The following is a 72,089-nucleotide window of genomic DNA, read 5'->3' as shown; positions in this document are numbered from 1 at the left end:
ATGTTTATTCTTCAATCCATGAGCATGGGATGGTTTTCCATCTTTTCGTGTCTTCTTCGATTTCTTTCATGAATGTTCTGTAGTTCCTTGAGTACAAATCCTTTACCTTTTTGGTTGGGTTTATTCCCAGGTATTTTATAGTTCTTGTTGTTATAATAAATGGAATCAATTCTCTAATTTCCCTTTCTGTATTTTCATTGTTAGTGTATAAGAAAGCAACTGATTTCTGTACATTGGTTTTGTATCGTGCCACATTACTGAATTGCTGTATGAGTTCTAGTATATTGGGAGTGGAGTCTTTTGGGCTTTCCATATAAAGTAAGATCTTCTCTCTTAACCACTTTCAAATATAGTATTATTAACTATGGTCACCATACTGCATATTACAGCCTAGAACTTACATATTTTATAATTTTAGTCTATCCCTTTTAACCATCTTCACCCATTTTACCTATACCTCACCTCCTGCTCCTGGCAACTACGAATTTGTTTTTGTGTCTATGAGTTCATTTTTAGTGTCTTATTTTGGGTATTTTGTTGTTGTTTTTGGTTTCCACATATAAGTGAGATCATACTGTCTTTGTCTTTCTCTAACTTATTTAATTTAGTACAATGCCTACAAAATCCAGCCATGCCACAAATGGCATTTTTATCTCTGAATAATATTCCATTCTATGTATATACAATATTTTTTTATCCATCCATCCATTATTGGACACTTAGGTTGTTTTGTGTCTTGGCTATTTTAGATAATGCTGCAATGAACATGAAGGTGCAGATATCTTTTTGAGTTAGTGTTTTTGTTTTCTTCAGACAAATATCCAGAAATGGAATTGCTGGATCTTAAGGTAGTTCAGTTTTTAATTCTGTTTAAGAAAATCCATACCATATTCCAGAGTGGCTGCACCAATTTATGTTTCTACATGGAGAGGTTTGTAATTACAATCAAACTTATTTAATAGATAAAAAGCTATATCTTGAATGAGCTAGTTTGTATCTCTCAGGGTATTTGTCCATTTCCCCTTAGTATTGCATTTATGACTTTGAGTTATACAAAATATTTTCTTATTTTCCTTTAAATATCTTTATGATCTGTAGTGATATCTCCTTTCTCATGTGTAATATAATTTGCTTGTTTGCTTATTGTTTCTCAATCAGATTGCTAAAGGTTTCTCTATTTTGTTGATTTTCCCCAAAGATCAGCTTTTAATTTTGTTGATTTTCTCTAAATTTCCTGTTGGGTAGTTACATTAGAAACAAGTTCAATTTTCATCTTTAAAAAGTCTGTATTTTGGGGCACCTGGGTGGCTCAGTGGGTTAAAGCCTCTGCTTTTGGCTCAGGTCATGATCCCAGGGTCCTGGGATAGAGCCCTGCATTGGGCTCTCTGCTCAGTAGGGAACCTGCCTCCCCCCATCTCTCTCTGCCGGCCTCTCTACCTACTTGTGATCTCTGTCTGTCAAATAAATAAATAAAATATTTTTTTTTAAAAAGTCTGTTTTTTGTCTTCATTTGCAAATATATGTTTTCACCGGATATTGGATACTATGCTGTCAGTATTACTGTTCTAACATTTTGAAAATATTACTCTATTGTCTTTGGATCACATAGTTTATAATGAGAGTTATCGTTTTTTCCTATTAGTTCCTCTACTGCAAAGAATGCAAACTTTCTCTATTGAGGTATAGATAAGAAATATTTTAGGTTTTGTGGACCAGATAAGTTTTCTGTTGCATATTTTTTGTTTTTATTTTTAAATCTTAAATAAAAAGTTAAACTATCCATAATTGAGAGTTATACAAAAACAGGCCATGGACTGTATCTGGTCCATGGGGGTTATCGTTTATTGACTCTTTCTATAAAGTAATTATAGTAATTTTTTAAAATTTTAATTATCATGAAACTTTTCTGTTTAAAACTGTTTTTCAAAAATTTGTGTGTCTATCTTTGCTGTCTTTTATGTTGACATACATATATGTTACATGATTTCACTGAGGATTTGATTATGTCCTACCAATCACTGAGGCCGTGCTTATTTTATTCACTTTCTTCCCACTCCAGGTTTTATTTTGTACAATTTCAATAGGCTTTTCTTTTCTTCTGCAGAATCTTATGTACTTTTAATGCCCTTCTGTGGAATTTTAATTTCATAGATTTTACTTCTCATCTCTAAGAATTATATTTGTCCTTTTTTCATTTTTCAGTTTGACTTTATTCATGTGTTTAAATATTTAAGATTAGTAAATATATCTATTTTGTTTTTAACATTTTTATTGATGGATAATTTATAAACAATAAAAGTCACTTGTTATAAATGTACAATTCAATGACTTTTATTAAGTTTGCAGGGTTATTCAGCTATCACCACAATCAACTTTTAGTACATTTCCATCACCCAAAGAGATCACACACTCTGTTTGGAGTCAGCCCCCTATTCCACTCTAGCCAGGAAACTATTCATCTATTTTCTGTCTCTATAGATTTGCCTTATCGGACGTTTCCCTATAAATAGAATCATATAGATGATTTTTTACGTTGCACAGTGGTTTGTAACCAGGAGTAACTTTCACCCAGGGACATTCACCAATGTCTACAAATGTTCCTAAATATCACAACTGGGGCAGGTTTTACTGGGATCTAGAAGATAGAAATTAAGGATGCTACTAACATCCTACAATGCAAAGGGCAACTCATGCACATCAAAAAATTATCTAATCCCCAATTTTCATGTGACCAAGATTGGAAACCCCTGACATAACATAATCATTTTGAGATTAATCCACATGATGACTTACATCTGTTGTCCAGTCTTTTAAATTGCTAAATAGTTTTTTGTTATATGGACATAAAATATTTTGTTTATTCATTAACAGTGAGTGGATATTTGAATTGTTTCTGTCTTTGGCATCTTTTGACTATTGCCAACATGGACATTTGTGTAAAAGACTTTTTTTATAGACATCTAATTTCTCAAACCTAGGAGCAGAATTCTGTGTTATTATTATTATTATTTTGTATTATACGCCATTGACATGCTGTTGAATGTATTTCTACTCAAATCTTGTATTGATTTTTAATTGTTTTTTATGTTTCATTATTACTGGGTTTTGAGTTTTTAATACTTTATGTATAAACTCTTTATCATATATACAATATTTGAATATTTTCTTCCAGTTTGTGACTTGTATTTTTATTTTCCTAATGATAGTTTTTGAACCCCATACACACCCATAAAGAGTAGTAAATATATTAATATGACCAAAAAAGTCATCAGAATATATATGAGATAAACATGAAGAAGAGTTCACTGAGGATATTTCACTTAGCATTTTTTTAATCCTAAATTTGGAAAGATCTAATTTACTCCCTTTTCTGTTTTTAACCCAACCTTCAGATAAGGCATTTACAATGGAGATCCCCCCCCCCCCTTTTAAGGATCTCTCTGGAGAATGAACTTCAAATCTCCTTTGTTTGGTCTGTTTCTTCATTGAAGTTATTGTCAGATGTCTAAGAGAACTTTCCATTCATAATTGAAGCCAATCTTCTTGTGTTCTACCTTCTAGAGATAGAAATAACATGTTCATATCCTTTACAATGGACACTTGGGTGGCTCAGTTGGTTACACCACTGCCTTTGGCTCAGGTCATGATATCAGGGTCCTGGGATCGAGTCCCACATCAGGCTCCTTGTTCAGCAGGGAGCCTGCTTCTCTCCCTGCCTCTGACTGCTTGTGCTCTCTCTCCCTGACAAATAGAATATTAAAAAAACAAAACAAACAAACAAACAAACAAAAAAACCATATCTTTTACAAAAGATACCTGTCTTGAAAACAAGTTTTCTCAATCATCTGAGTCCTCTCTTCTCCAAGGTAAACACTATACCCTATCTTTGCCACAGTGTTTATAGTTTGCAACCCTGAGCAGTTTGAAGATCATTAAAATACTCCATTTTCTCCACATACCTTTCAAAATGAACAGATATTCTTAATAAAGGGCAGCTGTAGTTGCCTTTTTAAAACATAGGCATCATTAAACTTTCCATAATATAAAAATACAATATATGTGTGTATATGTGTCTGAATTTATTTTCATTTTATTTATGAATGTTCATGTAATTTTTGCCCTGTTGATATTCAAATATGCATGATGGGTCATTTGTTATCATGCTAAAAAATTATTATTTACTCTAGCATTTCAAAAGTTACCCTAAATAAATAAACTTCCTTGATATTTATACAAACTCTGTCTTCAACACATAGTACCAAATAATAGTTATAGTACATTCAAGAAAAACATGTCTGAGTATACTGAGGATAAAACCCAACTTATTAACCAATGAGAATACATGATTGAGAATAATATGTCATCAAAAATCACATTTGAAAAGATATTAAAGAAATGAAAAAAGTGAATATATTTCAATAGATGATACAACAATTGGTTAGGTTTTATGTCATATGATTGTCATAAATTTGGGAATGTTTCTCTTTATGTGGACCCCACAGTGAGTGGGAGAATATTAATATGAAGAAAAAGAGTTGAAGAAAAGAAACAGTGTTTAATTAACAATCAATTAATTGTCTTATAATATTAAGAACCAAATATGTACTAGGCACTGGTGTTAAGCATAAATAAAATGAAAGTGAATAAGATAAGTAGTTGTGAGACTTAACATCAATTGGGAAAAATTCATTTATACAAAAAGTATTTTGTACGTGTTTTTATGTCAATCCTACAATAACTTTATGAGATTTATATAACTATCCCCATTTAATGAATAAGCAAAGTCAGACTTCGAAGAATACAGTTCCATACCCAAACACATGGAAAGAACAGTCCTGTTCTAATCCATGTTTTCTAACTAAAATAACAGCTTATTTCCTATCCATCTCATATACCAGCCAATATTTTTAAAAGTAAGGCTCATGGGGGTGCTCAGGTGGCTCAGTCTGTTAAACATCTGCCTTATGTCCAGGTCACAATCCCAGGGGTCCTTGGATGAATCCCCAGTATTGGGCTCCCTGCTCAATGGGGAGCCTACTTCTCCCTCTCCCTCTGCCTCTTCCCCTGCTGTGTGCCTCTCTTTCTCTCTCAAATAAATAAATAAATAAATATTAAATCTTTAAAAGTAAAAGTCATGAAAAAATTGTCATGTTTAAAGAATAGTCAAATCCAGTTACAATTAGAATTTGATTTCTCTTATTTTTCTTACCCAAATTCTTTTCCAAAGAGAATTGTGCATTTTAAAAACATCTGTCCAAAATACTATGAAATATCCAAAGAAAAGATATCTCTTTATTGACACTCACCGTAGTTTCTCAAGCAGAAATCAATACCTAGGTTGGGATACTCCAAACCATCTGGTGAGCTAGATTACATGACATATTTTATCTTTGAATCGCTTATAAGTGTCCCTTGATCTTAAAAATTGAGACTTCTCTGATAATAAGTTGCTATGCCCCTCTATTATATTTTGCTTTTTTGAGTAACCCCAAATAAACATCTTTAGAACCAACTATTTCTAAATCATTCTATATATAACTGCCTATCCTATGGTCAAAAAGTAGAGATCTAGACCCATTCTTTAGTTTTTAACATATAACTATAGGAATATTTTGAGCTTTAGAAAATCCAGGAAAAAAAACAAAGTAACCACATCGGTGAAGGGAATATTTTGTAGCCAAGACAATGGAGAACCCATATAAACAATGGGGAACATAGGTAAACTCTTCTGTAATAAATGTAGCTTATAAAAGATAAAGAAGAATAATTCTAATTAGGATGAGGAATTAATGAGGAATTAATAAAACATGAAATGATCATGTCAAAGAGAAAACTCAGGGTTACATTTTAACAAAGTACAAAGATTTATCTGTGTCCAAATTAATTTGGAAATAAACCATATGATCCTCTTCCTTAAAAGGTATTTTGTATTACTGTTGGCAGTCAAACATCACAGCAATAGTTTGGCCCACCACCAATTCTCCTGCACGCAGTTATAGCTCAGATTTTGGTATCTGTTAGTATTGTTTACTGAGATCTTTGGAATATTGTTTCCTAAGCTCTTTGGAGATTGGTGGACTCTGTGTCTTGAGGAAAATCATAATAGGTCTGAAATCTCTTTATCCTACCATAAAGCAGCAATATGTATGGAATTGTTCAGAGAAAAAGCAAGAAGCCAGCTCTTCTTTATTGGATTTAATTAAAATAAGTGTGAAGATACGTGTGGAAGTGACAGTGTCAGTGGTTACTCATAGTAAACAGGAAGAAAGGGATTCCACATTTATTCACCACAGGTGGATATATCCTGTGATGAGCACAAAGACGTTTTAGCCATATATTTCAGATGACAAATTAGCTAGAATCCTAAGGAAGGTGTTAGTTGTGCTAGTAGATTATTCAGCCCTCAGAATTTAAAATTTCCATGCAATCCCATTAATTACAACAAGATACTATTAAGGTTTAAATATACTATCAAATAACTTATCAGGTTGGATCAGTGTGTCATAATGCCAGGACACCTGGTTGTATAACACTATCTGAATGAATCTAAAGGAGTGGTCTGCCACTTTCCCTGTTTCTCTTGCTAAGTACAAGCAAAAACTTTGGGCAATATGTGTAAAATACATATAAGAATACTCTGAAAGGGAGAGAAGAAAGGACATGAACTAAGGACCTTGGCACCCGTGAGATGACATGGTGGTGCATTCCCTTCTTTTGTTCCTTATATACCAGATTTTGAGCTGAAGAAGCCAGCAACATGGAAATGTTGACAGGTGCAGACAAAAACAACAAATAAACAAAAAGGCCCAACAAAACCCTCTCCTCTTGGTCGAAGAACCAGGAAAGGATCAGCTTAGCAAGACAAAATTTTTAGAATATAATTGCCCTAATCCAGTCAAACATGACAGAAAAACAAATAAACAAGCTGTGGCTACATCCCACCATGTCAATAAAGGCTGAGTGAAGAGCCTAGACTTCTATTCCCGCCACGTGCCCCTGCTGCCCCAACCCCAGGAAGTGACAGAGACCTAGCAGGGACTTTCATCTCTGTCAGGTAGTTTAAGATAGCTCCTCCTGCCTCACCGTATCTGTGGAGAGCAGATGGGAAGTATTCATGTGGTCATAGTCCTTTACCTGGCAGTAACAAGGCATTCCTCCATCACTCCACTATGTGCTGTCATAAGAGGTTTGAAAGTCATGATTTATGCTACAGTCCAGCAGTATTATAGTCACTCCTTCCACCTATGTTGTCAATGGAGACTATATGGGGAGCAATAATGAGGCACTCCTAGCTTTCTCAGTTAAGGAGGTACCAGTGGAGGCCACATGAGGAGCTAGAACTCTCACTCCTGCCCAGCAGTAATGAGCAGGTCTCTTCCCTCAGACATCAATAAAAGCCAAGTGGGGAAAGAGGAATTTTATTTTTTTTTAAGATTTTATTTATTTATTTGACAGACATCACAAATAGGCAGAGAGAGGGAGAGGCAGGCTCCTTGCTGAGCAGAGAGCCTGATGCAGAGCTCGATCCCAGGACCCTGAGATCATGACCTGAGTCCAAAGCAGAGACTTAACCGACGGAGCTACCCAGCTCCCCCAACCCCGGTGATCTTTATTTTCTTTTTATTTCTTTTCAGAGTAACAGTGCTCATTGTTTTTGCACCACATCCCGTGCTCCATGCAATACGTGCCCTCCCTAATACCCACCACCTGGTTCCCCCAACCTCCCACCCCCCGCCCCTTCAACTATGGACTCTGAAAAACAACCTGAGGGTTTTTAATTTTTTTTTTAAGATTTTTATTTACTTATTTATTTATTTGACAGACAGAGATCACAAGTAGGCAGAGAAGCAGGCAGAGAGAGAGGAGGAAGCAGGCTCCCCACTGAGCAGAGAGCCCGATGCAAGGCTCGATCCCAGGACCCTGGGATCATGACCTGAGCTGAAGGCAAAGGCTTTAACCCACCGAGCCACCCAGGTGCCCCCAAAAGAGGAATTTTAATCACACGTGGCAGTAATTAGGTGGAAATATTCCTTCTTCTGCCAGAGTGGTGTCATAAGAAGCCAGCTATAAGAGAAAGTTTAAGTAAGATTCAGAGACTTATTAAAAAATAACAAAAATGATGAAAATCATTATTCATACCAAGAACCAGGAAGATCTAAAATTAAATGAAAAGAAAACAGTCAATAAATGACAATATTAATATGTCAAAGAGGTTAGAATTTTTAGACATTTTTTAAAGTAGTCATTAACATAATAGCTATTCAATAGTAATTATAAACATAACTGAAAAATAGGGGCACCTGGGTGGCTCAGTGGGTTAAGCCTCTGCCTTCAGCTCAGGTCATGATCTCAGGGTCCTGGGATCGAGCCCCGCATCGGGCTCTCTGCTCAGTGGGGAGCCTGCTTCCTCCTCTCTCTCTCTGCCTGTCGCTCTGCCTACTTGTGATCTCTGCCTGTCAAACAAATAAATAAAATCTTTAAAAAAAAAAAAAACATAACCGAAAAATAGAAAAATGAAAGAGAAAGGGAAGAAAGGAAGGAAGGGAGGAAGGGGAGAAGAAAGGAGTGAGGGAAAGAAAGAAAAGAAAGTAGAGAAAGAAGTTAGTTTCAATAAAGATATAGACAATACAGAGAAGAACCAAATGAAAATTTTGGAACTGAAGAATACAAAGACAGACAATAAAATTTCACTGGGTGGGCTCAACAGCATAATTTAAAAGATGATTTTCCGTGGTGAAAAACTGAACATTTTCCCCCTAAAATTAGAAACAAAGCAAAGTTGTCCTCTCACACTGCTATTCAACAGGGAGCAGCAAGTTTTATTTAGTGCATTAATATAAGAAAAGGAACTAAAAATCATTCAGATTGAAAAGAAAGAAAGAAAATTGTTCCTACTTACATATGACATTATGGTCTATTTAGGAAACTCAAGAAATCTGTACATAAACTTTTAGAACTAATAAGACAGTTGAGCAAGGTCAAATGTTGCAAGATTAATATAAAAATCTATTGAATTTTGACATACTAGCAATTACCCATTGATATTAAGAATGTAGTGCATTTACAATTTCTCCAGAAAAGGAAACACTTAGATGTAAATCTAGTAAAAAAATGAACAGTATGCTCAAAGTTACAAAACACTGAGAAAAGTAGTCAAAGAAGATACAAATAAGATTAAAGAAGACATACCATTTTCATGGATTGAACAATTATATGCTATTCTACCCTAATAAATAGTTTAACACAATTCCTATCAAAATGCCAACAAAAATTTTGTTGATATAGAATCTATATGGAAAGATAAAGAAACTAGGATAGCTAAAACAGTTTTGAAAATGAAGAATGAAGTGGGAGAAATCAGTCTACCTGACTTTAAAGACTTATTATGGGGCGCCTGGGTGGCTCAGTGGGTTAAGCCGCTGCCTTCGGCTCAGGTCATGATCTCAGGGTCCTGGCATCGAGTCCCGCATTGGGCTTTCTGCTCGGCAGGGAGTCTGCTTCTCTCTCTCTCTCTCTGCCTGCCTCTCTACTTGTGATCTCTGTCTGTCAAATAAATAAATAAAATCTTTAAAAAAAAAAAAAGACTTATTATGGAACATGACAGAGGGATAGATACATTCATAGATCAATGGAAAAGAACAAAGAACTCAGAAATAGAACCACACAGATATAACCACCAGATTTTTGACTGATGTACAAAAGTAATTCAATGGATGAAGGCAGCTTTTTAAACAAATGGTCGTATGGCAGTTGATTGACTATAGGCAGAAAAAAATGAACTTCAACCCAAGTTTTACACCTTATTAAGAAGTTAACTCAATATGGACCTCAGATTCAAATGCTAGACATAAAATTATAAGGTTTTAGACCAAAAATCTTCAGGATCTTAAGCTAGGCAAGTAAGTTTTGCACATATTAAACATAATTCATAAAAAGAAAAACCTGTAATTTAGACTTTATCACAAGTAGAAATATTTGTTCTGCAAAATCCTATGAAAGGATGAAAAGACAAGGTACATACTGAGATAAAACATTTATAAATCACATATCTAACAAAGCACTAGCACCTAGAATATATGACACACTCTCAAAACTTCAATGTAAAAACAAACGAACAATTCAATTAGAAAATTGGCAGAGAACATGAGAAAGCATTTCATCGAAGAGAATAGATGAAGAGTAAAAGTATGAAATATGCTCAGTCATTAGCCATGTGGGCAATCAAAATTTATCATTCATAAATTGCTGTGGGCACACAAATTGTACAGCCCTTCTGGAAAATAGTTTGACAGTTTCCTAAAAACCTTAATATGAACTAGCATGCAAACTAACAATTTCCCTCCTGAAAGTCCCGGAGAAAGCAAGACTTACTTTCACACAAAAACCTGTATGCAAATATTCACAGCAGGTGTATTCAGGGAAACTGGAAATCTGGATATTTTCCAGCCAGTGAAGGGTTAAACAAACTAATAAATCCATACAGTGTAATAATACTACTCAGCAATTACATTTGAATGCATCTCAAGGACATTATTATGAGTTAAAAAAGGCATTCTCGAAAGAATATACAATATGATTCAATTTATATAAGATATTTGAAATGATTGAATTATAGGAATGCAAAATAGATTAGAGTTTGCCAAGGTTTAAGTAGAAGGTGCTGGCAGAGCAGAATTGGGAGTGGTTCTAAAAGGGCCATAGGAGAGATTCTTGTGTTACAGAAATGTTCTCAATCTGTCAATGTCCTATAGTTTTTTCCTGTAGTTTTCTAATGATGTTACCTTGAGAGAAGCTGGTAAAGGACCACACGGTATTCCCCTGTATTACTTTTTATAGCTGTGTGTAAATATGCAGTTATCTCAAAATAGAAACTTTAATCAAAAGTAAAAGTAATGGTGAAGTAACAAAGTTCAGCTAGAAAAAGAGCCACGTAGCTTACAAAGCAAAAGAGACATTTCTATGACAGCTCTGAGCATCAGAAAGTTAATCAGGGGCACCTGGGTAACTCAGTAGGCTAAGCAGCTGACTCTTGGCCTGCTACCTTTTTGTGTTCTACTTTCTTTGTATTGTGGATGGATATTTCCTCCATAGCACCAATGAAATTCCACGAAGCATCTGAGACAACGGAAGAGATGGGATCATCAAATCAGATACCCGTGAGTTAGAGGACTGATCTACCAGCAAACCATAGTAAAAATTTCCAGCATCCACTAATTATGCTACAGAGCGTGCAGAAGTCGCAGGTCTTGCTGCATTGGATATAGTTGGGCCAGATTAGCACATGATATCCCCCAGCTAAAGTAAGTTTCTAGGTAACGTCCCTAGCTCCAATTTTTGTACAGAAAAGAGAGTCGTCTTCATCATGAAATATTTAATTTTGTGCTCTGTTGCTAGTTTTTGTGTCACTTTCCAAGGAGCAATGGTCTAGGAATAAATCAGTCCCAAGGATGTTTATTATGAGCAATCCTAGGGAACCAGAACTGTCCTGATTAGAGCGTTCCATGATAGGACTCTCCTCTCACAAATCTTAGTCTTTTTGCCAGTTCATCTGCCATTATCAGATTTAGGATAAGATGGCCTGGGTCACCCTCTGTCCTTCCCGGGGACATCCTCTCTCAAACGAGAAAAGGCTTTGCACACCTGCTGCTCGGTTATTGATGTTTCAGGGCTTAACATACCATGACTCGCACACTTCATTCTCCACGATCCACTGTTCTTCATGTTCCTTTGGACCTGTTGTACTCCAGGTTATCATGGTTATTTAGTCCCTAATGTCAGGAGGCAAGATTGGTTAGTCTCAGATTTTGTGGGTTTTTTTTGTTTGTTTTGCTCTGTTTTGTTTTTTTTAAGATTTTATTTCTATATCTGTCAGAGAGGGAGACAGAGAGAGAGTGCAAGCAGGGGGAGGAGCCGAGAGAAAAACAGTCTCCCTTCTGAACAGGGAGCCTAGATGCAGGACTCGGGACCCAGGACCCTAGGATCATGACCTAAGCTGAAGGCAGACGCTTAACTCCCTGAGCCACCCAGGTATCTGAGAGTGAGCTCAGTTTTTACCCCACCAGCTGATCGTTATCTCCTCAACTGTAAAAACGAGAGAGTAACCACAGATTTTTAACACACTTTTTAAATCACAGATTTTTATATAGGTCTCAATTTACTTTATTCACTTGATATATATATATATATATTTTTTTTTTTCCTGCCAAGCAAATCCCGGCTACTCCAGGTCACTTTCCAATGGTTACCGCCCACTCACATCTTCCGCAGGCTGCTCAAATTTATAAACAACGAATTTAAAAAGCATCCATCCTAGCTGCATCTCATTTCATTCCAGTGATTTATTGGAGAGTCTACCTTGATACTCTGGATTTCAGAATCTGATAAAATAATCAGGTAGCTTTTTTCCCCCCCTCACTTCCCTTATATTATGTGAGTTTGTTAGAGACAGGCAGTTTATTTCCTTCCTAGTTGGCACGTTCATGAAATGGCATAAGTAATAAGAGGAATAAACTCTTAGAGAATCCAGATCTCATATATTTGATAGTTGGTTAATAGCATATTATAGAATTTGTTCTATTTAACAGTATTCTAGGTAGTCCTAAAACCACTGTCAGGAGAAAAAATGAGGTAATAATTATTGTGCCCCAAGGATTCTCTGCGTTCTCATATTGAAAAAATAATCTTGTAATTGAACAGGGTTGCTGCTATCTACTATAAGTATATATCATGGTGTCTTGTGTGTTAGTGATAACCATTCATTAATCTTAATTTTTATAACTATTTTTGTGTATAGTTAATGGTGATGGCCAGTTAAGATATACCTAAAAATGTAGCCGGATGTGATTCTCCAGATGACATTCCTAATTACAGCCAGAGTAAGTTGATTACATCCCTCCTAGACATATTTTAAAAGCCTCAAATCTAAAAACACATTTTGTTTGGACAACTGATAAATAACAGTGACAGATGGGGCAGCCTTCTGGGTAGCAATTGGAAAAGGAAAGAGATGAGAAATGCATAAAATCTACCAGAAACAACAAAAAAAATTTTATGTGCTTTAGTTATCTTAAACCAGTTAGCCTGGTTCACCTGAAGTTTCTGTTTTCACTTGGTAACTACTCCGTTTTTCCCTTCGCTTAATCCAGAAACCTTGGACCTTTCCTCTTCATGCACCCCAAATCCAGCCCACTGGGGATGCCAAAGAAAGCCAGAGGCAAACGGAAGTTAAAATTGTAAAGGAGAATTCATTCAGGACTATTACAATTGGGGGAAGGAACCCCCAGTACAGACCTGTGCTCCATTTCAAATACATGAGACAAGAGGGGATTTCTACCCCGGAGTGGGAGTCAGTGAATAGAAAAATTACCAAGAAGAGACATGAAATCTAGAAAGAATTCTGCGTGAATCAACCTAATAAGATTTCTGCTGAAAGCAGACCAGTTTGACAGGACACCAAGACTGGGGAGTGAGGAATACTGAGCAGATATCAAGAGTGATCGGGCAAGGTTCATATTAAAACTGGATTTTATAAGGAAGTGCACAGCTGGGCCTAGGAAAGTTCAGGGGCCTGACTAAAATTTGGTCAAGCAAAGAATCGTCATCAGGGAATCCTACCGGATCAACTCTGCCATCAACCCCATCTACATTTGAATCCTTCCCACTGCTAGCACCTCATCTGAGCTACCTGCCATCCACCTGAATGAGGTCATGAGCCTTCTAATGGTGATCCCTGCTTTCCTCTCTCTCTACCGCACAGAATTCAGATGGGTTCTTTCACAATGTAAGTGAGAACCTTTTAAAACGTAGAATGTCGTTCCTGTCAACTCTTCCCTTTATACTTGCATTCAAAACTCACCCCATTTGCTAAGGAGCTGCCATGTGACCTACAATTTGACCACTCCCGGTGCTCGCCCCCAGCTCTCTCCTCTCCAAGAGCGCCAGCCTCCTTGCTCCTTTGTGACCACAGTGAGCCCTCCACATCCCGGCGCCTCCCTTCCAATTTCTGGTGAACTCTCATCTATATAACAAGCCCCACCCTGAATTCCCTTTTCAACAGTGCAATCTGCTACAGACCCTGCCCCTTGTCAATCCCGCTAATGTTGCTGTACTCTTTCTTTTTTTCCACAATAACCACTTTTTACTGTATCATATGATTTATTCACAGTTATGTTTCTTAATTAGTATCTATCTCCTTCCTGAGAGAATGCAAGCTCCACGGGATGGGAATTTTTTTTGAAGTAGCCTAAACTTATAAAACACTGTCCCAGCTCAGTATGTATGTGTTCAGTGAATACACATGAACACAATTTATTTATTTGTTTCCGAACAAACACACTAAACAAAAAAAACGTTATATTGAATCGCATTCAGTGCTAGATGCTAAGGACACAAGAAGTAATAATAAAGGTGCTGTCTGACCTAAAAGAAGTCCCAGTCTCACGGGCAAAACAGACAGAGACTTAGTGAGTCTAACACAATGGTGAATGGATGAGGGTGTATATTAGGAACTGGTGTGACAGGCTGGAGGGCCATATTCTTCTTCCTTTTTATTCCCACTTAGCACTTTTGTGGCTTTCTTTTATCCCACACTATGATTTTTACTCCTTAGGCTCCTTTTTATGATTAGTATATGGTCAGATAGTCTCAGGATTTCAATACCATCAGCGTTTGCCTCATGTGGAATACTAATACTTTTGTGCCAAAAAGCCTAGGGAATTTAAGTGCCCGTGATAATAGGTGGGTAGTCGAAGTTATATGGTGCCCGGAGGCAAGAAGAAGAAGGAAATAAGATCATGAGATGACAGGCCCTGGGATGAGAGACTGTAACTGAGGTGATTGTGTTTACTTTCTCTTCCTCCTCCGTTGTCCCCAATGTATTATTTGGGGAAGTGGCTTGTTAGGGAGATGATGAACCTGGGAAAGTTGTAAATTATAAAGCTGTCTAAAAGCATAATATTTGAGCGGGCTTCAGTTATTGTAACGTAAGTTCTAATGATGCCAAGTAGCATTGCGATGCCAATAATGTGTTTTTATTTTATTTCTTTTAATAACGTGCTTTTAAATATTGAAAGCCAACCAGCCTTTGATTTTGTCTCCTCCCCCTCCTTCTCCTTCCTCCATTCTCCCTCTTCCCCCTTCCTCCCTTCCTCCTCCTCCTTCTCCCCCCTTCCTCCAACCTTTTAAAAAGAACAAGAGGGGCACCTGGGTGGCTCAGCGGGTTAAGTGTCTGACTCTTGGTTTCAGCTCAGGTCACGATCTCAGGGTTGTGAAATCTGAGCCCTGCATTGGACTCTGCACTGGGTGTGGAGCCTGCTTAAGATTCTTTCTCCCTTTCTCTCTGTCCCTCCTCTCCTGCACGCACAGGCCCTTTCTCTCTCTCTCTCTCTCTCTCTCTCAAAAAAAAAAGAAAAAAAAAGTTTAAGAAGTACAAGAATGTTTATTGAAGCATATTCATGATGGCAAAAACAAATCAGAACAAAACCCTACAAAACTGGAAACAAAATTAAAGCACATTGATCAATAATGGCTGAATCCACTTTGGTGTACTATGAATTAACAAATTCATGACAGATAAGAAAACATACTCCAATAAATTGAACCAAGAAGCAGGTATGTGAATTCAGTCATCTTCCATTAAACCAGATATTAAAGACACAAAAAATGTACAATGTCGAGCTTTACATTTGTTTTTGTATTTGAAACTACAGGTATTTTTCATTAAATTTATCAATTGTGTTAACATGTATGGGTTAATCATTGTTATTTTAAATGAATTTAACACATAAATATTTTGACAAAAATTCTCAAGGAATGAGGATTACAAGGAAACTAAAAATTTCATTAGAAGAAAAGAGCAACAACCCAATAGAAAAATTGGCTAATGACCTGAGCAGTCTTCACAAAAAGAATATCCAAGTGACCTACTATTACATAAAGAAGTCCTTGTGATATATATATATATATATATATATATATATATATATATATATAGTAATGGTATAGTGTGTGTGTGTGTGTGTGTGTATATATGGTATAGATATATATAGTAATGTTGGTAGTACTAAACCTATGTTAATTTCCTGGGTATATAATTTCATTATAACTGTTTTGTTTGTTTTATTGAAGTATAATTGGAAAATAAAATTTTACATATATAAGGTACACAAATTTATTCATATAAATGTACATATATATATGTGTGTGTGTGTGTATATATACAGTGAAATGATCCCTACAATCAAGCTAATAAACATGTCCATTACTTCACATAGTTATCTCTTTGTATGTATCAAGCATAAAAAACTATATTATTAATTATAGTAGCCATGCTTTACATTAGATTTCCAAATGTATTTGTCTTGCATAACTGAAATTTTGACCAATATGAAACACTTTGATGAAATCCTTTAACCGACATCTCCCTGCATTCTCCATCCCTAACCCCTGGAACCCACCATTCTACTCTTTGCTTCTGTGTATTTGTGTATTTTAGATCACACATATAACTGAGGTCACACAATATTTACTTTCTGTGTCTGGGTTATTTTGCTAAATAGAGTGTCTTCCAGGTTCACCTGTATTGTCAAAAATGTCAGGATTTCCTTCTTTTTAGACATGAATAGTATGCCTTTTGTATATATACTACAACTTCTTTATCTACTCATGCACTGACAGACATTTTGGTGGTTTTCGTGTCTTGGATATTGTGAGTAATGCTGCAGTGAATGTGGGAATGCAGAGATCTCTTTGAGATACTGATTCAATCTCCTTTGCATATATACTCAGAAGCAGGATTCTTGAATTATATGTTAGTTCTGTTTTCAATTTTTAAAGGAATCTCTATATAGTTTTCCATAATAGCTGCACAAATTTACATTCTCACCAACAGTGCAAGAGTCACTTTTTTCCACATCCCCTCCAACACTTGCTATTTTTTTTTAATAATAGCCGTTCTAACAAGCGTGTGTGTGTGCATGTGTGTGTGCTCTCTCTCTGTACCAAATAAATAAATACAGCTTTTAAAAAAGAGAATTATTTATTCAGGACTTTTGCTTATTTTTTTAATATTTTGGGTTTTTAAAATTTTTGCTATTGAGTTGAGTTTCTTATATATCTTGGATATTAACCCTTTATCAGATATGTACTTTGCTAGTATTTTCTCCCATTTTCTAAGTGGCTTTTTCGTTCTTCTGATTGCTTCCTTAGCTGTGAAGAAGCTTTTGTGGCTTGATACAATGCCACTTCTTTATTTTTGGTTTTATTGCTTGTGTTTTTGGTGCCATATCCAAAAACATCGTTGCCCAAACCCATGTCAAGCAGCATTTTCCCTCCATTTTTTTTCTAACCATTTTTCTCTTTCAGGTCTTACAGTTAATTCCGAAGTCCATTTTGAGTGGTTTTTGTGTAAGTGTGAGATAAGGTCCTGCATGTGGATATCCAATTTTCCCAACACCAGCCCCTAGCTTTTTTAGTTTTCTCTGTGGATCCCATGGATCCCACAGCTACCGAGGGGCAGCTGCACTGTGCAGAAGAGGCACAGAGGCAATCACAGAGAAGAATATTTTGGGAACCTCAGGGAGAAATGGCTAGCTTAACTGGAAGCTTAATGGCTAGCTTAATGGAAGACTTCCTGTAGGAAGAATAAAAAATATTGTTAAGATGAGTCAAGAGAGGAAGGAGAGAAGCATCGTAGAAAAGGGAACAGCATGAACAAAGGAACAGCAGGCAAAGAACCACACCTAGAATGTGAAGGAACACCCTTGAAGTCTGGTGTTGCGGGGGTTCCAAATCAAGCCGGAAGCACAGTATGTAAGATTCAAGAGATTATGCATCTCTCCATATTCTTCATCTTCCTTCCTTTCTCTAATCTGTTCTCCCATGTACAGTTTCTCTGAATGATTTCATCCGTACTTGTTGATTCAACACCAATGTCTCTCATATTCCCAGATTTCTAGCACCATCTTCACTTCCAGTTTTCATGAGCCTGTTCATTTCTCCAGAACGTTAACTCTCTCTGAGGGCAAAATGATTGCAGACACACAAAGCACGAGACCTTAACCCAGGCCCAGGCCCTCCTTCCCCATGTTGCATGGACCTGCCCTTTCTTTCTCATGAAGTAGGGATCAATATTCATAATGAAGAGTAGCAGAAAATAAATAATAAAACTTTAGGCAAGAGCAGAAGAATCCAAACCAAGATATCTGAATTCAGGCTTCTTGTTCAAAACAAAGTACCTGACCTTTCCTTCAAGCCTACGGGAATCTCATCGAGACCAACGATGCTTAAGATTCCCCAGTCAAATGAATTATGTGAACTTTTAAATCTTATTTTATTTAAATTCAATTGATTAACATATAGTGTATCATTACTTTCAGATGTAGAGTTCAGTTTTATCAGTTGCATTCAACACCCGGTGCTCATTACATCATGTGCCCTCCTTAATGCCCATCAACCAGTTACCCCATTCCCCACTCATCTCCCCTCCAGCAGCCCTCAGTTTGATTCCTATAGTTAAGAGTCTCTTTTAAATTATTTGCATGTTTATGGGATGCAGAAACTGCCTTAGCCTGAGCCCTTGGAAAGAGATCAGTAGGCTAGCCTTCAGACAATGTCTCTGACCTGTTTCTTTCATGCACAAAGCTTTAGAGAGTCAGCAACACTATCTACATCTTGCATCAGGTCCCTGGCTCCCAGAGGTCCAGGGCTTTATTTTACTTAGAACTCATTTCTACTTTCTCAGATCCTAAAGGAAATTTTCATCCAAAGCAGATTCCGTGTGAAGCCAATGACACCTGCCAATGAAAAAAAAAGTTAATTTTTCAGCCATGTGTACCATTGATTTCTGAAGGAGGAAGTCATTGATCTATATGTGAGTGCAGTGCAGAGAAATTTATTTAAAAAGAAAAATACGGCTCAAGTGTGAAAATCAATGCAGTTGAGAGGAAAAATGGACTAAAGGAGACTTTGCAGATATTCTACAAAGAGGGAGAGAGAAATGACAATTGAATTTCAGTGAAATACAAATATGATGAGAAAATTAATTCACTTAGTTCAAGCAGTTTAATTTCTAAGAAGAATGTCTTGAGGGAAGATGTTCTGTAATTTTAATTCTAATCCTGAAGCAGATAAATATTATAACTTTTTTTAAGAAATGGACCTCAAGTTTAAATAAATGAAGGAACGTATTTTTCAATGTATATGACATAAAACACTTCTATCCTCCAGTCTGACCTATTTCATACATATTGATTTGCTAGCTGCAAATAAGGACTGGTTTCTTTTATTTTTTTTTCAGTTAGCCAAAGGATAATTAATGCCCCCCCAAATAGTAATATAATGGCCTTTTCTTCCATTTTGAATTTTCCCAGAGTCTAGCAAGGAGCTTGACATATTTTCTCATAAGTGTCAGGCATAGAGACATGACTAGACTTACTACATCTGTAGCAGAGGATACATCGGGGCCTCACATTTTCTGTAACTTCCCTTAATACTGCAATGAGTGTATCAAGAAAGAAACATTTATGAAAATATCTTCCACATGCAAGAGTTTTAAACTCATAATTATGATTTAAGACAACCAAAGAAGTCTTGAGAGGTGGTGAAACTTGAGTTTGAGACCTGTGTCTACCTCGAAGATGTGGACAGGACATTGTTGAAGTGAAAACTTCTGCTGAGCTCCTAATGTGGCAGATGTGAAATATGAAAATGCATTGTGAAACAGACCACCCAAGTGGTCTGAAGTGACTCTGAAGTACCTCCAGGCCCCTCGGGAGCATTACAAGATCAGGAAAAGAGTGGATTGGTGAGGTTGGGAGGAGTGGATTTGCCTGGAGTACACGCTGCTCTCAGTGCCGTAATCCCATTGGGCGAAGTTTGGGAGGCAAAAGTTCTTCCTCTCAAACTCAGTGAGTGGATCCTCAAAAAGATTAATCAGAGAGTTTTCTACATTAATAAGTCTGCTCCGCAGTTGAGAGATGAAAGTGGAATTGACTCCCCCCCACCGAAAAAAATAGTAGCAAGAGATCAGTTTAGGACCTAACTGGTGGGCCTGCCCTCACAGGAGGAAGTGGAGGGGACCCCAGCAGGAAGAAGTGGAGGCAAGGTTCCCGAGTTCCTAGTCACTGCCAGAGTCTTGCAAATCTCCTGCTAAATTATCAACAATGTTCTGAGGCATTAAAAAAAATCTCCAGGAGAAATCATCAGCCACTGCGGTGGGAGGAGGTATCAGAGACCCACATCCCAATTTAAGAAGCACCTAAATAAGGAAGAGTTAACTTCAACGTTCTGCCAGGCACATGGAGTGTACAGCTAATAGGTAATGGGTAAGGGTTAGGATGTAGAGCTGTAACAAAAGAGAATTTGGCTGTCCTCCTCTGGATGTTCATTCCTACCTGCCTAAGGCTCTGTCAGGGGAGGGAAACGTTAATGGTTATAGGGGATGGGACATTCTAATTTGTAATATGAAATTGTTTTATGATTTAAACCTGACCCCAGGGTTTCCTAGTCCCTGAAAGTCACCAAGAAATTCATGAGATTCTGAATATTCATCTTACAGGGCAGGAGAAACACTTGTTCCACTGAGCTATTTAAAAGACAGAGTGGATATAGAAAATCATTTTATATTATTTGTATCCCACTGGTAAAGCTTAAGATACAAGCTACATGAATTTTAGGTAAGCTATTCAGCCTCACTAAACCTCTGTTTCTTTACTAATATTAAGATAAATAAGATAATATATGAAAAGATGGAACATGATAAAAATTAATTCATCTACCATGAATTAATGAATTAATTTCTAATTCATTAATTCATTAATGAATGAATTAATTCTGACTATTGCTTTTAAGTCCATTCTTAGCATTTCTAGCTTCCTGCTCCCTTCTGTGTCTCCTTGCTTTCTGCTTTCATTTGCATCTTTCCTTCATTCCACTCTTTCGTACCTTTTAAATTTGAGGTAGAATTGCTATTAAAGTACCCTGTGCTTTTGTTTGAGAAATGGAAAAAGAAAACTTTTAGGCTTATATCAGGAAAAAGAAAATGCTCTCTAAAAGTACAGAAAGACAGGCACCTGGATGGCTCAATTGTCAGGCTCTTGATTTTGGCTCAGGCCATGATCTTGGGGTCCTAGGATTGTTTCACATTGGGCTTCATGCTCAGTGGGGAGGAGGGGGCTCTGCTTGAGGATTCTCTCTCTCTCCCTCTGCCCCTTCCCGATTCATGTGCTCTCTTTCTCTCTTTCTCAAATAAATAAATAAATCTTTTAAAAAAATAAAAGTGGAAAAATAACTATCATGGGTATACAAACAACTTATGGCAGATGAAAGAATTCAAAGAATAAAAGAATATATGATCCATTCTGGAAGAATCCATTATTCACACCTAGAAAGCAACAATGGAAGCTTCTAATGAAGACCCCAAATTGTTAGGGGAAAAAAAGAACTATGTTCGTAAGATCGTAATTAATAATGCAGTGAGCAAAGAATCTTAAGTAACTTTTGATCAAATATCATATCAACAGGTAATTGGCAGTTATCAGATACTTACCAGATACAAAATTTAATATAATTTTAGTGTCTATTCATGACATCACCTTATTTATATATTAGTGTTAGAAGAATCACTTAAAAAGTTTTAGTTAACAGAAAACAGTAGATTCAATAATGCAACAATAAAACATTCTTATCAAACTCAAGCAGTAAGAGAAAGATGGCCATTATTTTCATAGGCATTCAGTACTGATATAGAAACTAGCCACTGAAGTAAATCATGAAAAAGAAACAATTGACATATGTTTTTGAAAAAGACAAAAAGAGTTTACTCTTAGAAGTAAACAATCCAAGATTGTCATCTTACGAATGATGAGAATTAAAAACTCATCTCTGCCATCTAAGATAAATATACAAAAGTTGATAATTTTCATATATTCATATTTCATATTTCATATATTTGAAATCCACATTTCATATATTTCATATATTCATACAGCAATAACTAATTAAAAGATGCAATAAACAATTCCCAAGATGACATTTAAATTGAAATACCTTAACTTTAAGCCACTTCATGAGGTGAGGGTGAAGGGGCAAATATTAATTACACATACCTAACAAAGAGCCAAATAAGAAAATTTGAATAAATGGAAAGTCATACGATTTTTCTTGAGCAGAAGAACAAGGATGTAATTATCACCAATCTTTAGAAGTTCACCTACACTTTTAAACTAATCTCGGTTAAATATTACCCCCCAAATCTCCCAAACTCTCATGTTTATGTGAAAAACTAAAAGATTAAACCAGTTGAACAGCTAAAATTGTATTTTTAAAGCAAGGTTGATAGGACGGAGCGTGAGGATCCACTAGCAACTATAAGTAACATTAAAACATGCTATAAAGGGCCGCCTGGGTGGCTCAGTGGGCTAAAGCCTCTGACTTTGGCTTGGGTCATGATCCCAGGGTCCTGGGATTGAGCCCTGCAGGGTCCTGGGATCCAGCCCTGAATCGCATTAGGCTCTCTGCTCAGCAGGGAGCCTGCTTCCTCCCTTCTCTTTCAGCCTGCCTCTCTGCCTGCCTCTCTGCCTACTTGTGATCTCTGTCCATCAAATAAATAAGTAAAAATCTTAAAAAAAAATAAATAAAACATGCTATAAAGCTGTAATACATTTAAGCATGGTAAAAGGACACAGAATGAAGAAACAGGCCTATGAACTAAAATAGTTAGCTTAAAAAGAAAAAAACAAGTATATGTCAAATGAATTGGAGGATTTTAAATAAAGCATTATAATAAAGTAACAGGGAAGGGGAAGATTATTTAATAAGTGATACTGTCAATTATTTTTAAAATAATAATAATAATAATAATAATAAATTCTCACCTTCACATATTATTCTAAAACAAATTCCAGAGTAATTATGGTCTTAAAATAATGGAAGAAGTCACCAGGGTGAAACCCAACAGATTTGATTGCAAAATATTTAGTAAATCTGTGCTTCCAAGGTATTATAAGCATATTTAGAAGATAATCACCAAACTGGAAAATTATATTTGCAAAAAACTTTTTGCCAAATGGAAGGTTAATAGCTATACTTTCTAAAGAGCTTACAAAATTGAAATTAGAGACCTTAATTTCCCAGTAGTTTAATGTTAATTCACAAAAGAGAATAGACAAATAACTAATAATCACAAGAAAGACTTTCAACTTAATAATCAAAGAAATTCAAGTTAAAACAATGGGACATCATCTCCACCTTTAAAAATTTACAATTATATTTCTGTAAGGTTGATGAAATATAAATCAGCACTGGTCTGCATGTTTTCCATTCATTTATCATCTTATTTATCCATTAAGCAGTATCTGTTCACTACTTACTATAATTAAGGCTCATGGCATTGGACTTAAAACTGCATCTTTCAACTCCAGACTTTCTCTTGCTCTTGCCTTTCACTAGGCCCACCATCTTCTTGTGGGTGAATTTCAGTTTAGTTTCATCTGTACTCCTTTGAAACATGATAGCTTTCTATCACACACACACACACACACACACACACACACAGAGAGAGAGAAACACATATACAATGTCTCAACATCAGTGGAGAGGCAAAGGGATTATGTTAGTTGGTCCTGTTGTTGTAACAAACTACCATATACTTAGTAGGTTAAAACAACACAAATTTTCATATCTTACAGTTCTGGAGGTCCAAAGTCAGAAATGGGTCTCGCTGGGCTAAAATCAAGGGGTTGGCACGGCTTGATTCCTTTCTGGAGACTCTAGGTAAGGATTCCTTTTCTTGCCTTTTCCAGCTTCTAAAGGTTACCCACATTCCTTGTGGTTCAAGGTCCGCTTCATATTCAAAGCCAGTGATAACCAGGTGAGCTTTTCACATGATACCCTCTGCCTGATGCTGATTCTTCTGCTTTCTTTCTCCCCACTTAAGGGACACCTGTGATTATATTGGGACCACCAAGTTTGCCCAAGGTAATCTCTTTAGTTTAACATCAGTTGATTAACAATGTTAGTTCCATCTGCAACCATAATTCCTCCTGCCTATGTAATATAGTTACAGACTCCAGAGATTAAAACATAGACATTATTTTGCCTACCATAGTAATACTGGGGGAAGCAGGGAAAGTTATATATGACTATATCTAGTCATGTAGTTCTGGTTTTGGATTTTTACTCTTGTCACTTAATGTTCTATATTGGTGACACTGTGCAAAATTCATAACTTCTCTTAGATTCTTAGGCTTGCTGTGTACAATTAGAAAAATAACCAAACAAGCTATTATAAAGATTAAAGATATGTGTAACACACAGCAAACATTTAGTACATGATGACGATTACAATTATCTAAAAACTCATCAACATTTTAGTTTCAACACCAGTTGCATTTCCATAGGACCCATTTATATGCATCTAATGAAGCAAATGTTTGTTTCCATGGCATCCATCTGATCATGTATCACACAATATAACACCAATGGCATTGTATTAATGCCCTTCAAATTAATTTCAAAAATGCAGATGCCATTTTTATTATAAACTTTAAATATATAATCAACATGTTATTTTAAAAACACCCAAAGCATTTTGGTGTGCAGGTGATTTAAATGTAAAAGAATAAATCATGTGAAACTGGAAAGATTATTAAAGCAATTAGCTAAAGTTAAAGAAGGATTTAAGGAGGTGATTACGAGAGATGAACAAATACTGTGCTAATTAGACCTGTAACTAGCTAAAGGAGTATAAAGAGTGATACTTTTAGAGTTATTGGTCGTCACAGAACACCTGATAATAATTTCTTATCTATTTGTACAACTTGCTCATTGTTGCGCCCCCTACTCATTTTAGTTAAGAGAAAAATGTATTTGGGGAATACGAATTAATGCTTTACTAGTATACAGCTCCTAGCATTATAGCTAGGCCTTGTGATAAAAAGAAAATAACACTGAAAGTAATTACAAACTGTATCAGTGATGTAGAAAAGAGAATTTGGGGAGAAGAACCACAGATCTAGTGACATGTAAAGCATAACATATCCATAATTGTTTTTAATATCATTTAAGCAGAGAACCAATGACTATGCCTTGAAATGTCTCTTTCTCAACTCAAGTCCACCTGTCAAAATCCTGTCTGTTTTGTTTGTTTTTTTTTTTTTGTCAACTCACACAGTAGAATTTTTTTCTTATTCTACTTTTTTTATAGCATTTGTTGAACTATATTACAGCACAGTATTACTTAGAGTCACCTTCGATTAGCTGTCACAGCCCTCACCTCTGGGGTCCTGTCGGGATCACCTGGGATTTTCCATATCCCCCCACCATGCCCAAGGCAGCTAGTGCTATTTCTTGAACACACTGGCACCCAGGAAATTCTAGCTGAATCAAAGTAGATCACTGAATCACATAGAAATGAAAGAGCTGGAATAATAGAGCTATAAGACATAGATAAATAAAAACAGAAGATAACTCAAAAGGCTTGACATTTCATTTTATTTGTTTTTGGAACTTGGCTTTATGAAATGTGTTAGCGCTGTAAATCCCCTAATCCTTGAGTGGCCACCTACACTACAGGCGCTCGTGAAGCATATTGGAGAACTCTCCAGGTCCACCAACAGTATCACTTCATCAGGTCTTTGGCCCCCGGGCCCTTGGTGGTCTCCTACACTGGAGAGCTAAGTGGGGACATTTGTGGTCTCTCTGTAAGGACCTCTCTGGTCCCTCTAGTTGCAACCTGGAGCATCTTGATGAATTTGCTAAGCTTTCATGATTTTCCTCCCAGGGAAACAGCTTTTCATCTGGCCAAACAGAGATTACACACTCGAATTCTTAAAGCTTTCTGGGATCATCTGTGCAAAAATGTGCTTTGCAGAGTCAGCATTAAAAAAAAAAAAAAAGAAAGAAAGAAAGAAAAAGAAAAAGAAAAAAGAAAAGAAAGAAAGACAAAGAAGGAGAATCAGGAAGCATCTAAGCAAAGCATTTATTCCCAAACAGATACAGGCTTTATCATTTCCCTGCTGTTACTCTTACTTTGATAGGATCTCTCTGGTTTCTGGATTCATGTAACTGGGAAAAAAGTCATCTTCAACTACCCACCTTGGATGTGTTATGTTCCTCATGGTGCCTTTCAAACTGATGGTCCCTTTCAGAGGCGGTGTGTGTGGCTAGGTCTGTTTCATCAGTGTCAGCTGTTTGAGGAGGAAAGGAAAGAAGAGGTCTTCAAATTAGGCCGTCAAGGGACAACTTGGTGGCTCAGGTTATTAAGTGTCTGCTTTTGGCTCAAGTCACGAACCCAGGTTCCTGGAATTGAGTACCATGTCCAGCCTCATGTTGGGCTCTCTGCTCAGAGGTGAGTCGGCTTGCTTCCCCCTCTCCTTCTGCCTGCTACTCTGCCTGCTTCTCTCTCTCTCTCTTTCTTTCTGTAAAATAAATAATAATTTAAAACATCTTAAAAAGAAAAAACCCCAAGAACAAATTAGGCAGTCAAGAGAAAGAAAAGTTAAAACACCTACATATGAGAGACAGCCTTAGGTTTTGCTCACATCAGGGAAAATCTCTACCTGGTGTCATTACCTTCTCTTCCCCTGGGCTGGGGGAGAGGTTCTCCTTCTAGACTCTAAAAGTTACTCTATATCCAGTAGAATTCAGCTAAATCTTTCAAACCTCATATAATACCTCTGAAGGACTCAATCCAGAAATTCTTTAAAGTTCATCATTTGAATCATTCTTGACTCATCCACACTCTTCCCTGCCCAAGCTGGGCAAGAACTTAATATGTCTTCTTTAGTAAGAGGATGAGAAGAAATAAATAATAAATATTTCAAATAAAAAAAAATTCTTTCAAATATAGATATGCTGGAGTGAATAATAATGGTATTTATTATAGATCCATTTTATTAAGTGCCTAAACCATCACCTTTTGATACCAGAGACTGGGGGAGTTCTCAGGCACTGAGGTCTCAACCACCAGGCAATGCAAGTTTCTTGACCCCGCTGGAGAAAGAACTCAAGGAGTCAGAGGCAAGCGTAGCATAAGAAACTTCATTGCAAAGGGAAACTACACACCTCAGAAGAAGTGTGTGTGCCCTCAGAGGATCTGAATCACGCTAGTGCTCCGACGACGAGTCCAGTCGTGCAGGATAGACGTGGGATTCTGCTTTTTAAGGGTAGTCCTAACTTGGCTCTGAAATAGTCCCGTGAGGTTCTGGGGAATAGCCGGGGGGTTCTAAGAACGCTGCATGTCATTACCCATGCTCTGTCGGCAGTCTGATTTCAGGCTGACTGGGGCTTTATGCGCATGCGTTTCATGGGCTTGAGCAACAGTGACAAGGTGCCTGTGGCCATGTGTATCTCGAACTATCTGAACTATCGCAAGTTTCGTTAATGGCCACGGACTCCACCTGGTGTTAGACTCTGCTCCTCCTTTTTTCGTTTCTCCTAACAAATATCATGCACTCCTCTATTCTACCTGCCTCAATGTGGCCAAGTATCTGAGGAAGGCATCTTTATTTAGCTCCAAAGTAAAGATTAAATTTTTTTAAAAAATCATTTAATTATGAATTGACTGACTACATTTTTGGCTAGTACTGTTCTCTATATTGAGGCATTGCAGTGAATGAGGCAAACCCAAAATCCCTAGGATAGAAGTTTATATTCTAATTAGGTGAGATAAACCACAAATACATAAGTGGAATACATAGCGGTTTATTTTTCTAGATGGTAATAAAGGCTATAGATTAAAATCAAGCAGAAGGGGGCGCCTGGGTGACTCAGTCCTTAAGCATCCGCCTTTGGCTCAAGTCACTGATCCCAGCATCCTGGGATCAAGCCCCATGTCAGGCTCTCTGCTTCTGGGAAAGCCTGCTTCTCCCTCTCCCACTCCCTCTGCTTGTATTCCCTTTCTCTCTGTGTCTCTATCAAATAAATAAATAACATCTTTTTTTTAAAAAATCAAGCAGAAGAAAAAGGTGAGAAATACCAGAATCAGGGCAGAGGTTTCCAACCCTAAATATACTTCTTTAGGGCAGACCTTACTGAAAAAGTGATATTTGAGCAAAAACCTAGCTAAAATAATAAAAATCTGAACACAAGGGAAATGTCAGAATGAAGAAAGTACAAGCCTCTATAAATAATAATGAAAGATTTAATAACAGTAATAATGGATTTTTTAAATAGAACTGAGGTCTGCGTTAATCTAAAGCTTGTTCTCTGACCCCCTATTTTATTAACAATAGTGTACATCATTTTCTGGTTGATAATTAATAATTATCTGAAATTTAACAAACTCAGTAATGTTTTTTAATTGCTGAACTCATTTTGGCATTAAATGTCGTTCTGCATACTCATTAATGATTGGTATTTAAAGACTGATTTCTTAAGGAACATTCAGTCCCAGTACTTAAAACCATAAACAAAGCTGCTACTCTGCTTTCTAACAAGACAGGTGAGTGTGCACATCAGCTAACAGAGCAGCAGGTGGAAGTCAGGGTCTGAATGCTACAAGGGGGATAACAAGGGGCTGTCTCCTTGAAGATTCAAATGCTCTCCACATGTAGTCCTATCTTCAGTTATAAAACCAATCCATTCAAATTATATATAAATCCTTTTTTTTTCCATTTTGTTTTATTTCCTTTCAGTGTTCCAAAATCCATTGTTTATGCACCACACCCAGTGCTCCATGCAATACATGCCCTTCTTAATATCCAGCACCAGGCTCACCCAACCCTCTACCCTCTCCCCTCCAAACCCTTCAGTTTGTTTCTCAGAGTCCACAGTCTCTCATGGTATGTCTCCCCCTCTGATTTCCCTCAGCTCACATCTCCTCTCCATCTCCCAATGTCCTCCATGTTATTCCTTATACACAAGTAAGTGAAACCATATGATAATAGACTCTTTCTGTTTGACTTATTTCACTCAGCATAATCTCTTCCAGTCCAATCCATGTTGATACAAAAGTTGGGTATTCATCCTTTCTGTTGGAGGCATAATACTCCATTGTACATATGGACCACATCTTCTTTATCCATTCCTCTGTTGAAGGGCATCTTGGTTCTTTCTATAGTTTGGCAATTGTGGCCACTGTTGCTATGAACATTGTGGTACAAATGGCCCTTCTTTTCTCTACATCTGTATCTTTGGGGTTAATACCCAGGACTGCAATTGCAGGGTCATAGGGAAGTTCTATTTTTAATTTTTTGAGGAATCTCCACACTGAGGAAGCACTGTGTCTCAACCACCACCTTGCATTCCCACCAGCAATGTAAGAGGGTTCCCCTTTCTCCACATCCTCTCCAACACATATTCTTTACTGTCTTGTTGATTTTGGCCATTCTAACTGGTGTAAGGTATGTCAACGTGGTTTTGATTTGAATCTCCCTAATGGCTAATGATGATGACCATTTCTTCATTTGTCTGTTAGCCATTTGCATGTCTTCTTTGGGAAAGTGTTTGCTCATGTCTTCTGCCCATTTTTTGACATGATTACCTGTTTTGTGTGTGTGTTGAGTTGGATCTTGGATGTCAGCCCTTTGTCTGTAGTGTCATTTGCAAATATCTTCTCCCATTCTGTGGCTTGCCTCTTTGTTTTGTTGACTGTTTCCATTGCTGTGCAGAAGCTTTTGATCTTGATGAAGTCCCAAAAGTTCATTTTCACTTTTGTTTCCTTTGCCTTTGGAGATATATCTTGAAAGAATTTGCTGTAGCTGAGGTTGAAGAGGTTACTGCCTATGTTCTCCTCTAGGATTTTGATAGATTCCTGCCTCATGATGAGGTCTTTTATCCATTTTTAGTTTATCTTTGTGTATGGTGTAAGAGAATGTTTGAGTTTCATTCTTCTACACACAGCTGTCCAATTTTCCAAGCACCATTATTTGAAGTGACTGTCTTTTTTCCACCATATATTTTTTTCTGCTTTGTTGAAGATTATTTGACCATAGAGTTGAGGGTCCATATGTGGGCTGTCTACTCTGTTCCACTGGTCTATGTGTCTGTTTTTATGCCAGTACCATGCCGTCTTGGTGATCACAGCTTTGTAGTAAAGCTTGAAATCAGGCAATGTGATGTCCCCAGTTTTGTTTTTCTTTTTCAACATTTCCTTAGCAATTCGGGGTCTCTTCTGGTTCCACACAAATTTTAGGATTGTTTGTTCTAGCTCTTTGAAAAATGCCTGCGGAATTTTGATTGGAATGGCATTGAAAGTATAGATGCTCTAGGCAGTATAGAAATTTTAACAATGTTTATTCTTCTGATCCATGAGCATGGAATGCTCTTCCATCTTTTTGTGTCTTCTTCAATTTCTTTCATGAGTGTTCTGAGTTCCTTGAGTACAGATCCTTCACCTCTTTGGTTAGGTTTATTCCCAGGCATCTTATGGCTCTTGGTGCTATAGTAAATGGAATTGATTCTCTAATTTCCCTTTCTGTATTTTCATTGTTAGTGTATAAGAAAGCAACTGATTTCTGTACATTGACTTTGTATCCTGCCACATTACTGAATTGCTGTATGAGTTCTAGTAGTTTGGGGGTGGAGTCTTTTGGGTTTTCCATATAAAGTACCATATCATCTGTGAGGAGAGAGAGTTTGACTTCTTCTTTGTCTATTTCGATACCTTTTATTGCTTTTCATTGTCTGATTGCTGTTGCTAGAACTTCTAGTACTATGTTGAATAACAGTGGCGAGAGTGGACAACCTTGTGTTCCTGATCTCAGACGAAAGGCTGTCAGCTTTTCTCCATTGAGGATGATATTTGCTGTGGGTTTTTCATAGATAGATTTTATGAAGTTGAGGAATGTTCCCTCTACCCTATACTTTAAATCGTTTTAATCAGGAACAGATGATGTATCTTGTCAAATGCTTTTTCTGAATCAATTGAGAGGACCATGTGGTTCTTCTCTCTTTCATTGATTTGTTCTATCACATTGATTGATTTGTGAATGTTGAACCACCCTTGCATCCCATGGGTAAATCCCATCTGGTCATGGTGGATTATAAATCCTTTAACAACAAAGTTGGAAGGTATCAGTGCTCCAGTGGTTTGATGGATATTAAAACTGTCTTTAGAATATTTTGCTTTGGTGTTCCACTGTAACAATATTCTATATTGAGCAAACTGAACAGAGACAAGAGATCCCCAAAGCATTTACATATTTGCCACCTCTTGACCTTTCCAGGGCCATGAAACCTCCAGGATCGGTCACTCTTAAATTCACATAAATAACCATGATTACTCACTCAAATTTAAACAGGTAAGAGGAAAAAGGGAATTATGACATTTTTTGTACCCATACTTGATGACAAAGACTTTACATGCCTTAGTTCGTTCTAATTCCCACTAGGAAGACAGAAAGACTTTAAGTTATGTTTTCTTTTCTCCTTTTTATAGCTAAAAGCAGAGAGATTCAAAGAATTGAAATCACTTGTACAAATTCACAGAGCTAAAAGCCAAGAGGGAAATCTATCGTATTTCCATAATCTCTGTTGTGTAGCTAAAGAACACTGTGATTGGGGTTTTAAGGAACACCCAGAGTTTCTCAGCTAATGAGTCAAAGAATTACCTAGTGTCAAGCCCCAGTCCACGTGTGTTCTTCAAGACATGGAGCTCCCTATTTCAGAAGAAATGGTAAACAGACCATTTCAGGCACAGTCAAGGAAGAGCAGGGATTGAAGACATGGGATGCTGTTTACAAATACAGGCATCTAGAGACCATCTACAGAGTGCACCCCTGAGGAGTCAGTAAGAAACAAGCCTTCACAGACGGGCATGTTGCAGTTCCCAGAGGGAGCGGGACTCAGTTTCCTGGAAGGCGGACTCTGCTGAGCCGCTTTCTTAGCGGAAGTGACGTTTAATGGTGCCTGGAAAAATGGGGCAGAATTTCATATGAAAGAAGACAGGGGAACCAGGAACAAAACAAGGTAATGGCAGTCAGGCCAAGGCTGGTGTTACAAGGGCATGGTGTAGTGTTGCAGGAGCCCGGAGAGAAGAGTGTGTCTGCCTTGTGTTTTTGCCCACTGCCAGCCCTGCTTAACGTTGATGGAATAATTATTAGGGCCCAATTATACAATAAGCTGCAGTGATTTATGGCGTTCTACAACCAGCACTGAATCAACCTGTCTCGGTAGCTGTAAGTCTGCATAAAGTTTTAATTACAAACATCGTGAGCTGGTCAGAGCATATGGAGAAAAATGGATTATGAATTTACGATGCGGTGAATTTTCTTGCTGAGTGGCTCTTCTTCTGATCAGGGCCTCACGACAGGATGACAAAAGGCACGTAGGAGAAGCCAGATGCTTGACAAAGCAGCTGCTCCCTTTTAAAAGTGAGATGAGGAAGCAGAGCTGCGGTGTGCTAGAGGGGATGTCAAGGGATGTCAGCTGTGACATCCTGATCCTGGTCTCAGGTGAGACACAGCTACCAGGGCTGCGACAATGACATGCTACCCCAGATCAGCATGCGACAGGCTTGAATTGAGCCAAGGAAGAGTCTCAGCTTGGTTAACAATTCTTTGAACAGTCCTTATATAAGAGGATTTCCCAAATCGATAAGCTAGTCACTCTATTTTCTCTTTAGGATTTTATGGTTCAATAAGCACTTATTGAGAGTTTATTATATGCCCGACATCCAAGGGCTAGTCTCTGTGTGTGTGCGCAGACCTGGGTGGATGGCCCAACTGGGAACAGCTCTGTGGGGCCATAAGATGCAGAAATCGCTGAAGAAGTGGTCCAGTCTCTGTGACTGTAACATAGATTTTCTCCCCCCACTCCTTGCTCCTGTGTTCACTTCTTCCCCAACTGTTAATGTGACAGCTTTTCTCCTTTAAACTTTCTGCACATTAATCTCCACCTCAGAGTCATCTTACCAGGGAGTCTGATCTTGAAAGCTCAGCATATTATTTCTAAAAAAACTCAGTTTCCTGGGTGGGAGCCCAGAGCCTTATATAAGATTTGGTAAAATAAAAATGTGTATTCATTTGCTCTTGTATATCTTAATCATTTATTAATTCAAACACATTTCATTACATTGCTTACTGTGCGGGCAAACACCATGCTAGGCATGAAGGGTTGTGAAAGAAGATTCCAAAGCGCATAAGCTTTGCTGAGAGTCATTGAAAATAGGGTCAGGAGGATATTGAACAAGCAGGACCTATGCAGGTCTCCTCTTTCTGTTCTTGGAACACCAGGAACTTTTTGGCATTTGTCAATTGCAACTTGTCGATGGCAATTCCACCACTTCCTAGAATATATCTTTCTATCTACTTTGGACTGAACTAGAGATCCCATAACATCTGTTAGCTAAATTGCCAGTGGTGTATTTGAGAGTCTAACTCTGTCAGAACCAATCATAACTCTTTCAAAACAAGTTATGTAACTTGGGGGATTTTGCCTTTAAAAGCCTGCACTCTCTGCTTGAAATTCAGAATGCAGTTTCGGTGTTTGTCCACCTTGTGTCCTTTCCAAGTTGCAATCCCTAAGACCCCAAATGAATGCTTTCGGTTGTTTGACAACCTTGATGTCTTCTTGGTCAACAGAGTGTAGAGGTGAAAGAAAGTTCTGGACTGAAGTAGCTGACAGCCCAGACAAGAAGACAGACATATACTATTGTTTAGGGTGGTAAAAAGTGTGACATAATTAGGCACAGAGCACCGTGGGAACACTGAGGAGAGACACCCCTCTCTGGGGAGAGAGTCAAATTCATATCTGGAAATGATAGCAGTTGAATCAAGTGGAGTTTAGGCCATATGCTCTTCTGGCTGGACACACTCTGAGGGAGGTAATCAGTCGGGAAGGAGGACAGACTCCTAACAGCAGTTACGACAACGGAGCTGATGCTCACATATGCAGTCAGACGGAAGGCCCTGCACCAACATTCGGGGAAGGTTCTGCCCGGCCCCTTGGGCTGTCCATCTGTGACTCACCTGGAGTCTCACTTCCTGGTTCTGTCTGGGTTAAAATTAGAGCATCACAGTGTGGAATAGACACTCCACTCCCCACCCCCTGCTCCCCGGACTTTGCAGAGGGATTCTCTTGTCTGTATCTAGTAAGGAACAATGTTGGCTTCTCCGCAGCAAGGTCACTGAACATGTGTGGTTAAATAGTGAAAACACCGCCAAATCCTGGGGGCAAGAACGACACATAACTATGCGTATTATTGTTTGCCTAAAGGGCTCACCTGGTGGGATTAGCATAAATCATCCTGTTTCTAAAATCGAGATTCTAAGGCAACTACCTCTGCAGCCTCCAAATTTAAGCTGATGATGAATTAGCGAACAGGACTTAGTGTGAAACTGATGCATAAAGCTTCAACCTTCCTTTTAGCTCTTGCAGCTTGAAAGATACCCCTCTAAGTAATTTCTTTTTTTGGATCTTTAAAGTTCTTCCATAATGAGGACAGTTAGACTACCCCACCCCACCCCCTCACATGTAGCTCAATTGAGGCAAAAGGGAAAAGCTAACAAGCTAAAGAGCAAAAACAATCTAATGAGCCACCATGATGTTTTAGAAACACACTAGAAGTCTGGTGCTTCACTCTTCTAGCTCAGTTTCAAACAAACAAATGAACAAAGAAAAGAACTCACTAGTGTTCTCACTGTCAGAACAATTAAAGTGGTTACACTTATAATATATGTAGGCAATCACATTTCAGAGTTGCAATTTATTATGTCTCTCTACCATGTAGATAGATACTATATTTAATATGGGGACTGGTGAGTATTTTTTATGTATGAAGTAGACTTAAGACAGAATATCGATAGCTAATAAATAAAACAAAATTGTGAACATCACTAGTAAATTAAAAGTAAGAAATATAAGCTAGAAAAATGAAGTCCCATTTTTAAACTATCAAACTGGCACAGATTACGGGAACAGACATGAGCCTTCTTGTGCATGGTAAATATGTGTGTAAACTAATGACACCATTCCATAGGACAATTTTGTATGTGTCAAAAGACCTAAAAAATATATCTATTTTCACCAACCAATTGCGCTTTTAGAAATTTTTGTTAGAAGGATGCCTGGTGGCTCAGTTGGCTAAGTGTCTTACTTCAGCTCAGGTCATGATCCCAGGATCCTGGGATCAAGTCCCACATGAGGCTCTTTACTCAGTGGGGAGCCTGCTTCTCCCTCTCCCTCTGCTGCTCCCCCTGCTTGAGCTTTCTCCTCACCTCCCCTGTCAAACAAATAAATAAAATAAAATAGAAATCTGTGTTAGAAAATACACATCACCACCACCAATAACAACCTATAATAAAATTTGTAAGTTATTCATTATAAACCTTTTATAATAACAAACTAAAATGATCATAAGTGTCCAATAATTTTTCAAAGAATATAAGAGGACACTTCCCAGAAAAGTAAATCCAAATGGTTACCAAATAGGAAAAAATTGGCTTAAGCTCAATGGTAGTCAGAAATCGAAGTAAAATAATAGTGCATATTTTTAGTATCAGAAATAGCAAATGTTTAAAAGACTAAAGATCTATTTCTGTTAGGGAAATTACCAAAATTCACATTTAAACATTTCTGATTGAAAGGTGAGTGGCCACACTTATTAAAAAAAAAAATGGTGATGCTATTAACATTAAAATTGCACAAATAATTTGATTCAGCTCTTCTGCTTCAAGGAATTTATCAAGAGTCCATAAAAATGATATATAAGATAGCAGTATTTATTGTGGTATTATACAAAGCAGTCTAAAACAAATAAATGCCCATTTTAAAGAAATAGTTGAAGGAATTATTTTATATCTACACAATGAAATTCTGTAGCTATTATACAGTAAATTACAATTATATCAGTTAACTTGGAGTTTTCAAGGAAGTATGGTTGGCTAAGGGTAGAAAGATACAGGAAATTATGTATAATATGATTCCCTTTTAGAAGACTTACAACCATCCTAAATGCATATATAACCACATAGGGTATTAAAGCTAGTGCTTTGTATATTTGTGTTTATGTGAGGATGTATATAAACAAGAGTGATGAAAAATATAGAAGAATACCTGCAAGGTGATTAATATAACTTATCCAAATAAGGAGGGGGCAGAAAGGCAAGCACACACACACACACACACACACACACACACAAATAGTAAAGACTGCGGACAGCACTTGTGATGATTTCAGTCATGCATTAGTGTCAAGTGATGTGTGTATACACATTAAAAATGTATTTCAAAGCAAAACGTAATTTTCATAAGTCTCATCAGGGAGCTTCGTAAAGTACCTCTTCCTGGTTTTCAATCCCAGCCATGCTTGGAATAAGGTACCCAGGAGCTGTGTTTATAGGGAAACCTGATCACAATGCAGCCCGTTCACACACAACATACAAGCACACAGGAGTGCCTGCGTGGCTCAGTGGGTTTAAACATCTGCCTTCGGCTCAGCTCATGATCCCGGGGTTCTGGGATTGAGCCCCACATAGGGATCCCTTCTCAGCAGGGTCTGCTTCTCCCTCTGCCCCTCACCTCAGTTGTCCTCTCTTTCTCTCTCAAATAAATAAATAAAATCTTAAAAAAAAAAATACAGGCACACAGTGCTGTGGAAAAGCAGTGATGAGGAAGCAGTATACACAGCTGTATTTTTCACGACCTCAGGCAGAATACAGTCTTCTCAAAGTCTGACTTTTCTTAAGAGCCTCTCCAAGGTCTGGTTACCAAGCTGGTGGAAGAGCCTGACCCCACATTTACTTCCTGAACCAGATCACACACGTCAGCCTCATGGATGTGCGTGTTTCCCCTGCCCAGGTCCTCAATTCCACTCTCCCTCCTACTTTACCACGGCTGTCACGTCTAGCAAAAGGATACCTTGTAAAATTGTACTTTGCCGTATGCACTAATCCTACTGGAAAGTGATGATCGCTCTTGCAGATTACACACTTCATAAACATTTGTGGAACCAATTGCCTGCAGCCCCCTGTACAACCCCTGGTGTAAAGTAGAAACTCCTTAAATCAGAAATTAAGGTTTTGGTGAAACTGAGAAAACATGGGGCAGTCACCAGTGGAGCCCCTGCTTCTTTGTGTCCCCAGCTTCACTATTCAGATCCCAGCTAATTTGTCCTCACTGGTTCCAGGAATGCAGAGGGGAGTCTCTCTGCTGGGGAATCAGAGCAACCTGCTTTCACTGCTGGTGAGTTCAAAAGAGTGGATGGCCTTATAGTTAGGCATAAAGTATTAGCACTAGTTGCCATGAAAATTCATTTACTGTCAACATGGTCATTCCATCACGACATCAGAAATTGAGAAACTATTGACCTAAGTCACCTATTTTGTTCTATATTCCATCACGATCATGAGTTTTGAACATTTACTAGTTCAAAAATGTGCCATGAATTTATTGAACTTAGATTCTGCCTTTAAAACTTATACCCTCGTTGGGAGAACAAATCCATCTGAATGGAACCACATCTGATAAATCACAAGGATATACAACAAAACATACAAGAATTAATCAAGCGCAGACTTTTCACATTCCAAAGATGAGTTCCAGAAATAATATGAGAAAAGGCAGTGTCATGGTGATATGTACGCAGTCCCCCAAAGATCCTGCTTTGATGAGACCACCATTTAGGTAATTATGTCCCATGACATTAAATAATCAGTAGCATGACTTCATAGTTATGTTATATATTTGCGTTTCTTTCTGCATCCATCTTTTGAAAGTCATTTTCCCTATGAGAGAGCAACATTTGGTACCATTCCCCTCACCATCTGTGTCCCTCTATTATATCTATTTTAAACGTAAACTCTTGAATGTAAGGAAAATCTATTATGTTAAGTCTTGGCACATTATGGTCTTTGATGGATGATTATTATGGTTAATAACAAAAATTACATATTGGCCAAAAATGTATCTTCACTTCTGTGCAAATTAACATGGGAGTTACTTTTATAGTTTAATATGAAAGAGTGATGGTAAGGCTGTCAAAAGCAAATAGGGCTCATTTCTATAAAATTCAGGGCCATTTTTACAACTGAAAAGTGGCTTGCTTAAAGGCATAATAATATAGATGGGGAAAATGTTACAGTCAGCAGTTACCAAATAGTCTTTCCCCAATAAACTGGCAGTCTGGTGTGGTAGTAAGGGCAGAAGGACATTCCAGAAGCTGTACCTCATCAAGTGTACTTGACATTTGAAGTAGAATTTTCTGGCATTCTCCTCCTCTCCATGACCAGGTGATTTTCAACTGATCATGAAAATTAGTAAATAAAAATAATAATCAGAAAAGAAACTTTTATTGAATTTGCTTGCATAGTCGGGGCAGAATATAATAATATTGTGAAAAATACTAGATTTATCACTTTAATTACATTTCTTCATAAATGGAGGGGAAAGGGTTGTGAAAAATGCTCCTCAAACTGTTCATTCCTCCCAGTTCACAGAATGATGTGCACCTAGAATGACAGAATTAAAGTGACTCAAGACCCATTTCTTCTTTATAATCAGTGTGTTATCATTGATTATTTTCCAATTTGCTTTCTGAATACAGAAGTACAGCAGCAGTGGGAGGCCCAGCCCACACTGGAGACAAGCCTGCCCAATTCTGAACTATTTTCTTACTTTCTGGCTCTTACTGCTTAGTATGAACGTGTGTGTCGCTGAGTTCCTGTGTGTCAGGGGCCAATTTATAACTGGGGATTTTCCAAATTTTCCAGAATTTTCCAAATTCCAAATTCTGGTGGAATACAATGATTATTAGAGGGTGGATATTAACAGCATGTTCATTTGGGGCTTAAGTATAGGGGTGCCTGGGTGGCTCAGGGGGTTAAGCCTCTGCCTTCAGCTCAGGTCCTGATCTCAGGGTCCTGGGATCGAGCCCTACATCGGGCTCTCTGCTCAGCAGGGACCCTGTTTTCCTCTCTCTCTCTCTGCCTGCTTCTCTGCCTACTTGTGATCTCTGTCTCCAAATAAATAAATAAATAATATATTTTTTTTAAAAGTGTATATTATGAAAAACTTCACAGTGACCATAGTACTTGTTGGCATTTAGAAGAACAAAATATTTTTCAGGAAGGAAGGTTGGTTGGTTGGCTGGTTGGTTTTTACTGACATCGCTTAAAATTGTCAGAGCATAGTGAAAATAATAAATAGACCAATTTTTAGATCATTCCATGTCTTGTTCATCATGAAATGCACCATTATCACCTGCATCTGGGTGGACTGCTCCTTGTTCCCTGTGTCTGCACACCTGCCCTGGGAGACTCACAGAAGGCTCCAAAGTCTAGCAAAGACTCCAAAGTCTAGCAAAGATAGTTTCATGTGGGACGTCATTTAGGATCTCTTTCCAACTGTAAAATTTTAAGAAGCATTGTCTCTCATGCCCCAGTCATAGACAAGCTCATAGATGGAAAATTAATAGCCTTTACTGCTTCTTATTTTGCTCATGGAGGACATTCTTGGTCCATCAGAGGACCTTGGTCCAGTCAACAGGAACATGTCTTAGAAACCTCATAAAACAGCAGTCTGGGAACTCAGGACAATTATTCAGCATTGGCATGAGGGTCGAAAACTATTTGCAATTCCTGAATTAGATCTGAGATGTGGCACTCAAGGAAAGTCTATTTCGAGGATCTATGGGGGAAGGCTTGGTGCCCGTTAGGTACTCAAGCCACCATGCTCCTGGAGGGAATGTGCTGCATGGAAATGCGACAAGAGGGAAAATGGCAAAGAAAGCTGGTTTTCACTCCTATGACAGTAGGAAAGATGAGCGATCCCTTAGTATTCACAAATGAGAAGAACAGGTATTTCAGGAGTATTCTTACAACCCTGTCACTATTAAAGGGCTTCCCTTGTATTAACATGTTTTGCCTTTGCCAACTCTCAGTGATGTCAGTACCATGACGATCATCCCCCTGGAGATGATAACCTGAACCAGAGATTGGGAGCAAGTAGCCCAAGATCACAGGGCTGGTGGTAGAGCCGGATATCAACGGAAACACTCTTTCTGGCCTCTGGAGTGCCACTGTCCATTTCCACTCTCCCTGATGTACTTCAAAGCCCAGCAGCTATTTCTCAGGGGCATAATTCTGATTCGGCTTGCTTCGAGGCCAGCGTGAGAGAGTAATTAATTAGTGAATGTGACACGCCAAGGATAATAAAATACCAAATTTATCTCAAGGAAACTTTAATGTCTTCTTTGCATCACGACACAAGCAAAACCTTTAATTAGGTGATTTAAATGCTTTATTGATGGGGGGGGACTCTGAAAAGAAAGTCAATGACTGAAGAATGTGTAGACCTTAAAAGTGTGCCAACGGCCTTGGGTTCACTAATTTAAGTGTTTTGCCACAGTACTTGAAGTTAAAGATGACTCTACCCATTTTGCAAAGAAGAAACTACGCTGAAGGAAAGTCAATGACTCAGCCAGGGAACCATGAAACTGTCCCTTAAGCCCAAGTCTGTATAATTTCAGGGAAAAGTTTCTCATTCACAGGTTCTCCTCCACAGCTCCAGCTGGCCAGTGAACTCCCAGGCTTTCCCACACATTTGGTCTTCAAACAGCATTGCCAGCTTGTCAATCATGGGAGAACACGTTTCCTTCCCCACAGATGGGACAATCCACCTCTGGGTCAATGGCCACCATAGGCCAAACCTGACACTTTTGTTTTTTGAAAAGGAGAAAGGTGAAAAAAAGGAGGGAAAACATCTTATTGCAGGCTGTCCTGGGGGGCTACTAACAATGTCAGAGGAGCTGACAGCAGGCCAGGAGGAATTCATTCCATCAAAGTTTGTCATTCCTCCCTACTGTCTGCCAGGTCCTGTACTGGGCTTTGGGAATGAAGGAGAGATAATGTCATACCCTTGCTGTGAGGCCACATTTCAGGTTCCTGGGACTAATGTCAATTCAGAAAATGCTTTTTGAAAGAATGAGAGCATCTGTTGGACATGTCGTTGCTGCGGAGGAGCTAACAAGTGTTGTCCTCTCATTTTAGTTACCTTTACCTTTAAAACAGTGGTTTTGAAATGGGGATGATTTAGTCCCGCAGGGGACATCTGGCCATGCTTTAGAGATAGATGTAGTTCTTACAACTAGGATCGAAGTGTTGGGCTGCTGGCATCTGCTGTGAAGAGGCCCGGGATGCTGCTGATTATCCTACAGGGCACAGGACAGCCCCACAACAGAGCATTATCTAGCCCAAATATCAACAGTACTGCTGCCGAGAAACTCTGCCCTGATTTCTCAGACTCCCAATCCCCACGAAAGCCTGACCATACGGAAAGTGGATATGATGGACAGAAAGCAGAGCCCCTTCCTTCCAGCCTGAAGGTACCTTGAGGTATTTCAAACAGAGAGCAATTGGAAGTGAAAGATTCTGTTTCCTCTTCAGGCTCAGGTTAGTTGTGCAACAACAGGGGACCCAGGGCTCAAGGCAGTGGGCAGTCCAGTGTTGTCTCAGTCTCGCTCCCTCAAGCTATATATTCCCATGGTGGATGGTGCATTTGGTCAGGTCAGGGGAGCCTCAATGTCCCAGAAGCTACTACACAAATCTGGGTGTTCTACCATACCAGCAAGGGCTTAAGCAGGCGAAGTCCGGGGTGGAGAAGGCTGAGGAAAGGAGGGACAGCAGAGGGAAGAGAGAAGAGAGGGAGGGTGAGGGCGGAAAGGTGAAGGAGAGGCATCACCAGAACTCGGGGTTTCAGCAATTTTGGTTAGCAGAACAACCAGGCACTAAACTCCATGAGTTCAAGCTACATTCTCCCCTGGAAGATTGGTTGACATCGTGGAAAGGAGAAGGGGGAAGAGGGGAACCCCAAAGTGCATTTTATTAAAAAGTCACATGCCTGACACGAATGTCACATTGTGTGTCAACCATAATAATAATTTAAAAAGATACTGAAAAATGTTACCTCATGAGAATTTTTAAGTTGGTTTGGGTTCACACTAAGGTTCACACTAAGGTTACTCACCTATACTAAAATAATCTAGTTGTACCAAAAGATTAGATCAGCTCAAGGAGAAAAAGTGTACATTTCTTCTACATTTCTGAAGCTAGTATATACATTTTTGACTCCTTATTGGTTAACATAACTTCATAGCCTTGCTAGAAAGAGTAAATGAAATAATAAATGCAAATACCCGGCACAGGGTGAAAACTCCATGTTCAGGAAGGAGAGTAAATTTGTTTTCTATTGAGTACACAGAGCAGACAGAATTTCCACAGTGATCTTCCACAGATGACCCTCCCCAAGTCACCAGAACCAGTGAACATAATTAAATATCTATCACATAATTATGAGTTGTGAGACTTATTTGACTCTGAGGTAGGGAGATTATCTTGGAATTGCTGATTTAATCATAGAGCCCTTCACATCTGGGAGTTTCCTATGGCTGGGGACAGAAGGAGCTGAGAAAGAAGTCAGAGATACTCGAAGAACAAGAACGTTGCGTGCTGTTGGTCTGAAGCTGGAGAAGGTCACGTGAGAAGGTATGCAGGAGGCCCTTACGAGAAAAGTGAACCCAGGGCTGAGAGCGAGCAGGGAAAGAGGGCCTCAGACCTATAGCTGCTGATTATTGGATTCTGCCAACAACCTGAATGAGCCTGGAAGCAAGTTCACACCCAGACTCCCCGGCTAAGAGCCCAGTTGACCAACGCCTTGATTTGGCTTGTGACACCCTAAGCAGGGAATCCAAATGAACTGTGGAGGACTTCTGACCAACATTAACTGTGAAATGATAAATCTACGTTGTTTTAACCTGTCGAGCTTGTGGTAAGTCGTTATGCAGCAGTAGAAAATGAGTAGAACTTGAGAAGTTGCCGAGTTCTATGGAATAACAAAACAGAAAACCCATACTCCTTCTACTTAGTATAAACCATATTTTGTCTCTGTATTTCATCGCTGTCTTAGTGCCTCCTATGTCACCCAGTCAACGGCATGGAGGAACAAATGGAAACTTCAAGGCCTTCCTTTGTATGAGCCTTTTCCAGGAGAGAGGTTCAAGCAATGCACTCCTTAGCCTTATGTTTTTAGAAATTTTACAAAATAGTTTGTAAAATAATTGTAACTGATGAAAACTTCTGGCTTTTTCCCCCTCATCTCTGCCTCTACTTACACTTGATAATAGAGAGACAGTGGGAAATGTTAACTTGTGTTCAACATGACACTGAACTCAAAAAATACTCAGTTTTTAGTTCAGTGGGATATTTTTAATGTGGCTACACCCGCTTCCACGTGTAGTTAGGCTGTTGCTAGCCACCACAGCATAGGAACCTCTTTGGAGAATATTCAAACTGCTCACTGTGTCATGACCTAAGGGGCACAGGGAGAGGTCCTATCACTATATAAAAATATCTTGTGGTGGGTTCCTGGGTGGCTCAGTGGGTTAAGCCTCTGCCTTTGGCTCAGGTCATGATCTCAGGGTCCTGGGATCGAGTCCTACATCGGGCTCTCTGCTTAGTGGGGAGCCGGCTTCCTCCTTTCTCTCTCTCTGCCAGCCTCTCTGCCTACTTGGGATCTCTGTCAAATAAATATTAAATAAAAATCTTTAAAAAAATTTCTTGTGGGGGACGCCTGGGTGGCTCAGTTGGTTAAGCAGCTGCCTTCAGCTCAGGTCATGATCCCAGCGTCCTGGGATCGAGTCCCACATCGGGCTCCTTGCTCCGCAGGGAGCCTGCTTCTCCCTCTGACTCTGCCTTCCACTCTGTCTGCCTATGCTCGCCCTCACTCACTCTCTCTCTGATAAATAAATAGATAAAATCTTAAAAAAAATATATCTTGTGGTATCAGACACCAGGAGTTTTTGAGTAGCAGAAAAAATAGAGGATTTGAAATATATTGAACTAGAACCATGGAAACATATTTAATCATGAGCTATATAAGCTTTCATTCAGAGAGTTCAATGATCATTCATACCTAGAAAAAAATAGCTTTCTCCTATCCAGAAAATACTTGGCAGTGTTTCATGAACAATTATTCACACACCTTATACTGTTCTTATTTGATAGGAATGACATGAAATAGAATATACTAACTTTTCTCCTTTTGTAGGACATAAACATGTAACAGTACCACAAATAAGTAAATGAGTGTGCAACACTGTATACTTTCTGCCTTTCATTTATCTCATCATGGCTTGGTTTTTCAGTCTGTCTTGTCCTGACGAAACTCAAGGTCCTTTTGGAATGGCCCACTAGATTGCTTGAACAGTGAAGATATGGTTTTAATTTTATCATTATTGTGGATATTTTTAGATAATTCAAATATTAATAAACACATCTCCAAAAAAATTTTTTTAAATACTTTATTTATTTATTTGACAGACAGAGATCACAAGTAGGCAGAGAGGCAGGCAGAGAGAGAGGAAGGGAAGCAGGTTCCATGCTGAGCAGAGAGCCCGATGTGGGGCTCAATCCCAGCACCCTGGGATCATGACCTGAGCTGAAGGCAGAGGCTTTAACCCACTGAGCCACCCAGGTGCCCCCAAAAGTTTTTGTGCTGAATTCCATCATATGGATGTATCATACGTTATTTAACCAATTAGTCTTGAATGATATTTAAGATAATCCCAGATTTTGGCTTTACTAATAGTACTGTGCTGGGGATACTTGCATGTGTATGTGTGTGGGTGTGGGTGTGACTGAGTCAGTGGGCATGATTAGGTTAGCATAAGCCATTAAACAAATCTTGGCATGAAGAGGTATCATTGTAGGAAGAAATCAACTGAGTTGGGACACAGAAATTTATGATCTACTCATAGATCCAAAGCTAGGACCTGGCTAGAGGTGAAAGTTCATGGTAATGAGAAAATTTAGAAATAGACATCATATATCTAAAAGGGTATATTAATCGTGAATTTTTTTTTTTAAATTTTCTGATGCTTCCACATCTTGGGGACTTGCTGCCCCTTCCAAGGTGAGCTTGTTCCTAAAGATAGAGACAATTTCCCTGGGAGTGTGTTTTTTATGGGTTAACCAACAATATAGAGCCCATGCTAGTCACCGTTTTGCATGGGACTCACTCTCAAGGCCATTATTACCCTGTCCTAATCACTCAGGGCCAGGTATGAGAAAAATAGGGACAACGTCTAACCCCCACAGCACACTGAAATTATGCAAACTAGCCCATCTTAAACCTACTTTCCCTACCTGGCCCATTCTTCCTATAGAAACCACATAAAAGCTATGCCCGCATTTTTCCCTCATTCCTTCTGCGTCTTGACTGACCCTCGTGCTTCCCTGTGTAGCCCAGTGTGCTAGGGCACAACTCCTGTTTCTAGGGATTTGTGAGTATAAAATTCTTCTACCTTCAAGACAACCCTGTCCATGTCTGTGTCCTATCATATCTGATTAAAACAAATCCCACGTACTCTTAAAATAAAACGTCACATCAGTACCCTTTTATCACAAAAGTGGAAGGCAACAGAAATAATAACTAGGAAACCAAATTTTGCTCACAGACAAACATAGTCCCATTGGAATGAAAAAAAGTGCATGCCCGGGGCCTTGAAGAGAATTCTGCATGGTTTCTGCTCTAGTGGGCAGGCTCACCGGACACAACCCAGGAAACCCAGGAAACCCAGAAAAGCTCTCGCCCTTTATTAGGGTATCTTAAAGGTACCAAAATAAGATGCTCATGTAAGGCACAATCTCCATTATTCTCTGCACACAGAAAACACTTAATAAACATTTTCTTAACGAATCAATGACAATGGATCGAAGCGAACACCCACATAACCAACTATAATGCAGTGTGGGAAGGGATATGATAAAAGTAGAACAAGGTGTGGGAAGGACTGATTTAATTTATATTTGTGCTCCATCCCAAGGTTTTCCTTTCTAACTCTTGTGATGCCTGCCTTGCTTCCCTTTCACCAGACACAGTGTGACCAGAAACAGGAAGAGGGGCAAAGACAAACACAGGCAACCACTCTTCCTGCCCAGCATGAGCCTTGCCACGGAGGCTTTAAGAAAGGAGTTGAAAGTAATCATTAAAATGAGTTTTAGGGATTACCCTTGGATTTCATTTATCCCTGCTCACTCCTTTCCCTATAGGCAAGAATAATGAGTTGCTTGCATTTTTATTTGCAGGAATTCAATGAAATTCTGAACCCTAAGAAAAGTATATTCCCTCGGAATTAGGAGAATATATCAGATAAATTGTCCAAAGAAGAATCTGCCCAAAGTTAAATTTTTGAGGCAAGCTTGATTTATCTTAATACAATGGAATATTAAACTTACATAAAATATTCATATGATTAGGGAGAAAATTGTCTTGAACTTGGAGCAGTTTAGACTCTGAGGAAAAAGTCTTGAAAAATTACATTATGAAAATGTTTCCTCTTAGGGATGTGAAATTCATATAAAAATTGTAAAAGAAATACACTTTTAAACTTTCTAGATGATGTTTTCAATTACATAGTTTTCAATTACATAGATTCAATTACATACAATTTTTAAACTGCAAAACAGGTGATCTAAGGAGCTACTTAGATAAACCTACTTTCTATCAAAGGCTAAGAGGAAACATTATAGTTACCATAATGTTTTTTTTTAAAGATTTTATTTATTTATTTGACAGAGAGAAATCACAAGTAGATGGAGAGGCAGGCAGAGAGAGAGAGGGAAGCAGGCTCTCTGCTGAGCAGAGAGCCCGATGCGGGACTCGATCCCAGGACTCTGAGATCATGACCTGAGCCGAAGGCAGCGGCTTAACCCACTGAGCCACCCAGGCGCCCCTATAGTTACCATAATGTTTTAACATGAACTTAACTTTGGGCAGATTCTTCTAAACTATACTGAGGGATTTTTTTTTCCTTCTGCTGCTTCCTCTCTGTGTTCACATAATAATACTCTTTAAAAAGACTACATTTAATTATAGTTATGAATTATATAGTTATATATAATATATTATATAGAATATATTCTATATACTATATAGAATATATAGTTATGAATTATATATTGTAGTTATGAATTACTTTTATTTCTAAAAGAAAGATCATGGAAAAAACACTGCCCTGTAAGGTTTTCTTAATCCAAAGTTTCTGGTACAATGTAGGTGTTCAACAAACATTGAATGAAGGAATGAATGTTTTCCATTTGTCCACAAGCCATCTGTTCAATACCCCATAATTTTCTTAGAAAGATTTATGTTAGCAGGTCTCTAGTTACAGAAATTAGGCATTATTTGCAATTCTTACATTATGTCATACATTTACCATACATTAGAAATTCTTTACAATATTTTTCCAATCTTATTTCTAAGGGAAGGTCATCTTCTGGGGGTTTAGTTACTACTTCATTGATGAGATGAGTTTCAAGATCAATCAGTCTCGATGACCGCTCTCCTTTAAGTTAAAGAGAGCCATGATGATGCTCTGGCTTTGCCATTTTTGGTCTGCATGGTGCTGAACAGAAATAGAAAAAGTAGGAAGCTGTAGAAGTACAGTATGAAGAAGTCTGCATTAAAATGTAAATTACTTTATCAATCAAAAAAGATTGGAATATTGATCACCCAGTACCCAAATTATTGAGAAGAAAGAATGCCTCCCCTGTATGTTACATTGTTCCTAAGTATTAAACTGAAGGTAATCTCTTAAACTAAATGATAATGTCCAGTAATCCCACAGCAAAAGCAAAGAAAGACAAAACAGCAACAGTGTCTCACCAGGTTGCTATGGGGATAGAATCAAGAGAGAGACAATTTCTGTGATATTTACATGAGATGCCAATTAGGAGAGCAGTTGCTGCTCTTGCCCTATCCTCTTATATCCTAGCAGCTCTCTGTTCCCCAGGATTGGTTCAAGCTTTCTCCTCTGTAAGGTGATGTGGATGGATCAGTGACAGATGGAAACAAAACAAAACAGAAAACTGATGGTACTGGGAACAGTAGGATAAATTCAGATTCTGACTATGAAGAAGGCTGGCAGCCAGTGGAAGAAAAACAATAGAAATGTGTTCAAAGAGAAGGTTCAGTGGTGATGGTTCCCCAAAGAGGACACTCCGTTACCTTGGGAAACAGCAATATGTAGTCATAACGCCTACAGCCCAGTTTCTTACTCCCATCAATGGCAAATCATCCATCTCACCGCTATGACTTTATTACCCACCTGTAAATGTCCACAAATGAGCATCTAAGCCACAGAAAAAAATGATTCTGATGCGTCGCTGCGTTGTTCCTTACCTCACTGTCCTGTTTAATTCTTTCAGTAAATGAACTCAGTAATAGGTATTCATGATTGCTAATTCATTCTCTAAATTTGTGTGATGTTACACAAGCACCTCCGTGCACCTATCCACGTGTATATGTTATCAGTATGTCATAGACACACATTTGCTCTGCAGTTCTATACGTACTTACTCCTCTCTACCCCACTGACCAAACGACTGTTCAGAACCACGAGCGCTGAATTCAAACATACAGCCACGTCTCCCAGCTGGAGAACTGGAACCAGTTTCAAGAGAAACTGTTTTTGTTTTTTTTTTTTTCTTTCAAGAGAACCGTGCCGGAGTTGAAGTTGATGCTAAGCTTTTCATCATTCCTCCCCAGCAGAACAAAGAAGTCTCAAAACTTACATCTTGTTCTGGTTCTTCACGAACCCGGGGTAGCACATGCTCCTTCCCTTCCCGTCTCCAGTCCTCCTTCCTCCCTCACAGTTCTTTGTTCCCGCAGCCGTTGGATGCGTTCCTACTCTCAGTGATGCTTTGCTACATTTTCCTGTCAACTGAAATATTCTTTGGAGTCTTGCTTTGAACTCCCCTTTATGTTTCTGCCTTTGATATCTTTGTTGCATTTCCTCTGAGATCAGATTTTCTGTTATTTGCTCCTGGTGCGGCTCTCCTCGGGCACACTCTCTTCTGGGCACGGAGAGACAAGGACTCCCTTCCCTCTGTCCTTGCCTTCCCTTGTTTTCCCTCTGTGTCCCCCATCTGCGTGCCCCTCTCCTGTGGCTCTCACACAAGCCCCTTTTTACTAAAACGGGCCCTGCTTGTCTCCTTCCTCAGCAGGCGCTCGCTTCTTCCGCTGCCCCTGACTTCCTTCGCTCTGTGCACTGTTCCCCTGGCCACTGATGTTGTCACTCAACAATCTCTTCACCTACAACCCCAAATCTACCGTCTCTATTTTCTTCCCATGTCTTCTTGGCAATGGCTTTCAAAGCCTCGCTCTCCCCCCACATCATGTTCACTGGGGCAAGTGTGACCAGCTCACCTCCATGTGCCCTTCATTCCGGGCTGTGCCGCTGGCTGGTGGGGATGCCTTCTTCCCCAGCTGACAGGCTTTCATGCGTTGTGCGTAGATATATGGCCTTTCTCATTACCATTCACTTTCTGCAAAGGTCCTGGCGAGGCTCTTGTTTCTCCACCCTGGGAACACCATTCCTGACTGCATGTTCTATTAAGATGCTCCCTGGAGCTCGCCTATCTTCCTTGGTAAAAATGACAGCATGAGTAATCCTGAAATGAGAAACTCACACGTGGCAGATAGTTAACCGTATCCTCCCCATTTCAAATTTGTGTTGTGCCCTGGAGTCCTCACGGGCAGGCTGTTTCCCTAAGAATTAACTGAGAGGGAGCTTTGATTTGGTTCCAGAAATCCACTGGAACTTTCATAACTTAGATGCGGATGAAGGTGGAGGAGATGTTCGAGGAAACTTTCCTTAATCCTCTACTATAAATGAGGTGGGATATCACATGGATTGGAGGTGTTTCTGAAATCTGCCCGAGCTATCCACCTTACCTCTGTGTGTGCTGCTTTTCTGTCTGATGATGTTCTTTAGTCCTTTTCTCTAGAGGCTCTACTCCTTCTTCCCCATCAGAGCGAGGAATACCATACAGGAGTCTGCACCTGGGACCCACAGGCCAAGTCTGGCCCACTTCTTATATTATGTAAATAAAGATTTATCAGAACAGAGTCATGGTTATTTATTTACATGCTGTTTATAGCTGCTTTTGAGCTATGGCAGAATACAACAGTAGTGGGGTGCCTGGGTGGCTCAGTCAGTTAAGCATCTATCTGCCTTTGGCTCAGGTCATGATCCCGAGGTCCTGGGATCGAGTCCCACATCAGGCTCCTTGTTCGGTGGGAGGTGGTCTGCTTCTCCCTCTGCCCCTCCCCTGCTCGTGCTCTCTCTCAAACAAATAAGTAAAAATCTTAAAAACAAAACAAAACAAAAATCAGTTGTGACAAAGACCATATGGCTCAAGATATTAGTCAGGGTTCTCCAGAGAAACAGGACCAGTAGGCCAGATAGATTGATAGATTGATTTAGTATTATTAAAAGGAAAAATTCAGTGGAGTAAATGTAAAGATCTAATTGGCTTTATTAAATAATTCATGAGTAGAGCAGCAACCCATCTAACATGTAGAGGGCAACATTGACGAATTATACAAAGTGGAGTGTTTTTATAAAAGGACAGTGGGGCAAGAAAGTTAACAGTAAAAGAAAGGGATCATTCTACGCAATCTTTCCCTTGGGGAGAAAAGCAAGTGCTTTTATAGTGCAGATTATCTTACCTTTTTGAGAGGGAGGGAGAGGGCCCATGCGGCACACTTACTAGTGCTGATGGAAAAATTCCTGAGAGGTTGGGACTACCTTTCCGGAGGAGGTTGACACTGCAAGGAGATCGTGCACTCAGCACCAGTTTGGGGACTCAGCCTGTAACGTCCTGTAAAGGACATGACAGAAATTGAGGCCAAGAAGTGCCATAATTTGTCACCTGTGAACTAGAGAAACAAGAAAGCTGGTTGTGTTATCCAGTCTGAGCTTGAAGGCCTGAGAAGTGGGAAAGCCAGTGGTCTAACTCCATGTCTGAGGTGGAAGGCCTGGGAATCTGGGGAGAGGGGTGAGGAGGCTATTGGTGTCAGTTCTGGAACCCCATGTCCGGAGATCCAGGAGCTTTGATGCCCAAGGGCAGGAGAAGAAGATGTCCCAGCTCAAGAAGAGAGAGTGGGAATTCACCCTTCCTCTGCTTGTTTGTTCTATTTAGTCTAATCGCTTCCAGAAAAGCCCTCAACAACACACCAGCTATCTGGGCATCCCTTAGTCTGGTCAAGCTGACACATGAAATTAGCTATCACACTCACAAAGCCAAACATATTTACTATCTGGCTTTTGACAAAGTTTTCTGAGCCCCAATAGTGCCAAGACTCTATCACTCTGTCTTCTTGCCATTCACTTGATTTTCCATCCTGTAGAAAATGGCTAGTGTCAATAATTCACTCATTCCAATATTTTGACCGTGTATACCATTCAAGCATTATCATGATGCCCTCACTAACATCATCCATAATGTGTCCTAAGCGGGTATAATACCACTTCTCCCAAAAGAATCACCAGTATCTATCTAATCTCTCTGCTGATCTGGAGAGTCACACCAAATCCTTAACATGTGGGATTTGGGTTACTGAAGATTATGTTCCCTGGCTACTCATCATGGTCCTGTGCTCGACATCAGGCTCCGTTCCCTGTCAGGTCGATTCTCCTGTTCCATTTACTGAAATTCTCTAATTTTTCCTTTGCTTTTATTTGTATTTCTTTCTTCTACATCAGCTGCCATGGAACCTATGGAGATAGCAAACCAGGAGCATTTTCTTGCTTTCCCTTTGGCCTCTAGCTTTCTCTTTTTTTCCTCTGCCTCATGCCCCCTTTCCATTTTCAGCTGTCCTTTGACCTGACTGTCCCTGGTGACAGTTGGGAGTAGGTAACTACCCCCCCCCATGAGCTCCATTTTCTATTGCTCTCATCGTTTCCATTCACCATCACAGTCACGGTGACCTATGCCTTCTCAATGTACTTGTCATCTCCCCCTAGCTGCTGTCATGGATCTGCCTGACGGAGCTGCTCCCACAGCTCTGAACACCCCCCACCCCACCTTTAACCTTTCACTTGCATTCTGGCTTCTTTTAAACATGTGTCACTCCTTCCCAAGGGAATAACAGCTGCCATCCACCGTCATTTCAGTAAAATGTCCCGATTTTACAGATACTGAAAAACTAAGAGAGTCCTTGAACAACCCAAGCCAAAGCCTGGGTTACATTTTTTGCCTTGGGTAAATTCCACTAGAAAGGGAAGAAGCAAGGAGGAAAGCAAACATTCAGACTCCCCCGTGAGTGCCAAGCACTTCTGGCCACCCACGTGAACATTATTGAATGTATTTCCCACTACAATCCTGTGAGACCGATATTATTACTTCTACTGAGGGCTTAGAAAAGGAAGAAGCTAGCCTCGGGCTACACAAGAAGGTCACATTACAGGGATTTGATCATTCTGATGTTTGACTCCAAAGCCCATGATCTTTTATACTGCAGCGTGTGGTTCTGCATTGTTACTTCTCTTTTTATATAATCTGTCTGTCTTGTTTCCTGAATAGGGCAGAAACAATGCACCATCCATTTTATTAGCTATCGCAGAATTCAGGAAAGAGTCCAACACATTGAAATCACACATGAATTATCTGTGGGTTGGCTGTCTTGCTCCTGGAACAAGTTAGGTGCTTGTGCAGCTATGTTACATCGCTTCAAGCAAAGAAACAAACAAAGGGAATAATCCACAGCAATAAAAACGACACAGAAAAACAATGATACAATTTCAGTCTGGATCCCAGGTGGAGAGCCATAGCACATTCAAAATGGGTATTTGGTAAGAGTTTAGTTAAGTGGACTTACCAGGAATCAGAAGAGCTGGGTTGACACAAAGGACGGGATGGTCCAATCAGGTTCATGTAAACCAGTAACTGTAGCCAGGTTCAAGGATACAGATTGTCACAGGACACAGCGAGGCAGAAAGATCCAGGGCAAGGATTCTGCGGATCCACACCCTTCCTTCCTGGATTGGGCATGCTTTTCCTCCTCCAGGTTGAAAGGTCAGCATAGAGTACATCTGAAAGCCAGACAGAATTATCCCTGAATAGTTATATCATGGGAAGAACTAACATGTGTACTAAGTGGCCATATCTCACTAAACTCTACTGACTTCTAAAATCAAGTTCAAGACTTTTTCCCCCCACAGATTATTTCAAAAAGATACACTTCTGATTTTCTATTAAAAGGGTTTGATGACTTTTCACTGTATTCCAACGAAAGGTTTTAAACATTTTCTTAATCCATGCGGTTGCCATTTAAATATTTTAATTATTAAAGAAGGAAAGCAGCCAGTCCCTTCTTCCTAAACACCATTAATATGTGAAAAACTTAATTAAGATTCAGTTATTTATGCCCAAAGCAAGGAGTATAGTTCCCTGACATATAACTGTTCACATACTACACATAACATTGTTCTTACTCTGCAATGATTTAAACTCAATTAACAAGTATATATTAAATAATTATCTCATATCCAGGTCTATCGTAGGTAAAACAAGCTTACTGATGTATGTGGGAGAGTGGGACATCCTTCCCATTTACCAAAGTTTTCCGGAATCTCCAAATATCTTTGGTAAAAGTAGTAGTTTATTCAATATATTAATATAAGTTCTGTTGTAGTTGGCATTGAAACATTTTAGCCCTTTACAAGAAACATGTTATAGGTGGCCTGCCTGGTCTTAATATCGTCAATCAATAATTGCAACAGTGTTCAATTTGAATAAATTTTCATTAGAAATACTGACTATATTTTTATGATTCTTAAACCTAGAGGCTACTTCTGGTACAAAGACATTTTTCCAACTAGTCTTTCTCCTTTCATAAATTTCTTGGGAGAATTTTGAGTCATAGAAGAGATTGAGAATAGACAATATTGAGGACCTATAAACATGACATCATGTGGCTGCCTTTTCCCCTTTTAACGCTGACATTTTATCCTTGATGTTTAACTACTGCTCTTCCATGTCTTCCTTGGTAGAGTTAATTTTTATTTCTACCCTATATGGATGAGAAAGTATTTTGTTAACTATGGTGTTATACAAAGTTAGGTCTCTGCACAGTAAACATGAAAATGTCTGATCTCTCTATCTCATGAAAATTCAGATTTTTCATAGCTGTTCTCCACTTGGGGCTGATTTGCTTTTCCTGTGCCCTTGGTGACCCTGGCAGTATGGATAGGAGAAGTCAGCAAGCTCCATGGTGTTTTTAAGAAAGGCTTATGTGAAAAGTCCCCAGAACCAGGACACACTGCTGCCTGCCCTTCTCCAGAGACCTGCTAACATGGTAATGAGGGAACTTGGCTGCCCTCAAAGTTAAATGAAAACCCTTCACACTTCCTCCATGAAAGAGAGAGATATGAAAGCTTCCACTAAACTTTCCCTGGGGGCGTGAGCTCTGTATAGATCAGGAAAAGATGAAGAAGGTGGCGGGGGGGGGGGGGGGGGGGCTGGAAAGAACAGAAAGTGAAAGTTTAAAAGCCATTTTGCCAGAAATAAATCATTTTTGAACTTTCCGGGGTGGAAGGATTATCAGAAACTATTGTTCGTCTACAATTTTATCTTCCAGGCGCCCATCCTATCATCCCCTCAAAGTCTGGATATTTGTGTATGTGTGTGTGTTCAACTATCATTAACCCAACAAAGTCACAGCTGTCACTCTGGGACCTCTGTTTAATGAGAAAATAAACTGAAGGCATTTTGAGAAGGATTTTAAAGAGAATCTCATTAATTTGTTTTTTTTTTTTTTCCAGAAAGCAGTAGCCATTAGCAATCCCTCCATTGCTTCAAATAGCAGAGAAGTTTTGTGCAATTCAATTTATTCTGCCCTCTTTTTATGGGAAGGAGCCCGGGCTGATGTCATACCTTGCCTTGTCATTCCGACCATGCTGTTACATTTCCTGGAAAACGGAAGGCATTTATTTTCTTCCATTTGCAAAACTACTCAGGAGTGATTTCATATTTTATTTAAGCTGGAAAATTGCCTTCACCTATACAAGGGGCGTGGTTGTCTCACTGGGATCATCCATGTCACTGAGGACCCATTGATAGGTCCAAACTTTCAGACCCAGTTTTAGATTCCTGGTTTTAACTCACTGCTCCCAGGACCACCAACCCTATAGATCCCGACAATCATTATTTTAGTTTCAATTTCTCTGAAGCAAAGATTTGCCTTGGAAACTTACTAGATAGATGATCTCTGGAAGCGGAAGTAACGAAGAGGAGGGAGTTAGAAGAAGAGGGGAACGCTAATACAGAGTGTGTTGTTGAGCTACTTTTCCCCAGGGGCCATTGAAGTGCAAACCCACAGAACACTGAGATGGGAGGACACTGAAAGATGGGAGGCTGAGGTTCTCGTTGGTAGAATGGTGTCCCCCTCCAGGCTATTCCCCCAATCCTTGCTGGCTCTACTTGCTTTGGGACTGCTCTACCTCCCTTGGCTGAAGAGAAAGCAAAACTGAACAACAAACAAAAACCACAGGAGTGGGAAGAGACCTGTCAGTCCAGCTGTGTTGAAGTCAGTGGGCTGAGAAGAAAGGACATGCAAGTCTGGTGCAGGGAGACTGCGGGCGGCTGAGAGACATTCATGGCATCTTGTTCAGTACATCACCCCATGAAATCTCTTGTGTCGACTTTTAGTCCACAGAGTTGTACTCTATCATTCGTGGTAAGAAGGACTTTTTTTTTTTTAGCACACTGTAGAGATTGTGGCTTTACACAGCATATTTGTAAAGTAGGGGAAAATATCATCACGATTTCACTGACTTTTTTTTTTAATGTTTCTCATTGATATTTTCTCCCTTTCATTTTAGAGACCTCATTATTTCAACTCTCCCCAACTCAACATCATTTCTTTTTCTTTTCCTTCTCCTCTTGCTTTGCTCCTTTCTCCAACCCTCTCCCCCTTCCCCTTCTCATCTATCTCCAGACAAGGGTGATTCCAAAGCTCTTTGGGCTAGTTGTTACTAATAAAAAAATAACCATTTGTTTATTGTTTTCTTTTTTTAGTTCATCCTTATTTCATGCATTAGAAATTCATTGTGTTTATTGAGTTGATTTGGCTTGTCATTATACAACAATGTGTTTATTCATTTTGTTGTCCATTGGAACCAACTGCTGTTTACAGATTCTGAATATTTGAAGAAACTGTGATCCGCTTATTTTAAATTCTTTCATTAAAATAACTTTAGTGACTAAAGTTATTAATTGAAGATATCTTCCATGCCTGACAGTTAAGAAAATAGTGCTAAATAAAGCATTAGTCCCAGGCACTTAAATTTTGGTCTCTGGATGGCTGATTTGCTCATCGACACTTAACCTTGCAGTTATGAGCCCACTCTGCACCGGTGGGAAGTCTCCCCATTCGCAAAATGAAGCTTTTTCCCACATTTCACCCTCTTTTCGTCAAATACTTTGTGTGGTGCATAAGCCTTTTTTTTTCCCCCTCTGCTGATCAAGAACAGCAAAGGCTTATAAATCACGAAATGTCTCCTCTATTTTGTTATTCCAGCAACTCGCTTCTTACAAAGATGATGTGCCTGCAGATTTCCTCATTCTGTTCTTTCTTGACCCTATGGCATTGAACAGTGCTCAGACTCTTTTTAGTGTCTTTCTTCCTCTCTCCAAGCTCGCAATTCTAAACTAGAGTCATTGGCTTTGCCTGTTAAATTATACGACTTCCTGGGGAAACTTCACATTTCATCTGCTCTACAGGAAAGAATAATAAAGATCATTAACTTTCAAGGGCTTACTATGTGACAGATACAGTGTGTACGTAAGGATTCAATTTCTCTTCTTGACACTCATGTGAGGTATCCCTTAAAGATGCCCAGTTTGCATAGAAGGAAATTAAGGTACAGAGAGTGACAAAGTAACTTTTCCAAACTCAGACGCCTATTCAGTGATGAAACAGGGATTTTAATTCATGTGTACTAGCCCTCTTAATCAATCATGGCCACTCTGCAGGAACACGTGGCAAAATTTGTATAGTATTTGGGACTTCTTTTTATGGGATGGATTTTTGAAATTAGGGTATATTCCAGCTTCTTTGAAGACAGGGTTTTATTTTCCCTTTCTTTTCATTCTTTTGTTTTGGATAGTACAAAAAAAAGAGGCAACTTTCATCTGCCATGTTATCAAGTAATCCATGTATTTATTCATTAATTTTCAGCATGCCAAAGTTAATTTAGTTAATTGATTGATTTATATTGACAAAAAGTTTACATATAATATTGCATTAGCTTCAGGTGTTCAACATAGCACCTAGACATTTATGTATGATCAGCATGATAAGCTGTCGTTATCATCTGTCACCATAATGAGTTATTGCAATATTATTGACCACATTCCCTATGCTGTACTTTATGTCACTCTGACTCACTTATTTTATAACTGGAAGTTTGACACTCTTAATGCCCACCTCCCTACCCCTTCTGACAACTACTAGTTTGTTTTCTGTATTTAAGAATCCATTTCTGCTTTTTGTTTTCTTTCTTGCTTGTTTGTTTTGTTTATAAGCATATGAGTCTATAAAGTAAAATCATACATGATTTTCTTTCTCTGTCTGATTTATTTCACTTAGCAAAATGCCTTTCAGGGCCAGCTTTGTCATAAATAGCAAGGTTTGGGGGCTTTTTTTATGGCTGATTAATATTCCATTGTACATATGTGTGTGTGTGTGCGTGTGCGTGTGTGCATGCGCAAACATAACACATCTTCTTTATCCATTTATCTATCAATGGACACTTAGCTTTCTTCCATATCATGGTTATTGTAAATAACACTACAGAGATGACAGGGGTGCATATGTCTTTTGGATTAGTGCTAACAATTCCCTCAGATAAATACCCAGATATGAAATTACTGGATTGTGTGGTAATTCTCTTTCTAATTTTTTGAGGAATCTGCATACTATTTTTGGTAATGACTGCACCAATTTACATTTCTGCCAACAGTGCTCAAGTGTTCCCTTTTCTTCATGTCCTCGATAACATTTATTATTTCAAAATTTTTTTTAATTAATTAATTATTTTTTTAAAATTTCTTTTCAACATAACAGTATTCATTGTTTTTGCACCACACCCAATCTTCCATGCCAAATGTGCCCTCCCCAACAATACCCACCACCTGGTTCCCCCAACCTCCCACACCCCACCCCTTCAAAATTTATTTTTAATGGCATTGAGAGTCCAGTGGAAGTCATTTTTGAATTGCTCAAAAAAGTCAGTCAGTTTCTAACTCCCTAATAAGGATTCATGTATTCTGTTTGCAGATATTGGCAGATTAAAGCCCAGTGCAGAAAAAGATGTGCATAGTTACTATTCCCTGGAGCTTATACCTGGTTCCTATATCAGCAAAATATTGTTGCCCAGAACATAGCAGAGACCACAATGCATTCAGAAAAGTCAAACTACCAGATCCAGCTCATATCTCTCCTGCTTGAATATTTTCTCCAAAACTGGTGGACAGCTAGCTGAACTCATTGGGGCATGTGAGGAGAACTCAAGGAGGGGGGATCTGAATTCTCTAACTGCAGATTGAACCAGAAAAAAAAAGTTCCAGCACATACATTCAACATTTATATGCAATATACAATTTCTCCCTTTGTGATCTGCAAAATAGACAAAGCAAAAAAGAGCATCTGAGAATAGAAATAACTCAAAGGCCAGAGTTGATGATGGAATTGACCATCGTCTTACAATGTTAGCTTTGAGGAGTCTCTTTTCTTTATCACATGAGGATGTTATTTGTCCTACTCAGCTCACAGAAATCATAAAAGTCATATATGACATCAGTTATGCAACATCTTCAGAAAAATAAGAGTTACTGTATTTTTTGAAAGGTATGTTCTAGCTTACAAAGCATTTTCAGATTATTTCATTGCAGCTCTGCAAAATAGCCTGTGAGTCAAGGAGAAGCAAAGTAGGGACACATGGACTTATGTGGTCCCACAGACATAAAAATGTTGCGTATGAATGACTGACTGAATCTCATTTATTTACAATATGTAATCTGTGCTGGAGAGGGGAAGTTTTGAACACATGCTGAGTGTCTACACCAAACCAAACACCCATGAGGATGCAGTAATCAGACATGGGTTGGCTCCATTTTGTTTCGAGAGAAACTGACCAGTCACAAGGTGCTGTCAGTTACAAGAGCATCAAGGAAGCAAGTAGTAAAACCAGCAGGTGAACCTAGTCCCACTTGGAAGTTTGCCATATTTCCATGATACCTTGATTTACGATTTAATTTTTCCTTGCAATAATAGAATTTAGTGGAGATGCACTGATGTCCAGACACCAAAGAAATTATCTTTTCCTTCTAAGCTTATCATTGAACTTCATTTTTAGTGTTGTTAGTCACTTTTCATTTTTTAGAGAAAAGGAACCAAACAAGTCAAATTTCCCCCATATTATTTTCACAGAAGGAATCAAAAAGGATTCAACAAGATAACACACCAGTAAGCAAAACAATATAATATGGTCCCTTTTGTAGTTTCATTAATGGATGTGATTTTCCTGTGGCCAGTTCATCTCAGACAATGCGGGAAATGTCTAATGCTTCCCTGCAGGATAACTGAAGGATCTTTTTTTTTTTTTTCCTAGTAGATCATGTACTGACGATAAAACTTCAACAATATAAATCTAATTGATGTGGGGTTAGAGGCTGATGTGTCTTACAAAAAGGAATGTGTGTTTTCTCAAAATATGTTTACTTAACAAGTGATGTGGGAAAGGTAACTAGGCATGCAAAAGTTTGCATTAGTACCAAAATTGACTGGAGTTGGGTGGTCTGGACCCCCCTTGGTTCATGAATCCACGACCATACTTTTCCAAAGCACCAGTGACAGAGAGGAGGAAAACCTCCAAGTGTCCTGCTGAAGACTAACCTTGCTCCAATTTCCCAAAGTGTAAGAAGGGGGTCAAGAGGGATACCAACTCTTATTTGGAGAGTCGGAATTCTCAAAGACATGAGGGTGGGGATCATTAGTCGCAGAAACTTGGAGAGGGGGCTATAGAAGGGCAAGGAAAACTGGAGAGGAAGGACGCACACGAGTTGTTAAATATCCCCATGTGCAATGGGCTTGGAAGTGAAACTATGTCACACCCAGTTTGCACTTTGTAAACGAAGATTTTAGTAAATTGCACAATTAAAATAGCATATTGCAAGCATTACTGAGTATTTAAAATTGCACTTTTTGCAAAGCGATGCCAAAGAGGTTCATAAAAGGGATGTCAGTTGTTACCACAACAGGGTAGAGCTATAATACCACTCAAAGCATTACACTTTTTTTTTTTTTTCATTTTCCATTCAAGTCTTGACCAAGAGCATGGAGAACGATTCTCCTCCTAATATCTTTTTGTTTAGAATATGAAGTACAACACAATGGTGTAGTTTTCAAAACTGAAGCTGTTCAAGGAATCATTAGCATTAAACTAAGATATCAGATTTGCTAGAATACATATTTGTAGTTCAAAAAATACACTTTGAGCTAAACCAAATCAGAAGGGAAGCAATTGTATATCTGTATGTTGTTTTACTTATTGTCTTCTAATCGTTTACTTCAGAAATTTCAGTTATATGGGTTCTATGCTTCGATACCCTTTAGACACATGACTATATCACACAGGTTAACCAGGTATTACTAGAAACAGCAGTTGTCAGCTAAAGTGTTCAAAATCCATGCATAGTAGAGTGGCGATTTTCACAAGTGTAAGATAGGGCAACTGAACCCTTTTTCTTATGAATGGAATAGGCCACTTGTGAGAATTTACCCTTGATACGAACCCACTAACAATTCCAAGATCAACAGAAGGTCTGTTATCAAAACACGTGTAAGAGATGACAGCTGCAGAATCATCCTAGAATTTGTCGTCAAAAGCCTGGATTCTAGTCCGCTTACAGCACTTACTTTGCTTTGGAGAAAATCAGTTGTCTCAGTTTCAATGCGCAGAAAAGGAAATTCTCTCTAACCCCTTTAGTCAGAGGCATTTTTCATGGTCCAAATAAATAATTGCATAAACCTACTCAATACACTATTATAGTAATAGAAATGCACTCAAAGTTGGAAAAGGATATTCCTTATCCTTCAAACTATATATTTATAATTCTTTATAAATTTCATTATACTTTACAGTATTATGGGACAGACACTGACAAAGAATTATAACTTTGCTCTTAGAAACATACACCTATAAGGACAATGATGAGAACCACAGCTGCTGGGCAGGTGCAAGAAACTGAAACCAAAGGCTTTTGGATATGGAGCATGTTTGATGACACCACAGACATTGTACCAGTTTATTTAGTTGAAGACAGAATACCAGAGAGTGGATATGTAAAGTATACTCTGAGGGGGGAAAAAAAGAAGAAGAAGAAGAAAACAGTCTTTGCCTTTAATACATAGTAGTATGGTAGGTATATAAGAACACTTTATTTTAAAGTAATCTTTATGCCCAACGTGGGGCTTGAAATCTTGACCCTGAGATCAAGAGACACATGTTCGTTCTCTACTGACTAAGCCACCCAGGCACCCCTACAAGCCTTCTTCTTAAGAAGGGATGATTCTGCCATAGAGAGACCTGTGGAGAATGTATAGGGATAAAGTCTAGGTTTTCTTCCTCTTAAACAAGTAAGTGGAAGACTGAACTGGAGACAGTGAGGGGAGGTCATTACTTTAATGGCTATCAGAAATAGCAATAGATAAAAATGCTTAAAGCTAAAATTTCTGTCAAAGTGTTATGAATTCCCTGTAGGGCTAAAATTAAAACAGATTTTTAAAAAACCCTAAAATGATGATTAAAATAATGGTTATTATATGCTGAGCTCTTTCTCAGGGACCAAGAAACCAGAACTTCATATGCATTATCTCTTCTACTCATGTTCACTTCTCCACAAGGTTAACATTCTTATTACCCCCTTGTACAGATGAGGATATTTTTCCTCAAGCCTGGAGAGTTGTCTCAGGCCAAATAATTAATAAACAACTGAGGTAGAATTTTACTCTAATTCACTGTAGCTTCATGATCTGAATAATATTATATTATGGCTCTGTTCATACTCTGAAATTATATCTCTAGTTGATCTCTGGGTGATCACAAACTAAAACAGAAGATAGAAATTTCTGTAAAATTATGGAAATAGGAGCATATTTTCCACTCTTCGGTTCTTTAACTCCTCATGAGTCAGAGGCAGATGCAGTAGAATAGCAGAATTATGTACAATGAGAATGCAAAAGAAGAAAAAAATCTCAGGGTCTGCTGGATAAGTGATGATCTCCATGAGAAATAAATAAATCCATACCTAGAAATCTGAGATCGGGATAGCTAGAACGCACGGCCAGACTGAGCCCCAGCTCTGAAGCCCCAGAGAGCAGCAAATGAGATGAGATAATGCCACTTATTCCCAGAAATACCTGACAGAGGACAGGTAGAAGTCTATGTCCATGAAGTCCTAGGGTTTGTTTGATGTCTTCTGGCACATGCAGTGGGACCGGGAAGGGAAAGTTAAATGAAGCAAATGGCAACAAGCATTTCCAGCTCCCACCAATTGTCAGGAGGTGAAGGCAAACATGAGCTGACCGGTAGTCCTCCGATGCACGCACACACACACACACACATACACACACACACACGGTGAAGGGCTTGGGGAGGGCTTCTGGGGAACTCAGATTCTACAGACTCAAGATTAAACATAGTAAACATCTGCTTATTTCTTCAAAAAGCCCATTATTAGCCTTTCATTATTTCCCTTAAGTGAAGATAAGCCAGTGTTTTAATTAAGCACGTGGATTTGTTACATAGCAGGGCTATTACATGGCTGGAGAGAGTGTGAATATAGCCACTTACATGCCACACACACGCATACGTGCCATTCAGATTTATTGGGAATGATGCCCTTTATTTAATCAGTTTTGTAACTGATCTAGTAATACATTCCAGAGTCATCCACTCTAACATGGGTGACTTCTGCTAGCAAGAAGAGAAAAAGAGAATGTACCAAAAGGCACTTGGTGAATTATAATTTACATTTTATTCCTCTGAAATGTTTTTTTTTATTATTATTTATTTGACAGAGAGAGATCACAAGTAAGCAGAGAGGCAGGCAGAGAGATAAGAGGAAGCAGGCTCCCCACTGAGCAGAGAACCTGATGTGGGGCTTGATCCCAGGACCCTGAGAACATGACCTGAGCCCAAGGCAGAGGCTTTAACCCACTGAGCCACCCAGGCGCCCCCTCTGAAATGTTTTTTAACTCTGCACAAATTCTGTTCTTTTCTTTTAAGATTTTTATTTATTTATTTGAGAGAGAGTGTGTGTATGAGCAGGGGAGAAGGGTAGAGGGAGAAGCACATTCCTGCTGAGCAGGGAGCCCAATGCAGGGCTCAATCCCAGGACACTGGGATCACGACCTGAGCTGAAGGCAGATGCTTAACTTACTGAGCCACTGGGGTGCCCCTGCACACATCCTGTTTTGTTTTGTTTTTTTAAGATTTTATTTATTTATTTGACAGACAGAGATTACAAGTAGGCAGAGAGGCAGGCAGAGAGAGAGAGGAGGAAGCAGGCTCCTCACTGAGCAGAGAGCCCAATGTGGGGCTCGATCCCAGGACCCTGGGATCATGACCCGAGCCGAAGGCAGAGGCTTAAAACACTGAGCCACCCAGGCGCCCCAACACACATCCTGTTCTTAAAAGAAAAATCCTTTTTTTCTGGGTCAGTAAAGAAAAAGAAACACAGTATTATTAAGTCCCCAAATGCAATTCTGGGATCAAAATATTAGAATAAAAAGATGTTTTCCCAGTGCTCATGTCAGATATCCTGTTTGTTTGGTTTTCATTAGGACCAGAGATCATTTGCTGCAGAAGTATTTGAATGAGATATCTAGAGGCAGTCTGTTCACTATCTATAAATGTGCACATGTATTGTACTGAGTGTTAGCACAGGGTAGGAAGAATGTGTATTGTTTTCTCTAGGATTGTCTTTGGATTAGAATTTCTCTGGAATTGTAATGATGATGATGATGAGTGTTATTATTATAACTATGATAGATTGAATGTCTACTATGAGTGAGTTCCTTAACACATCTGACTTCTGTTCCTCACCAGAATCTAATATGATTCGAGCCATTATTTTCCATTTTCAAATGAGGAGAGTGATACCCAGAGCCATTAGAGAAGCTTCTCAAGCTGAGAAATGGCAGGGTAGGGCCCAGACTTGAACCCAGGCACAGGGAACTCTCCTTCTCTGCTTTTCCTTTTGCTCATGTGAAGTAGTGTGGCTGTGGGGTTTCAGAACTTAGGATTTCACTCCTTTCTATGAATTTCACTGTGATGAGTTACACAATGAAGTAGAAATAATAAATACAACACTTTTTTAAGTAAAAGTAATACAATAGAATCTTACGGCAACATATCCAAACATTACTAAGATTCCCAATAAGAACAACAAAATCGTTTCTTTGTTTTCATACCAAAAATTGTCTATGGAAAAAAAGAGAGAGAGAATGGAATTGTCAGTCTGCCTTCTTAGCCAAAAGCAGATAGATTACTATCTCTCTGGTATCATTTGTATTATTTGGGTTTATTTTGTTTATCGCACATGTTCTCTGAGTATAATATTACTCAAGTGCAAAGTGAAGACAGGCTGGTGTAGCTCATTCATTAATTTTCACAGCAGTTGGTTCTCTGCTGGCATTTAAAATTAACGTAAGGAGAAGTTAAAAAACTTTAACTTCATTTCAAATCACATAAACCACTATGATTCTCTAGAAATGCTGCAAACTGATTAAATTGAATTAGTGCCAGATAATCACCCAGCAAAAGAGAGAAATATTAAACACTATATATTCCAGCCAATTTCAAAGCCCTGCCTTTTAGTGTTTAAATGTTATATAGTATCAAAGATGACATTCCAGTTAATGCCATGTGATAACAAACTGGGACAGGACTGATAAATAAATGATACCTCATATTGTGGAATAATTCTGTGGACTAGTCTTGCTAATAAAAAGTGTAATTTATAATTGTATTTATAAAGAAGCCTTAGAAAGTTTAAATGCTGCTTTGAAATTCACATCCTCAGAAGGATGAGAAAATGAGAGAATATTTTTGCCTCGTGACCAGGTCAGAAGAACATAATGAACAGAGGTACTGTTAAGAAAATATATTTATTTGTGAACAGATGGGCAGCAGCTCTAACTCTTCTCTAGGTTCTTCTATTAGAACAACTGAGAGTCCTTTCACCTTCCGGGATAAGTCAAAATAAATAAAATAAATAGTTCTTTTTCTTCGGGCCAATGCCAATCCATAAGCAACACAAAGTTGGATTTATCCGACAGAACACTTGAATACAAAGAGAACTTTGAACTTGTTTGTTGCCCTAAATATTACAAAACAATTTTCAATAATATTTTTTCCACTGCTATAGTCCATTTGAACCGCCTCTAAGTCTGAGTTAATTACAATGCTTGGTACTCTCATACTGGTGATAAATTACTGCTAATGCCCCATAAAGTTCTTATCCACCTCATACCATTCCCAGTTTCTACCCAATGCCCAACTTCAACTACAGATTTTATATTTTAAATCATAGTTCTATTTTTCCTCTTTCTTTGGATTTTTAGCTAAGTTGCCCTGGTTAGGAAGGTGTTAATCTAAATAAACACTGAATGTCACCGAACGTTTATGTTAAGAATCATAGAACACCTCTCAGTAGTTCTTATGCTCAGGTGCTGACGGCTAGATGACACATTCATGGTTCCAAAATACAACCACAGCTTACTCAGACTGTATCTATAAAGGCTCAGGGAAGTGAAGAGAGGAGACAATTAACCGGATAATCAAAAATTTCATTTCTACTGGAATATAAAGGTCTCTACAGGTGTCTAAAGCAGTTAAAAGTATTTATTAAATTAACCAGTGTCAGAAGTCTGCTTGCTCTTATGCTGGCTAAAGTTGATTCTTCAAAACCTTCAGTCAAACTCTAGAATGAACTGCTGGCCCTAATCACTGTAGGAAAATGGGAGGCATGCAATGAAGTGTCCATTACACCAATGCTTGTCATTGTATATGTGAGAGAGGACCAGTCACAGGAATTTCAGACTCCCAGTTCACATGGAGTGCCAAGACCTGTGGAATGTATGGCCCCAGATACCCTTGAGTCTGTCTGAAGGATGGTCTTGGCCCTCCTTTTTTCTGCTCTATTTGGTGAATCAGGCTGTGATTTGGGTATCCAACAGGAATGTTGATTACAATAATCAACATTGTATGTATGTACATGACCAGGTTATGATGCCCACTTGTTTGGACAGAAGTCAGTCTAGATGTTGCTGTGAAGGTATTTTTCAGATATGATTAACATTTAAACCAGTAGATTTTGAGTAGAGCGGATTACCATCTGTAATATGGGTGGGCCTCATCCAGTCAGTTGAAAGACTTAAGAGAAAAGACAAAGGGTGCCCTAAAAAGAAGCAGTTTTTCCTTGAGTGGTTCAGACTCAAACTTCAACATGAATTCTTCCTGATTCCCCACTCTTCTATCCTGCCTTGAAGACTTCTAGACTTGCTAGCCCGCACAATCATGTAAGCCAATGCCTAAAAATCTCTCTTTATATATAATTATATACATGCTTCATGCTCTGTTTAGGCATCTCTTGAATGAGGCCATAACAGGGCTGCTGGATCCTGTTCCACATGTTATCAGGTCCTTCGAACTTTCAAGTTATTTTACCCTCCCCAAAAGGTGCATTTCCAGAAACTCCTCTATTTCTACCATGCTCTCACTTTCCGGGCCAGTCTGCTTGCCTTACCCTCAATTGTTAAAAAGTAATGTGTTTTTTAAGATTTTATTTATTTCAGAGAGAGAGAGAGATCATAAGTGAGTGTGTGGGCAGAGGGAAGAGGGAGAGAAGCAGACTGAGATTATGACCCTGAGATCATGGCCTGAGTCCAAACCAAGAGCTGGACCTTCAACTGACTGATCCAGGCACCCCCCAAAAAGTAGTCTCTATCCAATATCCCTGTCCACTGGCCAAAGGGAGATTTACTATACAACTGAACACTGCCAACTTCTAGCTCAAAGACCACCAACAGGATCCTTCCAATGGGACTTTGAAGATTTTAACCAAGGAAACTTTACAGTTAGAATAATATCAGAGCTCATAGCAAATATATACATTAGAGACAAAGTGACCTCTACCTATAATTTTATTGTAATCAACATTCCTGTTGGATACCCTTAATGGTCCACTTATGTTAATTAGCTGAATATAGACATAACGGTGCAACTAGTATTAGGCACATATGTATGTACATCTTGGAATTAAAAGCAAACACACTTGTTAACCTCCAAGTTAGATGGTGTTATAGAATTTACTTTTATAAATGCTAGAGACTAACACATTTTCATCTGGGGTTTCTCATACATTAGAAAAGTCAAAAAAATTTAGAACAAGAATCTGTAATATAAATATAAATGTGATTTTGAAGAACCCAATTCAGGTATGGATAATTAAACTTTTTAAAGATTTTATTTATTTATTTTGAGGGTGAGAGAGAATGAGAGAGAGCATGAGTGGGAGAAACGGCAAGGGGAAAGGAAAAGCAGGCTCCCCAATGAGCAGGGAGCCTGATGGACTTGGGGCTCCATCCCAGGACCCCAGAATCATGACCTGAGCTGAACGCAGATGTTTAACCAACTGAGCCACCCAGGGGCCCCAAGGATGATTAATGTTAATCTTGCATTCCAAGCAAGTATTTTTCATCTTTGAAGATGCTGTAATATAAAAGATCCTTCCATAACTTTAGTCTGCTGTGCTTTCTAGTTACTATAAGCTGATGTTGGTGATGGAAGCTACCTAGGCTTATTTGCCTTTGCTTAAGTTTGGAGGAATATATAAGGAAAATTAGTGAAAAGACACAAAAACTGATAAAATCATAGAAATGAGCAGCAAAAATAGCTGAGGACTTCCCATGGGCCCTTTTATAAATTTCTGATGCCTAGGTCTACTCCAAAACCCTTATCGTGAATCTCTGTGAGGAGGGACTGAGAAAGCTATTTGGGTTTTTAGAAGCTCTGTGAGTAGTTCTAATGATCAGAGTATTACACCATGGAGCCCCGACTCTTGGAAGCATAGAGCATATATGTCAGAAGGTGCTTTCCTCCTGAGAGCAGCATGAGGAAAAGCCAAGTACAAGGGGGATGGTGAGGTCTGGTCATCAGGAAGGCATATGGATAAAGAGGTTAGCTAAATGAGGCATTTTATGGATGTTGCCTGACACTCTGAAGATGCCTTTCTAACAACAGGTCTGCTTTAGAGACAAAACATCCAGTCAGGCAAGTCAACAAGCTGTGTAAGAGGGGAAGAGAAAGCTGTGACATTTTGCCCCCTTCGCCTAGTGAGGATTTGGGAGAGCACTGAGAAAACTGGCTCGTTGCCTCACATACTAACATTTCAGAGGTGGCATCCTCTCTGGAAATAAGTCCTATTCTCATCAAGGCCAAAAATGAACTCAAAACCTTCATGGCTGTTGATGAGCTTCTGAATAGAGGGCGAGGTTATCCCTGAGAGATTGCATCAGGACGAGAGTGAGAGGTTGAGTCCCCTCAAACATGTGCTCTCAAAGTCATTCCTTCCAGCAATATATGTAGTATCTTGAAATAATGTTTAAGATAATAATGCGAAGTTCACTGAAGGGTGAAAAAAGGTTAACTAATCCGTTAAAACAACAGCCGTTGGACCTTGAGACATGTAGAAAAGGAATCCAAAGGGGCTGCCTTTTAAATGCATTGGCTTTCCCCCCAAACAGTGTGGAGGGCCCGCCAGCCCCTCCCCAACTAGCTCCCCTTCTAAGATTTCCAACTTGAGTTTAGATGAGTTGTTTTTTGTTTTTTGGATTTTTCCTGGAGATATTCTAATTTAAGAGTTTGCTGGGTCTCCTGTATGGCACAGATGCGACCTCTTACAAATGCTTCAAGTGTCAGAAGGAAGCCAGGCAGAGCGAGAGTGACTGTGCCCCGATGGTGGCCATGGTCTGTGATATTCTCAGCTGGAGGTGTTGGATGAAGTCTTATCCTGACATATCAGCCTCGGTGGCCAAAGTCTATCCCAGCGTCCGCAAGAAGAGATCCCCATACACCATCCAACACCTTCTGGACAACCTCTCAGAAGAACAGAAATCACACAGGTCTGAGTGAGTTTCAGTGCAAACCAAAAAGGCTGGGCACCCATTATGGAACACCTAGAAGGGGAGTATGATCATAATTCAAATAAGTGTCATATCTACAAAACGATTTAAAAATACTAAGGACAGGGGCACCTGGGTGGCTTAGTCAGTTAAGTGTCTGCCTTTGCCTCCAACCATGATCCCAGGGTCTTGAGATCAGGCTCCCTACTCAGCGGGGAGCCTGCTTTCCCCTCTCCCTCTACCCTTCCCTGCTCCACTCATGCTCTTTCTCTCTCAAATAAATAAATAAAATCTTTTAAAAACTTAAAAAAAAATTAAGGATGTATTGATGGTAACTATTATACTGAAAAAAGAAAGTTTTAGAAGAATGTTATTCCTTTTTATTTATTTCTTTATTTTTTTTGCTACTGCACTTTTGCCTTTTTGTGGACTGATATGGAAAACAAAGGGACTTCATATTTATAGATGTTATGGACATCAAATGCAGGTCACCGCTCTGGAGTGAAGTTTGCCAGGATGGGCAAGACAAATGTTTATATCTCTTAAAAGTTATGATGTTATCAATTCCACAGGAACAACTGTGGAATCGCCCATCTGCTCAATTTCAGGAAAGTGTTATATAAAGGAAGTTCACCTGTCCCAAGTATTTGGGAACACCCAAACTTATACAAGATCACTGCCATGGAAAAGGATGTATGGATATGCACAGACTAACATCAACACCAACAGATAATATACAAATATTGTGATTCTATTGCAATTTATAAATATATGAAATTTTTTTATATATAAAATTTTAAATCCATTTTGTAACATTCAATTTAGCAGCACATGTATAAATAGACTCATTCTAATATTTTAAAATTCTAATTGGCATTAGTCTGTCCAATTAAATTTTAATGCAAAAATGATCTTTGTGTAATTAAATTACTTGTCAATATTTAATATGGATGTAGTGTTGTTACTACCCTAGCACAATACAGATACTAAAGAGAAAAGGATCCTATCTACAAAGAATTTTTTTTTTAAAGATTTTATTTATTTATTTGTCAGAGAGAGAGCGAGAGAGAGCACAGGCAGACAGAGTGGAAGGCAGAGTCAGAGGGAGAGGGAGAAGCAGGCTCCCTGCGGAGCAAGGAGCCTGATGTGGGACTCGATCCCAGGACGCTGGGATCATGACCTGAGCCGAAGGCAGCTGCTTAACCAACTGAGCCACCCAGGCGTCCCCTATCCACAAAGAATTTATAATCTAATTTGGGAATATATGAATTGCAGATTAGAAGTACCAACCCAAATCACAAAAGGCATCATCAGAGGAAGACTGAAATTGCACCCAAATGTCAGTTATTAATAGCAAAGAATGAACTTTTGAGTTCCCATAAAGCAAAAAAGAGAACTTTTATAAAAAGCATTTATCAGCATTGAATTTACAAAGTGAAATGACTTAATGGAAGGAAAATAAACATTAATGAGGTGAGGGAAACTGGATTGTATTGATTAAGAAACTAAACAAATAGGTAACTAGCCATGCATATTTATATTTGAATCAAGAGCATAAATAGGGTTTGAGTCAGCAGGCATCAATAATGTATATTTATTGAAATACGATGAAAGGGCTGTTCTAGCTATAACAAGATTTGGGCTGACAAAAACGTGCTGTTTGTGCTTTACATGATGAACAATTTTTAAAAAATCATATCAACATAAGTGATATTTAAAAACAACAACAGAATCTATCCAGTATATGTTGATCATTCTTGGTAAATTCAATTCAAAATCGTTATTAGAAATAACAGAACCATGGCTGTTGTCAGTCTTCATCAGTATTTTCACCCACACCTTTGCTAAGAAAACCTACATGAAGATGGGGGTGACATAATGATTCTCTTAGATAACAGACAATTTCATCTGTAATGTACTATTATAACTTTTGACTCTGCCTAATTAAAAATAATTAATGGCTTGCCAAAAAAAGCACATGATTAAATAAGAGTGGAAACCCATTCTTCACCTTTTTTCACATAAAATGTATTTCTTAGAATAGTTTTAGTTTACAGAAAAATTGCAAGGATGGTACAGCAACTTACTGTATATCCATTCCCGGTTACTTTTGCCACTAAAACTTCCTTAAGTCCATGTTTTTCCACACTTCCTTAGTTTTTACCTAATGTCTTTTCTGTGTTCCAGGATCTCAACCAGGGTATATATTCCATTGTCATGTCTCTTTAGGCTCTGACTTTCTGTACTTGTGACAGTTTCTCAGAATTATTTTTGTATTTGGTGACCGAGATGGTTTTGAGACCTGACTGGGTATTTTGTAGATGACCTTGTATTGGGATTGGTCCAATCTTTTCTTGTAATTTGATTGATGTTAGGAGAAGGAAAGTGTGCTTCATATTACAACAGGGAACATGCTATTCACAAGACTAATTCGTGTTGATGATCTCTTGGGCAATAAGAATTCCAGCAGAACACCACAGAAAAAAGCAAACAAAACAAAAACAGTGGTCCAGCCCAACCATTACAACAAATGTTGAGTGGGGAAACTAGACTTCCATACTGGCACCTGTGTAATGAGATACCCAAAAACCCCACTGATGTGGAGTCAGATAAGGCAAAGCAGGGTGTCAAGACAACCAGTAACAACCCCTGACCCAGAGCGTGTGTAAGACCACATGGCAGCTTGAACTTCCACTCCCACTCAATAGGGACAGAAGTGCCCCTCCCTCATCAGGTTGGGACAATGTGAGAAGAGGCTTGTGGTAGAGTCAGGACTGTCACCATCAAACAGCAGTGATGAGGAGCCCTCCTTTGGATGGTAAAGGAGGCCAAGTGGGAAACCTGGATTTTTGCTCCCACCTGGCAATTCAGTGCAGGACCCTCTTTCTACTATTGGAGCAGGATCAAAACAGCAACAACAATGAAAACAGAAAATTTAAATAACATCCAGAGGTCTATAATATTATATAAAAATATATTCATATATATAATAGATGAGTATATATATTCAATATATAAAAATTATATAAAACTACTCAAAACAGAAAGATTTCAAGCTGAATGAAAAAGACAATCAATTGATAGATGCCAAGACTTAACAAATATTTTAGAATTCTCTAACA

This window comes from Mustela putorius, unplaced genomic scaffold (assembly GCF_011764305.1).
Source record: "Mustela putorius furo isolate JIRA1106 unplaced genomic scaffold, ASM1176430v1.1 tig00003867_pilon_pilon_pilon, whole genome shotgun sequence".
NCBI lineage: Eukaryota > Metazoa > Chordata > Mammalia > Carnivora > Mustelidae > Mustela > Mustela putorius.
The sequence above is the reverse complement of the archived record's forward strand: the minus strand, read 5'-3'. Positions refer to the sequence as shown.